We start from the raw sequence: 61,671 nt of genomic DNA, 5'->3' as shown, positions 1-61,671 counted from the left end.
GGTGTGAGTTCTGGAATAAAGAATTGCTATTTGAATCTACAAAGCTGTGTAGTGGCTCATGATTCAGTGCCAGCCGAGACACTGGCAGTACACAATGGAGTTCTACTCAGCCATCAAGAAGAATGAAATTATATCATTTGCTGATAAATGGATAGAACTAGAGAACAACATGCTAAGTGAATAAGCCAGACTCAGGGAGACGAGGGTCAAATCTTTTCTCTCCTGTGTGGAAGTGAAGAGAAATAAGGAATAATAAAAGGGAATCTGATGAAAACAGAAGGGAGAATAGTATAATAGAAGAAAGTCATTGAGGGGCAGGGTGGAGTGGAGGAAGACTAAATGGACTAAATTATGCTATGTGCTGTATGCATATATCACAATGAGTCACAGTTTTATGTATAATTATAATGCACCTATTAAAAATTAAATAAATAAAGGTAATAAAATAAATAGAAGAAAGATCAGTAGAGAAAGGGGATTCAGGAAAGGAGGAAGGGAGGGAAAGGGGAAGTCTAGAGAATGAAATGGAGTAAATTACAATATATGCATGTATGTACATGTCACAAAGAATACCACTATTATGTATAACTATAATGCACTAATAAAAATATAAAGAAGAATAAAATACTTTAGAAATAAATTTAACAGAAGATGAGGCTGGGGTTGTGGCTCAGTGGTAGAGTGCTTGCCCAGCATGTGTGAGAAACTGGTTCTATTCTCAGCACCACATATAAACAAATAAATAAAGGCCCATCAATAACTAATAAAAATATTTTTTAAAAGGAAATTAATTTAACAGAAAAAGTGCAACCTTTCACACTGAAAATCTGAAAACATTATTCAGAGAAATGCAAGAGGACCAGATATCCCATGTTCATTATTGGAAGATGTTCTATCATTAAGATGATAATATTCCCCAAATTGATCTACAGATTCAACATAATTTCTGTTAAAATTCCATCTGAATATTTTTTTGGCATAAATTAATATTTTGGTCCTAATATATGTTAAAAAAAATACAAGGGTCCCATACTAGACAAAACAATCTTGAAAAAAAGTCAAAGGGCTCATAGGCCCCAATTTCAAAAATTACTACTAAGCAGTAGTAAATTTGATTATGGATTTGACATCAGGATAGACATATAAATCATGGAATAGGATTGATTGTCCAGAAATAAATCTCCACAAAAAATTTAAAAAATAGTGCTCAAAGATCAATGGAGAAAGAATAGTTCTTTCAACCAATAGTACTAGTACCATTAGATAGCTGTAATGCAATGGAATGAATTTCATGTTTGAGGAACTAAAAATGGATCAAAAATCTAAATGTAAGAGCTAAATTTTAGAAGAAAACTTGTGTAAGTTTTTGTACCTTGGAGTGGGTTAACGGTGTCTTAGATACAACACCTAAGGTACAAGCAACAGAAAATAACATAGGTAAATTAGACTTGATCAAAATTAAGAATATACAGAAAACTCTTAGAACTCAATAATAATAAAAAGACAACCCAATTAAAAAAAATGGACAATTCATTTGAATATATTTCCCCCAAAAAGATATTCAGATGGTCAATAAGTACATAAAAAGATGTTTAGCATCATTAGGGAAATGGAAATCATAGCCACAATGAGATACCATTTTGTACTCACTAAGATTAAAAAGATGGACAATAAAAGTATTGAGGAAGATGTGAGAATCACAGAATTGGTGAAATTGAAGCCCTAATATATTGCTAATCAGAATATAAAATGGTACCACCATTTTGGCAGTTCCTACAAGCAGAGTTACTGTAATAATTTACCATACTACTTCTGGATGTATACCTAAGAGAAATGAAAACATGTTGATACAAAAATTTGTGCACAGATGTTTTCAGTAGCATTATCCATAATAGCCAAAAAATGGGAAACAAGCCAAATGTCCCATCAAATGCTGAACAGATTTAAAAAATGTGATATATCTCTATTATGGGATATTACCATAAAAAGGAAGAACATATCAAAAAATGTTAGAATATGGGTGAATCTTGAGGATATTGTGCTGAGTGAAAGAAGGCTTACATAAAAAGCCATCTGTTTCATGATCCTATGTATATGAAATGTCTGGAATAGGCAAATATTTAGAGACAGAAATAGATCAGTGCTTTCCTACTATGGGTGGAGGGAAAATGATGACTAATGTGTGCAGGGTTTCATTTTGGGGCTGTGAAAATATTGTTGATTTAGTGGTGATAGTCTCCCACTTTAGAAATATAGTAAAAACCACTGACTTGTATACTTCAAAATGGTGAATTTTACAGTATGTTTATTGTATCTCAAAGAAGGGAAAGTCATTTTTAAAATATTAAAACCAAGTATTGGGGGCTGGGGATGTGGCTCAAGCGGTAGTGCGCTCACCTAGCGTGCGTGCGACCCGGGTTCGATCCTCAGCAGCACCACATACCAACAAAGATGTTGTGTCCGCAGAGAACTAAGAAAAAATAAATAAATGTTAAAATTCTCTCTCTCTCTCTCTGTTCCTCCCCCCTCTCATTCTCTCTTAAAAAAAATAAATAAAAACAAGTATCATCAATTGATTACTTTTGGAGGTTTGCTCTGCCCTGAATGGAAAATTGGTTAATACATGCAAATAATTCTGTACTGAGTGAACAGGGTAACCAAATAGATGATTAGGGAAAGTTTTTAAAATTTTTTCTGGGAATGTTAAGTAATTAATGCAGAAGTTCTGATAGAGTATCACCGTTTTGCTATATGTATCAGAATAGGTATTGATCATAATTGGCTACTAAATGGAGGAATTTTATAATGGATTTCTTGGTCTGTTTGAGCTGCTATAACAAAATGCCACAGAATGGGTGACTTATAAGCAGCAAAAATTTATTTCTCATAGTTCTGGAGGCTGGGAAATCCAAGATCGATGTGCCAGCAGATTCAGTGTCTCATGAGGGCCTGCTTTTTGGTTCATAGAAGGTGCCTTATCTTGTAAAAGGTTAAAAGGGGCAATGGATCTCTCTCTCTCTCTCTCTCTCTCTCTCTCTCTCTCTCTCTCTCTCTGGTCTCTTTAATATGAGCATTTAATATCCCATTTATAAGGGTAAAGATTTCATAACCTAATCATATCCTAAGTACCCCACCTCCCAAAGCCATCACTTTGAAGGTTAGGATTTCTACATATGTATTTATGTATTTGGGGAAGGAGGCACAAACAATCAGCCTATGCAGGATGGATCAAGCTGATAGTATTGATACCCATTGGTTCATCTTTTTTTTTTTAATTTAGAGACAGGGTCTTACTAAGCTGTTCAGGCCTCAGTAAGTTGCTGAGGCTGGCTTTGAACTTGTGGTCCCCCTGCCTCAGCCTTTGAACTTGTGGTCCCCCTGCCTTTCTGGGATTACAGGCGTGTGTCACTGCACCCGGCTCCATTTGTCCATATTAATATTACTAAAATGCATTATCTGTCTCCTGCCCTCAGTCTATTGATTAAAAAAAAAAGAATTTTATTTCTGGGTTGTGCCTGTTTCACAAAGTGAAAAAAAACCCTATGGTTTTGTTTAAAGTGTGTATTCTCAACATCTCCAGATGTTTAACTTTAGTGCATCTGGCAGCCTTTGTCAGAGAGTTTGGTTTAGGGCAAAATGGAATTTGTGTTTCTGTTGTGTTTTGTTTATTTTTTTGTTACTACTTGTGGTGCTGGGCAAGCACTCTATCACTGAGCCCTACTTTTAACCTTTCTTTTTGTGTTTTATCATTGTTATGATTTGAGGGAAGTAATGGTGTCCTAAATGTCCTTACCAAGCCTTCTGAGACTGGGTAAGGTAATCAAGACCTGTGCTAGGCAGAGGTGATACTGATATTGACAGGATGGATCTATTTGTTACAGTTTGGGCATATTAGGCAGGGCATGTAGTAGGGACTCCATTAATGTTTGCTGACTATTGAATGGACCTAAGTAGATCTGTCCAAGATTAGGGTTTCATTGCAATTTTGATATGAATTTTATTTGGACTCTATGGTCATTTTTCCACCACCCCTTTTCTTTAATTTGTTGCCAACATTTCAAAATAGTGAGATTTCACATAAAAATCATGTTTCTAGCTTCTGTTAAAAAAGCAGAAGATCTGGCAACATTAGGCTTGCATTCCTTCATGGCAGCTAGTCAGCTGAAGCTGAGCAGGGACTACATTAGACACAGTCCACTGCTGCCTCTGTTGCTCCCTGCTTCTACTGGGCGTTTGAGTTTGTGACCCTTATGCAATGGTTTCAGGAAGTGGTTTTCTAAATCTCAAGTTATTACTTTTTTAAAAAAATCTTTGTTTATTAATTTATTTTTGTGTGGTGCTGAGGATCAAACCCAGTGCCTCACATGTGCGAGGCAAGGGCTCTACCACTGAGCTATGGCTCCAGCCTGCATTATTACTTTTAATGACTTTTCTGATTATATTGCTACTTAACATACCATATGATCACTTACCTAATTAGAAAATAAGCTCTATGATGGCAGCAATTTTGTGTCTTCTATTTCTAGATATTCTCTCTGGTGCTGGTATATTGCCTTGCACACCATAAGGAAGGCACTACATACTTAAACCTCTCTACTCTGATTTGGCAAGGTGATTGAGGAAGACCAATAATGCTAGAATATTCAAGACATTGTCGTGAAATTCCAAAGTATCTTGATGCATTGGCTTGGAAAACATACTCTGTAGTGTCTTGGAGAAATGATCCAAGTTTATTAACATTATTCTTGCCTCTTGTTTTTATTAATCAGTTCTATCATATAATTTTAGGGTTAATATCCCTTGGCTATATTATTGGCATTGTGAAGTTAATGGCATTTGGAATATTAAGTATTTTCTTGACTATTTATTACATGGATTCTTTGAAATTAAGTCTTACAAGTATTTTCTCACAGGTAGGTAAGTACAGAAAAATAAGTGAAAAGAGTTGAGGTCTAGAATAATCATTGTCAGGAAGGATATGAAAAATAGTTTTTTTTTCTTAAAGTACTGTCTGATGATTCAATTCAAGGACAAAATGAAATCAATTGATAATATTAGAATAGGAAAAAACTATATTGTGTTTGGAGTTAGGGCTTAATTTAAGAGTTCATTGAGTCAATTACTATTAAGTTTTTTTTTAAAGTTGTCTCATTTTGTGAAAACAAACCATGTTTTCTTTAGTCCTACACTAGCCAATGGTATAATGATTGGAATACCTAGTTGACCATTATACATGTTGATTTCATGCCATAAATATTCCTTGACCCATATTGTGTGTTTATTTTTATAATAGGTGAGAAATTCATCCACTCTTCTCTTTAGTTCCTTGATCACAAGAATTTTTGGAGTTAAAAGGGGAAAGGATGAACTTTCCAAAACAAATAGGTAAGTAAGCTTCATCTAATGCTAACTTTTCTTTTTACACAAAATTGTCCTGGCCAAAAATAATTGTCGAAATTTTGCTTACTTTTACAGATTCATCTGTAGCATAAAACTATAAAAATGGTATAATGAATTAACCTGTGCTGCCAAATTCTAAATCCTTGGGCAAAAATATCAACTGATTACAAAGTTGACCTTTCAAATCAACAAATATAAAGCAAGGAAGCCAGGGCTGAAATATAGACTTGTTTCTCACTGCAGTAACTATTCTTTTTTCTTTGTGTCTTCTTCAAGTATTCCTGAAATGTCCTACATTCTTTTTTCCTGATGTGTTATCGAGTATTTACTATCTGTGCAGTATCTTTGATCATATAGGCAAAAGTTTAAAAGATTGTGAAACTCTTATCAGAACACCTTCCAGACTACCTGTGCATTCATTACTCTCCTAAACGAAGGGAGAAAGTTGGAGATGTTGACTGTGTGAAATAAATAATGCATTTACTTTTTGGTCTTTAATTTACTCTGTTTTTTTCAGTAAGGCTTTTTAATGTCTGGAAGGAAATCTATGGAACCATTTTGGTTATTGTTATTATTATTATTATTATTTAATATAATGCACAAGTTCTGTTTGTTCTTAAAGAGAAGCTTTGGATAGTTCTTCAGCATTTGAGGATTTAATAGTAGTGTAGTTGGCTTGCAGCTGTTAACACTAGATGTCACTGTCGCTGCATGTTTAATTACTCCCTTAAACTTTTAGAATCCAATTTGACATACAAGTCATTGTCTTAAGGACCTAAACATGAATTCAAGCCCAGCTTCTCTCTTCCCTAAACAAGTTACTATGCTTTTGCTTCAAATTTAGATTTTAAACTGGTATTTATTAAAATATGTCTTCTTGTGATGAAATTAAGTTTTAAGAACTAAAAGATATGATGAAATAATTTTTTGATATGCTTGTGGTAATTCTAGTGAAACCTGCTGTGGTGGTTCTGAAAATTGCTGCTTATCAGCCTGTAAAATTCACCAAATATTTCAAAGAAAGGTAACTGGCTCTAAGTTTGAATCCCCTGAGTAAATGCAGGAATACTAAGAGATTTTTTTTTTCTCCCCTGAGTTGTATTTTTAAAATAAATATTACTACTTTAGTAGCATGATTATAATTTTTACTTTATAGCCTGTTATTTTTTTTAAATATTTTTAGTTGTAGATGGACACAATACCTTTATTTATTTATTTTTAGGTGGTGCTGAGGATTGAACTCAGTGTCTTACGCATGGTAGGCAACTGCTCTACCACCAAGCCATGACACCAGCCCCTTTAGCTCATTCTTAAAGTAATTTTTCCTGTCATTAACTGAAAATTACTAGTATTTGTTTCTTTTTAACTTTGTCTAATTTGTTAATAATTCTACAGTGTGCTTAAGTTTAAAATAGTTGTATCTTTTTATGAGACCATGATGATGTTTAGTAGTATGAATAAAATATGATATTAAGTAACAATTAAAGTTAATGTTAAAATTGCTCTTCTTGAATGTGTATATAAATTTTACTGTGCACCAGAGAAAAATGATCATTAATTTCATTTAGGTTGCAACTGAAAGAGGATAGAAGAATAAAAGGGCGATGAGATCACACAGTTTTACCCTTTTAGCTAAAGTCACACTGATGGAAATTCATTTCTTTTGAATAGAGAAGATTACAAAATTAATAACTTTCCTAGAAGAAGGGAAATGGAATATTTGTATAATTATTTTGACTAATGGTGGAAAGTGAAATGAAGGAATTAGGAAGTTGATATTTTACTTAAGTGTGGTGAACATTTTTTAGTAAGAGCCTGTATTTCAATAATCAGAAGACTGGCATGTGTCATCTCCTATACAGGCTTCTCTTTTCTATTTAACTCTTGAATTATCAGTTTCTTGGCAGGTCTTCTTAGAAGTTCTGCAAAACATTTAGTTTATTAAATTTGCAATTGTTTGTGATTATTCTACTTTTGTAGTTTATTTAATTTTGTCACTTTTTGTTGAAATATTTATATACCCATTTTCTACATATTAATTCCCCGAAGGATAGGACCGTTTCCATCTATTCTTTGTATATATAAAGGGCACTTTAAGAATGGTACTTACAATGTCTTGTTGGGTGATTACTCAGTCATCAAATAACTAACCTCAGCTGATGACACCTCACAGCCAGTTAAATTTGCTTTCACAACCACAGGTTGTTCTGCATGCAGTCTTGCAAATGTGTGCTCTTGGTCAGAAAGGAACTGAACATAAAAAGAACATCTGCTTTTTTTCCATCTAGTGTGAAAAGAATGTCTACCTTGGAGTAAATAAACTTGGTTTCTAGGCATTTTGCTGCCACTGGAGATGACCTTAGTAGAGTCCCTTATTCACTCCATACTTCAGTTTCTCAATCTATATGACAGGAGTAGTAAGATCTAGATTTTATCTTCATGGGGTTATTAAGAGTCTACAACAAACTATTACAATTTTATTATTTTTTTTAAAATTGAAGTCCTAAACAATTAGAGATATGGTTTGCTGTTTCTGTCTGTTGCCTTGCTGTTAGACTGTGCCTTTTGAGGACAGCACCAGGGTCAGAATCCTGTGTATCTGGTACCTTGTATACTGTCTGGTGTGTAGGAAGCATATAGAAATACTTGCTTAGTAGAAAAAGTAAATTTTATTACTGGGGAGGGGGGGATAAAAAGTTTGTTTTCTACTCCTGCCTTTGTTCTAATAAAGCCACAATAACAAATGAGGTTATCCTCTCTGTGCCTTGAGTTTCTTCTTGCTCAAATAAGAGGTTGGGCCAAGCCTGAGGTGTCTTCCCTCTAAAATATGAAGCTGAGACTTTATATAATGTTACTAGAATTGCATGTTTGATAAAGTGCCAATGCCTTAGACAGTACCTGACACATAGTAGGGACCAGAAGTTTTCATTTAATATGTGGAGAAAGGACCAGGGGTCTGCCTCTCTGTATGAGTGTGTGGAATGCACTTAAGATTGAGCTTTTGAGCCCATTGGTCTGATCTAGATGTGTTCTTTGGATTATGAACAGTGAGAAAATACAAGTTTTACAGTCATGTTATTACACTGTAATTTTCTAACACTCCTTTCCTTTCTGTTTGTTGTCATTTAACTGACTTAGTCTGACAGAATGAATAATGGATTCCATGTAAAATCGGAACATGCATAGCCCTGTTTTCTGGGGAAGGTGCTGTGCTTTCTGCTTTTCTATAGTAGCTGCCATCTGTATGTGAATGGACCGTCCTTGATAGCTGCTCATTCTTTATAGGGTAGCAGCTAAACCAATTGCATCTTTAACTCTGGGGCCCTTGTGTGTCTTAACCTTCAACTATGTTAGTTGCAGCTAAGTGGCAAGTGCCAATATATAGTAGTCTGAGAAGCTTTATTTTTGACTTTGTGGAGTGTCTGCTTTGCCAAAACTTCATACAGGTGCTCAGTGTGCAGAGTTAAATAGTATTGCTTTTACATTTTCCTTTTGCTTAAACTCAACCTGTGAGCCAATAAGAACTTAATGATGAATAAGTACTTACCTTGAATTCAGTTTAAACATGAGGGCTCCAAAACTTGGGCTTTTGAGCTTACAGTTCAGCTGGGGAGAAATAAACTGTTACTTGTGAATCAGATGAAAATAGAAGATATCATATACTAATCACCTGTGCAATGTGATTTGGGTAATGAATGCCTTGGACATCTGTAAATGGAAAAAATAGAGTGCTGTATTTTTGGGGAAATAGTATTTCTTATAAGGCTTTGGGGATGAGTAGATTTAAGGTCATGAAATAGACTGAAAAAGAGAAATGAATAAATAATTTTGTTTACTGTGTTAAGTGCAATTTCTATTCTGTATTATTAAGAAGAGCTCATATTCAAATTAAGAGCTTAGTACAGTTTACTATAATTTAAGAAGAAAATGGGTTTGTAAAAGCATCACTAGATCCAAATAAAATAATTTCCAATGACTGTATTGGGAGATGTTAGATTTATTTTATTTTCTTGGACATAAATGACAGAATTATTAGAATTATTTTTCTTAGTGGCGGAACCCTTCAAGGAGCATCTCTAACTCAGCCCAACTTCTTGCTTATCGGCAGATTTTGAAGCCATTTCCAGACTGACTGGCTTCTTTCCTGTTCTTCGTGTTTTCTAGGAAAAGAGATTCCACAAGTTTCTGTGGTTATCCACTCCATTGTTTAGGAAAGAATTGGTTTTTCAAAACTAAAATTGAGAGCTTTAGGGCAATTGAGTTTTTTATATTTTAGAGAATGTAATTATTAGAATTCAGAATAGCTTATTTGCTTTGAACCACATAGAAGCTTGTAGTAAACACTTACCTATTTGGCCAAACTGAAAATTGGAATTTTCTTTCACTGGGTCTGGGATAATATTAACATCCTCAGACCCAAAGAATTCTCATTTTCCCCACTGAATAACGTTCATTATGTTTTCAATCTGCTGGGTACTAGCATGCAGAGATGAATCAGAAATATTCTGTGCCTAAGGGGAACTGACAGCCCAGTGAAAAATATGGCAGCTATCTGTTGCATTGGATTCTGTTCAACTTACCTTGAGGGAAGGGAGAAGTTTTGTAAGGCAGATGGCATGTCTTTTAGTGTCTTTTGCCTATTCCATGGTTGGCTTGTGCCAGGCCATTTTTATGTGTCTAATTTAACTTTCACGAGATCCCTGCAAGGTGAACAATATCATCATCACCTTACAGTGGCGTAAAACCACAGGGAGTGAATTTTAGTTATTTGCCTGCTGTCGTATAGCCAGAAAGTGGCAGGACTGGAACACAAATTATTTTCATGTACAGGGCACTTATTTATCAATACATAGAGCCTGTCATGAGTAGTATATTACTTTTTTGGTGTATGTCTTTAGATTTTACATTGCCCTAACTGTGGGAGACAAGCCACTTCATTCGTTCATTCAAAGTCTGAATGTGGACCAATAATCACACATTTTTAATATGGTATGTTGATTTCAGTGGGGGTGGGGCGCAGGGGAGAAGTTTGCTTGAGTTGACTCTAAGACCCTTTCTGTGGGTGTTGGAAGACAATATGAATTATGTAGTTTTTTTCATTCGTGGATTTTATGTTTTTGGTGGGGAAGTTATTAGAGCAGTTTATTGCAAGTAAGACAAAGGCAAGAGAAAATACAGTATACCCGATAGAGGGGCAGGCAGGTAGGCTATGGATGAGAATGCCCATAAGTATTCTTTTTTTGAGAGAGCCTCACTGTTTTCATGTATATAAGAGATGAGGCAAGAGTAGGCCTTAAAGTTTCTAACATTATGCTGTTAAACCAGAAAGGTAAAAATCATACTTTTCTGGTTGGCAAGTAGGGAATGAATTAAATTAGCCCAGGAGGTTATCAGTTTTACTAATAAGAAATTTACCTTTTTCATAGTTAACTCTGTAAAACTCAATTGTTTGGTGCTATCGAGAGGGGATTTGGGGTTTACAAAAATTCTTGGCTGTGGTTCAATTTCTTTTAGACTTAATGTTTTACAGAATCTTTGGTTACATTTTTCACATCTTTAATTAAAATGACATAAATGATAACAATTATTATTTGTCTTTATTTTCTAAAGGACCTAAAAAGTCACCCAATCCCATTTTCATTTAACAGATAAGAAAATTAAGGTGCAGAAAATTAAGTGATTTGCTCAAGATCACAAAGCTAGCATTAATATAATTTAATGGTTATTTTTAGCTTATAGCATGACTAGAACATTTGAAAAAATATTTAGTAATGAAGTTTCTATTAGCAACAATAATATTCATTTGAATTTAAATGATTCTAATGTGGAATATGAGGTTCATTCTCCCAAAGAGGCACTTTACTTGTCAGAGGATTTTAAATAATAATGATTTAAAGTTAAGAGCCCCATGATTTGATATAGTCTGGAGGTGTCATTCATGCATTTACCACAAATCTTTGTAGAACATTCAATCTGTTGCTTTAGCCAGGGTAGATAAATGAGTATTTTGGAGACTGAGAAGTACAGTACAAGTCTTGTGTAACCTTGTTGAGATGGTCTAGTCAGAATTAAGTCTGTACTGACATTTTTGTTTACTGGAGAGTTTCATGTTTCAACGTTTTGTTCATTCATAGGTTCATGGATTATAGGTAGGAAGACCACAAATGAAATTTGTAACCAAAAAGAAGTTCTTGAAAAGAAATATGTTCATGAACTTAAAGTGGGAATTACTCATTGTATACTTAAATATTGACTTTTGCATGGACCAAGTAATCTTTGTTCCTTAGGACTGCTTCAGGCCATTGCCCTCTCTAATAACTGAGGCATTGTTGCTCTCGTTTGAGCTTGTTCTATGGAATCTTGGCAATGCATGCATCCTCTTTCTGCATGTAAAAGCATGAGTAAATATTTTTTCTTAGCTTTGATATTTTTGTAGCTTACATTTTATATGAGCCAGACTAATATAATGTAATACCAGGATTACATAATTTAAGACGTCAGGGTTGCTTCCAGGGCTATGCGATAAAGTATTCATTTATCAGGAAGTTTACAAGCTGTATTTGTTGCTCATTCACTACCTGTAGAGAAACACCACAGAGCTGTTTTCCAAATGAGAAAATGGAGTCAAAGAACTTAAGGCCAGAGGGAATGGTTTCCTTAGAACTTAAGATAACATTTATAATTTGTTCAGAATTCAGTCCTAGTAACTATTGATTTTAGTAACATATAGTTTTGAAATTCCAAAAATTTCCAACTATTGTTGTTACACAAAAAACTATTTTTGATAAAAATATGATCAATAAAATTTTTTATGTGTGTCTAATTTAACCTTCACGAGATCCTTGCAAGGTGAGTAATATCATCATCACCTCACAATGGAGTAAAACGACAGGGAGTGAATTTTAGTTATTTGCCTGCTGTCATATAGCTGGAAAGTGGCAGGACTGGAACACAAATTATTTTCATGTACAAAGCATTTATTCACCAGTACACAGAGCCTGTCATGAGCAGTATATTACTTTTTTGGTGTTTGTCTTTACCGTTATTAGAAGAAGATACTTTCCATTTTCCTAAAGTCATGACATGGGGAAAGTAGCACCGCCAGTCTGGATGATGAACTGGTCAGCAGGCTGAGGACCTAATCTGTCAGACTGTGGTATGTGTACTTATGTGTTTGCTTGTAAGTGGGGAAGGAGGGGAGGCAAGTAGTGAAGGGGGAATAGAGTAGTAAACACCTTTGAAATATAATAGACTTTAGGATTCACTAGAAGTACTGAGTTCTGTACCTTGGGCTAGATGTCCTAGTAAAAAATTAAGTAGCTATAGGTGGACACAATATCTTTATTTTATATTTGTGTGGTTAAAAAAATTAAGTAGCATACTCTTGTCATTGTCATTTTTCATCCCTCAAATAATAGCTCCATTTTTTAATATATAAATGTAAGTTTGAAATAGTTCAGACTTAATAGTAGTTAGAATGCTTTTGGATACAACTAATAAAAAACCCAAATCAGAATTTAAACAGGGAAAAGTTATTACATATGTAACCAGGATGTTTTAAGGGGGATTTATTTCTTTCAGGTTGAAGCATGTGTTTTCTCTGTGTTTCTACTGTGCCATCCTAGACGTGGAGGCATGGACCCAGGGGGCTTTCTGGATGGTTACAAGATGGCTGCTATTATGTAGATGTTGGAGCCATCCTCCAGATGTTAGAGTTGAAACACAATATTTAGAAGCCTTGTGTTTCTTATTTCTTTTTGAAAACAATGACACTTCCTCCTGTGTGTGTTTTTATGTCCCCACCTCCACATCCTACAGGTTTTTATTCACATATTATTGACCAATGTTAATTTTTAACATGTCCCAACTTAACCCGGGTGGGGGAAATAGATCTGCCATAATTAGCTTAGACAAATCAGGGTTCTTCAGTTGGGCCTGGAATATATGTTAGCTCTTCCTGAAGCACATGACTAGTCTGAGAATGGTAAATTCTAAAAGTCAAGTTCCATTAAAAGGAAGGACAAGGTTGGGGAAAGAGTGTGAATTAAGCAATGTGTGTTACTACATTGATGTCTGATGTTCAAGGTCATCTCAAAAGCATTGAAAATGTTTTCATTAGGAACAGTGATTTAAATATAGGAAGATAATAAATATATTTTAGCCTAATATGAAAATTTATTTTCTTTACATATTTCCTACATGTAGTTGTAAAGAAATATGAAATAGTACAAGGGTCTAGATATACGGTTCTGTATAATTCATTCTTTTTAATTTTTTTAATTCTTTTTATATGACAGTAGAGTGTATTTTAACACTATACATACTTGGTGTATAGCTTATTCTAATTAGGATCCCATTCTTGTGGTTGTACATGATGTGGAATTATACTGGTCATGTATTCGCATATGAACATAGGAAAGTTATGTTCAGTTCATTGTACTGTCTTTCTTATTCTCCTCTCCACTCCCTTCTCTTCATTGTCCTTTATCTAATCCAATTGAACTTCTATTCTTCTCCTCTCCACTTTCCTTCACTGTGTGTTAGCATCCACGTATTAGAGATAACATTCAACCATTGGTTTTTTGGGGGACTGGCTTATTTCCCTTAGCACGACATTCTTCAGTTCCAACCATTTACCAGCCAATGCCATAATTTCACTCTTCTTTATGGCTTACTAACATTCCATTTTGTATATATACCACATTTTCTGTATCCATTCATCTGTGGAAAGGTACCTAGGTTGGTTCCATAGCTTAGCTGTTTTGAATTGAGCGGATATAAACACTGATGTGGCTATAATTCATTCTTGTAAATAGCTTGCATTTAAAAAATTTTCATGTAATTCCTTAGTCCATTTCATGTTGCTATAACAGAACACGTGATGCTAGGTAGTGCATAAAGAAAAGAGATTTATTTGGCTCATGATTCTGGTGGTGGAAGGTGGTCCAAACAGCATGGTGCTAGTATTCTGGAAAAGTTCCCTCCCCCACACCCATGGCTATCACAACATGGTCAGGAAGTAGAAAGGAAACCAATGGACTGCGTAGAAGGGCCAATTGCATGGTGTGGCTTTGCTTTCCAATAGCCCAGTTTATCAAGAACTAATTCAGTCCCATGAGGTTTGACCTATTCCAAGACATCATGAATCCATTCATGAGGGTATAAGTAACACTGTAACCTAGTTACCTTTCATGAGGCCCTACCCCTTAAAAGTTTGACTACTCCAACATCATTTTATTGGATACCAATCTTCCAGCATATGTCCTTTTGAGGGATAAACCATATCCAAAACCATAGCACCCAGGAACAAAGTATATGTATGTCTTCACACATGAACCAAGTTTTGTAAAACATTAAAATAGAGATTCTGAATCCAAGCTTGAAAATGCTCTTTGACATTATGAATTATCTTCCTGGTTCACAGCTAATCTCTAATAAGCTAACAGTGTTAACATGTTTGTTATCACAAACTCTGGTTTACTTTTGGAATTTGACCCATATATTGGTTTTCTTATCATAAGGCCAAATAGTGTGAAGTCAAATGATCTTTCTAAATTTATGGGAATTGGCATTTAATTATTTTTGTTTCTGTGTCAAAAATCCCTTTTCTATTTCAATTGAATGTGGTATTTTGATGTGACTTTTTTGGCCTCTGAACTCAAATTAGGCCAATTGTTCTGAATAATCTCTCTTTCTTTTTCTGCCAAGTTTCTTTCTTTTCTGTCCTCTGAACTCTAACTGCTTTGTTCTCTACAAACTGCCTCTATAGAATTGGAACATGAGGCTGTCTGGGTCAGGGCAAACCAGCTGGGCTTGACAGAAGTTAGGGTTAGATTAGCTTCATTTGACAAGGATCAGTACGTCTGATCCAGTTGCTAAATCTTGGAAGACTAGAATTTTCCATTCTATAAGCACAATTCCATGACATCTTGCCTTTCTTTTGCTCTTAAGACATCTTCATCTTAGTTGTATCTATTTCTACAACCTCTCATATCTGAATAATTGTCTTAGATCCATCTAATGGTCAACTACATACCCCTGTCCCGTAGTTCACTTGATCCCCTCTGTCACCCCTTTAATCAAAGCTTTCCTATGCCTGTGGTTCCATTTCTGTGTAACTGGTGTCCAGGTTAGGCATTCTGACATTTTTTTTCTTCATCATTCATTCAGCAAGTATATGAGGTAGGTTCAAGCACTGAGGGGATGAGGGGATGACACACATTTATAAAATAGGATGCAAATCTCTGAAGAACAATGGAAGAGGAGAGGCAAGACTTGGACTCAACTGTAAAGTTACCTATAAAGCAAGGTGGGAAGCTGAAGGTAACTGTGGACTTTGCTCTCCCTCATGGGAAGAGCCTCACTCCCGCTGCACTGTGCAGACGTGGCTGTAGCAGAGCTCTTGCTAATGTCTTCTATTTGTGATTGTAACACTGGAAACTCTCCTTCAAGATTGCACATCACATTTCTATCGGCCATATTCCCAGCATCCTTGTAGATAAATAAAGGACAAGGGTTTTTTTTTTTTTTTTTTTTTTTAACAGAGAAATAAAGAAGCAGAGTGGCTACAGCACTGCTGAGCTGGAAGTCAGAAAAGTCCTCATTTTCTGTCCATCTCAGCTCCGGATCACCTCCCCTCCTCTATAGCCTTTGTCATTAAACCTCTTTTCTTGCCATTCATCACAACTGTAATGTGCTATCATGCTCATTCTCCCCAAGTAAATCTTAATCTCTTTGCACACAGAAATAGTTGTGGGGTTTCTGTGTTTTTTTGTGGGTTGTGGTACTTTTCTATAATTTGTTTGGATGCAGAGCTAGACAGAGTCACGTAAAAATGAATCAAATTTTGAAATTGTGACTTTTTGTCTGAGCAGTTGTGTATCTCTGAAGTACACAAGGGATTCCTAGTCCTACTATATTAGAGCCACGTTTTGTATCCCACTGGTTACTAGTTATGTAGAAAAGAGGCCCTGATAAGTTTCATATTTTACCTAGCTTTTGAGGAGTATTATGTTCTAATATAAGCTCTGACATTTTGTTTATATTGTGACTTCCCCTCTTTGACCCTGTTTCCTTTTCTGTCAAATTAAGATATTGGCCTTGTTGTTACCTAGGTCTGCTCTGGCCTCATGAGCCTGTGACCTGAGACCTTTCTGAACTGTAAACTTCTCTCCCCTGATTGCTTTTTAGGGACTCCTGTGGAAGCCCATCTTTCTGTCCCCTGCTGCATGTTTTAGAGCCATATGAGAGAAGCCTGGATTGATAAGAGTAGGAGAGGGGGTATTTTTTCTGTTTAAAATCATAGAATTATAAGTAAGCCAAAACAGGTGGGAAAATCCTCTCAGATTAATGCAGCTTGAATGGAAGACTCATGCGGGAGAGCCCTGTGTGCTTCAGTGTGATGGGAATAAATAATTCTGCTTATGAAATAGTGCTCCTAAGTTTGCTTATTAAGAAAAATTTTAGAGAGGGGAAGGAGTTGGTAGTATAATGGAGAGAGAGGGCACTTCCTTAAATATATTTCTTCAATATTCAGTTGATAAATGTGTATATGTAATTTACGTAGGGCAACAATGTATCCTTTCAATACATGTATACATGTATACAGAGTTAATAATCAGATCAGGGTAAGTGGTGTATCCACTACCTTATGTTTCTTTGTGTTGGTAACATTCAAAATCTGAGAACAGACTTTTTCATCCTGCTTTGGCATGTCTCTGCTAATAAACTAGAAACTCCTGAGGCTAGAAAAGAGACATCGTGGCCTATGAGTGAGACCACATACCTGTACCCAGATAAATGATGTGCAAGTGAGCCCAGAATCATGTCAGTAATTTGAGGAAAGTGTAGGATGGGAATGTTATGCCTGGGGCCTACAGAAGGATTTTTCGCTAGAAAGGAAAATATTTTATTAATGACCAAACCAGTTGTGTTGATATCAGACTGGATCATTAAATGTATCACTTGCTGAGAACTAGTAAGGATTCCCAAAGAGTAAGTCATGCCTGAGTCACCTCATTGTTAATGGGATTACTAGGATGGTGGATATAGACAGTGCAGCTTTATTTAATATTTGATTTACTTAAATGAAATCAGACTAGATTGCATGTTTATCAAATTTGTGTGTGAAGTAAACATTACAGGCAAGGGAATAGAAAAATCAAAATAGTTTTCAAGCATAGGCATGACAAACACAATTTCAGCCTTGTGGCCGTTACCTCTGTGTGGCTATTACTTCTGTGTGGCTGGAGGGGAAGGGTTCAGTTGAAAGCCATATACTCTAGTTTCCATTTAATTTGTGATGTGTTGTTTTTGTTTGATTGTTTGTCTGATATAGTCCATAATTGAAAAGTAATATTCAAAATAGCTTTAGATTGATGGGCTGAGACTATCAAGATAACATTTAATAGAGATATGTATCATATTCTGATTTTTTCAATTAAAAATCATACACATGCAAAATGAGGGATATCTGGCTTCATGGAAGTTTTTATGAAAAGTAAACAACAAAAAAGTCTTGTGGAATGGGATTTCCTTGTGACCTGTGACGATTGTAGTGTGACAATTGCCACTTTTTGATAGCAGAGGCAATAATCCCCCTGAACTCTGTTGCTTAAACTAAACCCCACATTATTCTGTTTATTATTCTGCTCTGGGATCCCCATTTTAGAAGGGTCATTGATAAACTAATATTTATGCAGGGGAGGTGACCAACATAAGGAGGAAGCTAAACATCTGGAAATCATTAGAATGGAGAAGACTTAGAGGCAACGTGGTGATTGTCTTTACATACTTGATTGTCTTTACATACTTGAGGGCAGAAGGCACACAATTTCTTTCTTTCTTTCTCTTTTTCCTTCTCGATAAAATAGTTGGAGATTTCAGCTTTTAATATAAAAAAGAGTTCTGTGAAAGTCAGCCTTCTCCATCAAGAACATAAAAATTTTTCTAATGCTGAGCTGTCCATAGTGTTTGAGGAAAACTGATCATACGTTGAGAATATTTTGTGAAGGGTTTCTGCAGTGTGTCTGTATTTGGGTTAGATGACTATCCAAGGCATCTATTTGGGATGTCTTATTTCAAAACAGTGGAACCACTCGGAATTTAGTAGATTCTAAATGGGCAGTGAATTACATGATAGAATCTTCCTTTAATGGAAGTATATTTGATGCATATTTGCAGATTTTTAAATGGATCTTCAGTTTCCCAAAGAAAGGGGTGCAGTTTTTAACGTGGCCTGCAAGGTTATGGTGATCTGCTCCTAAATGGTGCCCTCCAGGAATTAATTCACCTAAATTTAGCTTCTAAATAACTTCTATAACTTTGTTCTGAAAACATTTTTTGGCCTATGTGATGTTATGTCTGAAAAGCATTCCTTATTAATTTAATTATCTTTTTTTGTGTGTGGTTGCTATATTTTTCTCTATTCCAGATGTTGGCTTAAGCCACATTTGTTTTCTGAGAAGCATCAGAAACATCTGAGTCTTTGAGAAGTTAGAGATGCTTTTCTGAATTGATTGAAATAGATAACTCTTTGTGGTCCAAACTTACCAGAGGAACTTTTTGAACGGAGATCCCTGCAGAGAGAGTAGCAGAGTCCTCAAGCCTTGCCCATTACAAAAGTAGAAACACCCAAGAATAGGGCTTTCCCAGTACTGTTAATGTAGAATATCCTCTTCCCCCAGCATAGAATTCCCAGACTCCACCCTTCCTGTGGTTACCACTGATTTCCAGGAGGCTTAGGGAAACAGGGTACAGGAAATGAGTCTCCCTACACCATCCTCATTTGCTAAGAGTTGTTGGTGAAAGAAGGAACCTGCTACCTCATCAGTCTGGAAACCCTGACCTCTTGGTTTAAGTAGTGTGACTGTGTGACACCAGGCCAGGCTTTGGGCCAGATGTCAAGGTGAGATGTTCATTTCTGCTCAAGGGGTTTTCAGTTGCTCACTTTTCCTCTTTGCCTATAGACTAAATTGTGCCCACTCTTTTTTTTTTTTTTTTCACAGACATGTCAATGACCCCAGTGTTAGTTTCTTTGAGGCTGATTGTATCACAGGGACATATATTTGAAATAAAGCCATGAGACTTTGGTGATGGCATTTTAGGATTTAAATAAAGAAGACATAGAAGCAGCGTTTGGAAGGTTCTTTCCCAGTGCTGGTGGAATCACACTGGGCAACTGCCTACTCTGCCTCCTTACTGTGGCTCTGCCTAGTTTTTATTTGGAGAGCTGTGCTTGTGGCCTTCCGAATTCTATGTAGCAGTAGCTGAGGTTCAGCATGTGAAATGAAATCATGTTTTTTGTATTCTATGGCTGTTTGCATAAAAATATACTCTGTTGTCTGACACCAATTTTTTTTCCCCTCTCGGTTCCTAAAGAGGGCCCAGCCAATTTCATCTCTGATGACAGATCTCTTTAAGACCTTTTTTCTAAGTATGTCTTTGAGCAAGAGGAATGAGGAGTTCACCTCTTATGGAATGCATTGACAAAGCAAGCTAGAAAAACAAAACTTGTAGGGAAGAGCTTTTCTTAAATGTTATCTGTTACTTTAACAGGCCAATTCAGGTCATGTTAGAACAACTTATTTGATCTGCAAACAATCTCATTCTTAGGTGAAATTTCTGACAATGATGATAATCTGTGGCCTATTGCTGCCATTCACTCTAAAACTTAGAATCCAATCAGTTGATTGTTGGCTAAACATTCCTTGTGTACTTAGTGGTGTTAGGTCTTGGGCAAAATGCTAAGTAAAGAAAAAGGTCTTCATCCTCAAAAAGAATATCCAGTCTAGCTGGTGAGATAGAACAACAGCCTATAAGCCTGACCATGTATATTAACCACTTCCTTATAGGATATCTATCCTAAGGATAAGGCTTAGTGGGTTCCAGAAATTCCAGAAAGCTTCCTCAAGTAGCAGAGCAGGGGAAAAAAGGAAATTCAGCTTGCCATCTCGAGGACTTTTAGAAGTCACTCATGGTGATTTCATGTGAGAACAAAGTCAGGCCATGCACTCTGCAGACAGTGGGGCCCAACAAGGGGGAGATTGTGATAGAGCTTTATGATTCATAACTTGGAAGTCATCATAAAGAGCTTTGCTTCCACTTGAACCATGGGTGACCCAAGAAATTCACAAAAATAAATGACTTATTGTTTAACAGGAGAAACCATTGATATGGAATAAGAACAGTATTTGCCCCAAAGACGGCATTTTACTCTTGTGGGAATACTGAATAGTAATGGGGGAAAGTTTAAATTTAGTAATATTAAAATTTTTAAATGCTTTAGCAATATTTTTCCAAAAGGAACTGTCATTTTCTTGGCCATAAATATTTTCTCAAAAATAGTAGACAAGGTGCTCAGCAGGCATTTTAAATTCTAACTTAAGGATTTCACAGTACCAAGTTCCAAATGCTGACAATATGCAGTTTTTTTATCCTATGTAGTAGGGATCATTTTAAGTCCAGAAGTATATATGTATATTTTTCTTTTCAAACAGATATGAATTAGGGAATAAGTAGGCAGGCAAAGATTAATTATAGTAGGCTTCAAATGAAGACATGGAAAAATAACATTATAGTATGTTTTGGTTATCTTTCCCTGACTGGCATAGCTTTTTTCTACTCTGCTTCTGAGTCTTGACCCTTGCTAGACTATAGTACACCCTCCTGCCCAACCTCATTCTCAGGGGACAAGTTCAAAACCTCCACTGGTGCCTGAAACTATAAAGTACCAGATCCTACGTGTACTATGTTTGTTACTATAATACCACACACTATAGCTGTAACTTGAATTGTGGCAGAAAAACTAGCATGAATTTCTTTTTTCTCTCTTTACAGTTTCACAGGGACTACTTCATTTGTTCTTATCATAAATCTTACCACCAACCTGATTATTCTCTTTCCTTATTAAGTTGAGAACTTCTACTTTTTAGGAATCATCCTATATTGGGCATATCTGAATTTCAAGCATCACTGTTATGACTTGAACACAAGCACTCATTACTGCCATGGTCAGTCTGATAAGTGAGGTGGCTGGCTGTTCACAGGTGGGTAGCATCTATATTGTGGATATGCTGCACAAAGGGCTGACTCACGTCTCTGGTGGAACAGAGCAGGGTCGCATGAGATTTGTTCATGCTATTCAAAATGGTACACAAACTAAAACGTATCAATTGTTTATTCCTGGAATTTTCCATGTGGTATTTTTGGGCCATGGGTAACTGAAATTGCAGAAAGCAAAACCTCAGCTAAGCAGGGACTCCTTCATTTATAATCTAGTTAAAAAAAGTTTCATTAGTCACATTGGCTGGACTAGATGCATTGTGACCTGCATGTTTTGCTTGTTCCTCCTTAGCTTATTTTTCTCACTCACCTGGAACATTGAGACATTCCGCTGCTTGTCTCCCTCCAAGCCAGTTACAGACATCCTCTTTTTTATAATATATGTTCTCTTTTTTATGTTTATGATCAAGTAGTTTATTTGTTGGCATTGGAGAATGTTTGCACTATTGCATGACTACATGAATTGAAAATATGTAAAATATATATGAAATTGGATGGGCCCCTCTCATGAAAGAGAGAAAAGAGTAAATGGTCATAGGTCAGCATTAATAAGCATTTGTTCTACCATGTGTTCTCATATCACTTGAATTTGTGACCATTCTTCATCACCATTAAATATATTTACTGAGGGCCTGTTCTGTGCCCTTGTCTAACATCCTGGGTCTCATCTCTTGTTTGAAAGAGAAGAGAGGTCTGCAGTCCATCTTCTGTGGTCAGATGTTAGAAAAAGTTCTGTGTTCATAGGCTCCTACTTCCTCCCCTCCTAATCATTCCTCAGACTACTGCAGCCAACTCCTTCTACCACTGCGCTGAAACTGTATCTAGAAAGGTGAAATTGTAGTGACCTCCTAGTTAAAAAATCCATTGGATGCTTTGCAGTCATCTTTTTTGGTTTGTATCTGGAGTTGACACTATTGCAAACTTCCTTTCATATGATACTCTTTCCTCAGTGACCTTCTCTGGCCACTTCTTTCTGCTTCCTCCTGTTGCCTTTCAGACATTGATGCACCTCTTTGTCCTGCCCTCAGCCCACTTCTTTTTCGATCTTATGCACTCTGGAGTTGCCACACACCTACACTGATAAGTCAATTCTAGATCTGGAACTCATAGAATCAAATGAAGCTTGCCCACCCCCCCTGGGTACTCTACCACTGAACCACATCCCCAGCCCTTTTATTTTATTTATTTATTTTTTTGAGACAGGATCTCACTGAGTTGCTTAGGATCTTACAAAGTTGCTGAGGCTGGCCTCAAACTTGAAATCCTATTACCTCAGTCTCCCAAATCACTGGGGTTATAGTGATGTACCACCTATTGGACAGCTTCTTCTGCCTGTGCCACAGGCACCCATAAGTTAGCAGTTTCAGTTACCTTGGCACACTGAGGGCTGAACATCCAGTCCTCTCCTCGTCACATGTAATGCCTGACATCACACTCCATCCACCTGGCAGAAGTTCCCTTCTCCAAAGAAAATGATGGAATCTGGACTCACAGAGGCTTCTCCACCGTAACTGACTGCTCATGCTTGCTTGGTTTTCTTTTTTTTTTATTCTCTTCCTTCTCTTTCTCCTCCTTCTTCTTTCTCTTCTTCATTTTTTGTCCCTCTAGTGCTGGGAATGGAACCCAGACCTGATGCCTGCTAGGCACTGTACCTCTCAGGGGAACTCCACCACTGAGCTACACGCCCAGCCCTCCTGCCTACTCAATAACAAAGGAACATTTGTCTTTAAAAATATATATATCACTTTCTTCCCAAAGCCCTTTAGGGAGTGTGAAATGATTTTTTGTTTCTTATATTGATTATCATCAGTTTGAGGTAGCAAGTGGCAGGCATTGGTAACTTTCTTTGGAGATAAAAAAAAAAAAGATGACACTCCAGAGTCCAGAAGGAATAAATCTAATGTGTCCACAGTGAAAAAATGACTGTGGAAGGAGTCAGGGACTATGAGTCACTCACTCAGCAGATATTTATTGGGAACATCAAAGTGTCAGGCACTAGAAAAATGCAGTGTTGAGTCAGACCCAGGGTTCTGTCATGATGTGCTGTGACACTTCTTGTCCCTATCTTTTGTACTCTGATTTTTTTCATCCTAATTAGTGATTAATGATAACAATTAGCAAATGTTTACCATGGGCCAGGCACTGTTTTAGAACCTTACACATACTAACTCATTTAATCATCACAAAAGTCACTGTGAGCTTATTATCATTGTTATTATTACTGAGGGAGGGCAAAGGCTGGGCAGAAGAAAATTTAGAAATATGCCCTACCTCAGTCTGCTGGTAAGTGATAAGGCATGGATTTGAATCCAGGTGATCTGACTCCAGAACCCATCTGCCATTGTCTTGGCTATCCTAACTCCTCACCCCATAGCAAGTCCTTCCACTAGCTATCCATGATGCTCTGTGATGTAAGACAAGCTAGTTCTCCACGTGCCAGAGTTAACCTGTGGTTTTGAATAACAAATATTTAGACTTTTCTTTCTTGAAACGCTTGCCCCCTTGGGCATTGCATTGGCAGTGGTCTCTTTTTCTAATCTGAATTCCACAGAAAAAAAAGAAAAAGTTGCAGTTAGGTCCAAGTGGTTTTGACAGGTTGCTAAATAAAACTGGCTTAACTGAAGTTCTGAGAATTTCTTACAAAAGAAAATTTCCTTAGTATAGGAAATCATGGGTCATTGCAGTTATAAGTGTCTTAGTAAATAGAAAATGTGGCTTGAGGCTAAGAAGCATAAAATCTTAATGAGATTATTTGTGGGTTGCTATTTATGCATACCTTTTAAACCATTAAAAAATGTTTCCTATCTGTCTTCAGTGTGTCATGTTAAGTTTCCACTGTTGAAATCTTACATAATTTTTGAGAATCTCCAGAGTTGCTAAAAGGAAAGAAAAAAGCAATAGTAACAAAAATTTATGTAGAATTTGAAATTTACAAAGTACTTTCACATACAGTAACCTTTCTGATCATCCCTGTTTTTATTCTCTTAGAAAATAGAATCACAAGGCTTTCAATGAAAATTTATAAAATTACCTATGTTTTCTTATATGGTAATTCTGAACTGATTTGGAAAAACTCAAATCTGAATCAGTGATGTGTTTAAATTACTAATGTTACTCCAAATTGCAGGTAGTAACTTTGGGGAACTTCTCTGACAGATACATAACAGGAGCATTTGGCTGACCGTAAGGTCTATGAAGTGGTTAAAACCTCCTTTGGTTCCTTAGTTTTGAGTTTTCCTTGTGCTTAGTCCCACTTCCCTCCTTCACCAACTTGAGGTGAGGGCACACTGAGGGCGAGGTAGGCTCCTCTGAGGCTTTTGGCAGCAGGGAGAACACTTGGCTAGGCCATTTGTGCCCCGACTACCAGCTACAAGAAATCAAAGATTTCTCTCAGCTGTAGATGAAAACTCTTAGACACATAGGAAAACTTTATATTTCTATATAAATATCATGTGTGTGTGTGTGTGTGTGTGTGTGTGTGTGTATAGTTGTAGATGGAAACAATGCTTTTGTTTTTATGTGGTGCTGAGGATCAAACCCAGGGCCTCACACTAGGCAAGCACTCTACTACTGAGCCACTACCCCAGCCCCCATAGGGAAACTTTAGTTCAGTCTTAGAATGAAAATTAGGCATGACCCCAGTAGTGAGATTTTCCTGCTCAGTATATAAAGTGAGAGCATTAATAAAGTATATATTTGTATGAAAGGTGCTGCTCTACAAATAAATCTGCTCTTTTTTGATTATTAGAACTGTACAGGAAGAAGTCATCTGTTTTGGTATAAACTATGGAAATATATCTAGGTAGCCAAGGAAAAACTGAATTGTTACTGAAGGATGTGTCACACAGAAAAGAAATAATTTTCAAAGCAGTGGCTGGAAACTATTTTCAAACATGAATCTAGGGAGTCCCTTGAGCTGTCTGTGTGGGTGATGGGTGAGTAGTATTGGTTTGGTTCTTGCCGGGCTACTTGTTTATTTATTTTCCCACAAAGATTCCTTCTTTCCTGTGAAATGAGAGTTGAAGGTGCAGCTCCATTTCAGTGTAGATTAAACAAAAAGTAGAATTCTTTTATACTTACTATAACTTGTATAAATCTAGTGAAGAGAAACAGGTTTTCTTGCTAAGCTTCAGTATTATATAATTAATATAATACAATTATTTTCTTTAACCTTTTTTTAAAAACTACATGATTTAAGATATTTAAGAATTTAATTCATAAGAGATTGAAACTGGACATAGGAGAAAGACTAGAGAAGGATCAGCATTCTGCTACCTGGTTGAACACATCTCTAAAGTGGCTGCCTTAGAATACCATGTCCTGATAGAACTCCCTATTGAAAGCCAGCCAGCAGAGCCACTTCTTTATGCCCTACTCCTTACCTGAAGCACTGTGAATTGTCACCAGGGCCCTGAGTATGAACATAGGTGACTCCACAGGATTGCTACTCAGCCTGACAGAAGGGAACTAGTGTCACTGGGCAATCCACACTCTGATTTAGAAACCCCAGGCTGTGGGTTTGGAATTGGCCAGATACCCTGGCTCAACCTTGAATAAATATTCCTGAGGCCTAAATAGGATAGGGAATTCAAAGCCCTATTTTTCCCAAGTTCTTCCATAACCAATCCATGGCTGCTTGTTGTGAGATTTAAGTGGAGAGACCATGTTTTGGAGGGGAAACAAGGCGTCATTCTTTACTATAAATTAATTCTCCCATAGCAGTTCCCTTTTCTCTTAGAAGTGAAACCATTAGAGGGGCCAGATCAAACCCACTCTAGTCATTGACCAGGGCCAGCTTTATCATACACCCTGCCCAATGTAGTAACAACCTGTGTGAAATGACTTGAGAAATCTTAGGCAGTGCCCTCTCCCCACCCAGATATCTCAAATGCAGCCTTCATCTTAAGCCAGGTCTTAAAGACTCAGGTAGACTTTTATTCTTTTAGTATTTGGATTTCATCCCTTCTAAGAAAATGGACATCACAGTGGGAGGTAAATGACTTTTATGTTATTATAGTCACTTATGCCATGATATAAATTAGTTTAAGTTTCTTTGGTTTTGAAAGAAAGATAATTAGATGACAATGGGGAGAAGGTGCAGAATTGGAACAAAGGTGGGAAGCACAGTCATCACTCTTGTGGCCTGGCTGAGGACTCTGTGACTTCTTTCCCATTAGAACTTGCTTCTATACTTTCAGGGAAACAGGGCATCCTATTTTCCATTTACTTCTCCCTTCTGTCAAACAAAGACTTAGAGGTCTTTTTACGGCTTTGACTCTTCCTTACCCCTTCTAGATGTAGTTCCATTTCCTTTCCAAGATGAAAGCATGTCTTTGTCCCCTCCCAGAATAGTTCCAGGCAGCAGAACATAGTGAATCCTTCCAGATAAAGAGGATGCTGATAAAATGCCAGATTGTTATCAGAGAAGCAAAGTGAGGGGAGTCAAGTCCCTACCATTAATTACCTCATTACAGCTTTGTTTATATCCTGTTCATTTGGGGCATGTTTTTCTTGGACAGTTTCTTATCTGTGTTCTGAACTGCAGTCTGAAGTTTGCAAAACTCCCAAAGGTCAGGAAATAGTGGGTTCCTTCTTTGCTTAATGGCAAGGAAGAGAAGATCAAAGTTTCTATCTTCATCTGGAAGGAAATAGACAAATGCTTGGTTTGGGCAGCCTATTCCTCACCTCAGTAGACAACTATACTGTGCTGATTGAGCTCTGGCTCTGAATATTGAGGAAGTTACCTGGAAATAGAATGGCATTTATCTCTGTGAAGCCATGAGCATCAAGCAGTGATTGTATATCCAGACATTGAGGCTGGAGTTCAGTTGAATCTAAAGTAATACTACTTGGTAGTTTTAGTAAATATACTTGATGCCACTGAACTGTATTCCTAAAAATGGCTAAAATGGTTGACAAAGTTATGTTTCTTTACTAAACAAGTCCATATCTGACCTCATGTTGTTTTATTCGGTTTGGTCTGCAGCCCAACCCATCTTTGCTAACAAGACTATGGACATAATTCAACCCACCCTCTCAGCTCACTGGTGATATGGGCTTCTGAAGACCAGAACATTGTGTTTTTCATAAGACAAAATCCTACAAGCATGTTATCTGGTAATATACCTGCAGTACGAATTTGAAGAATAAAAGAAAGAAAAAGCGAATAAGAGAATATACCTCATTCTAAATCATGAAACTTAGTTCTTATTAACTCCAAAAGCCCTCGCTCAGAGCTCCAATGTAAAGTGTCTTGTTTTTACCTTGTGTGCATGTCTCCTGGTTCATCGCTGTCATCACTTGAAGTTAGCTGATAAAGTCAATTTGATTTTTGCAGGCGCTTGCTCATATTTAAATTTAGTATTTCCTTAGAAGAGGCTAGAAAAATGAGGGACTTAGGGAAAAGTTAAGGTAAATCTTGAAATATATAAAAGCTCACTTTGAGTGAAAACTAATTAAAAACAAGCCCTGGCCTTTTCATAGGCAAGAAAAAATTGGAATGGCGACAGGGGATATATTCTTTAGGAAATAAAAACTTTGCCAGAAATAGCATGGGTGGTTAAAGGAGTCTGGTGTGAAAGTTGCATCGTTTAAAAAATAATATATCTTTACTTTCTTCTTGACTAATGGTTTTGTCAGAATAACTGTTTAGATAATAAATGAAGTACTTTGAAGTGCATAGGGGAACAAACATTTCTGTGCCTTGTACTAACTGGTGATACAGATTATAAACTAAATGATGCCAAACTTCATCAGTTCATCCCAGATCTGCACACTAGCAAGCTTAGTCAAAGCCGTAGAAATCTACTGAGGAAATCATGAAAATGAATGGAATTGATCCAGAATGTGTTAATTTTCTTCCGAAATGTTATATTTATTAGACCTCAACACACAAAAGTTAAAACAGTATTGAATTTCACACATAGCACTTTATTTGTAATCTTAGGTTAAAGGTTATGGCTTTGGCATGACTGAAGAATAATGACTCATACATTTTACACTGACTTTATTTTATTTCTGATAGGCATAAAGGAGAGCTAGGGAGTAAGATGATAGTGCATTAAGGCTGAATTTATTAGTTGATTGGACACAAATGGAAATACAGAATGTCACTTAATGATTTTTTTGTTTCTGTTGATATTTGTATTTATACTTTGGGTGAAGACTGTGAAATGCTAACTTATACTTAAAATGCAATATAAAATATCTCTTGACTATTAAAATTAGGAGTGAGAATTAACAGTGATTTTTTTCTAATAAATGTCTCAAACTATACATAGCTAAAATCTTATCATGTGGACATTTTGGAGAATGTGACCAGTACTCTGCATTTAAATGTGCCCCATCTTAAAATGTAGTCATCATGAAATTAATACATTAAGGCATGGTCACAATCCAGGAAAAGACTTGAAGGTAATATGAGTCTCCCCATAATTAGTAACCTAATTAAATGCTAGATAGCTTCAGCTTTACAATAATGTACCATGCTTCTGAACAAAGATAACACCACCACTGAAACTGTATACTTGTAACACTAGTACATTTTTAATTAGTGGCAGGGTACGTGTGTGTGCTCATTTTTGTTTCATCTTTGGACTTTGCACAGCTGTTTCCATTGTGCATTCATTTGGACTATATCCAGTGAGGACAGTCACTGATTTGGCTTGGTTTTTTCAGAATTTGGGATGATTCAAACTGGTTTGAATCAAAGTTACCTTTTTGCTATGGAAAAGGCAACTTTGGGGGGTATTTAATATATAAAACTGGTTTAATCTACTCAAGAAGAAGAGAAAATCTGTTTTACCTTAATAGCTCACATGGAAAATTATACCACCAAATGCAGATGAGTTTATTGAAGACGGTCCATCAGATTTGGCATCTCTTGGTTGAATAATTTGAGTTGTATGTACACTTAAAAGTAATACAGCTGAATTTCTTTTAATATATATTATTGCTCAATTCTTTGATGGTAAAAATGCCTTAGAATTGGAGTGCATCAGTTTCAATATTAGTGTAGGCTTTTTTTCTTTCTTTCTTTCTTTAGTTGTACATAATACCTTTATTTTATTTATTTATTTTTGTGTGGTGCTAAGGATCGAAACCAGGGCCTCACATGTACTAGGCGGGCGCTCTACCGCTAAGCCACAACCCCAGCTCCTAGTGTAGGCTTTTGAGTTAGAGGCACCTGACTTTGAATCCAGCTTGTTCACTCACTTCCTTTATGAGCTTGGGCAAGTTACTTAATCTCTCTGAGATTGTCTAGAAGAGAGCATGTGGAAGCTTCAGAACATTGTCCTAAAAACATTTTTGGTTTTTAGTTCTTATGTGATTATTAGGACTTAAGTATTTATTGATTTGATTTTTTAAGAGAGCACAAGGAAAAGTTAATTCTGGTTGGAAAAGTTTAAAAGAAATAACTGGACTTGTTTAATCTGAGGGAGAGAAGACAGGATGTTCCAGAGATAGGGCTAGAGGAAGAGAAGAGAAAAGAAGACAGGATTATACCTCAACTTTTCTAGTGGATATGATAGGATTTTCTTTAAGAACAGTTTCAGTGAGGTCTGACATAAACTGCACATGTTTAAAATGTATAGTTTGATAAGTTTATATACAATCTAAAACCATCACCATCGTCAAGATAGTGAACATATCCTTCACCCTTTGTAGTCCTTACACAGCCACTCCATTGCTGGCATTGGCTGTTCCGGGTTCTGTCACTCTAAGTTAATTTGCACTTCTTTGTATTTCATGTAAATTAAATCATACAGTACGTGTTCTATTTTGTCTGACTTTTTCACTCAGCCTAATTATTTTGAGATTCAGCCATTTGTTACACGTACCCATGAATTTTTTTTCCTTTTTATCATCAAATAGAATTCCATCATATTGATCTACCATATATTTATTTATGTACGCAACTGTTTATTTATGTACTCAACCATTTTAGACATTTATCTTGTATCCAATTTGGGACCATTATAAATGAGTTGCTATGAAGATTTCATGTACAAGTCATATTCTAGACGTGCTTTCATTTCTCTAGAGTAAACATACAGAAGTGGAATGGGTGAACTATATGGTTGGTGTATGTTTAACTTTAAGAAATTGAACAATGTGTTTTCCAAGGTGATTGTATTATTTTACATTCCCACCAACAGAGTATGAGAGTTCCAGTTGTTCCATGTCCTAGCCAACACTTCGTGTGCTCGATGTTTTTCATTTTAGCCTTTCTAGTGAGTATGTAGTTATGTCTACTTGGGGTATTAATTTGAACTTCCCAAACAACTGGGGATCTTGAGCATCTTTTACATGTGTTTATGTGCCATCCATATATATTCTTTGTTGAAGTGTCTGTTCAGAGCTTTGACCCATTTTTTTTAAAGAGAGAGTGAGAGAGGAGAGAGAGAGAGAGAGAATTTTTACTATTTATTTTTCAGTTCTCGGTGGACACAACATCTTTGTTGGTATGTGGTGCTGAGGATTGAACCCGGGCCGCACGCATGCCAGGTGAGCATGCTACTGCTTGAACCACATCCCCAGCCCCTGACCCATTTTTTTTAACTGGGTTGTTTGTTTTGTTATTTCGAGTGTATTCTGGGACCAAGTCTTTTAGGCATAGATTCATTTATTTCTCTGGCATGTAGAACCAGAAAAACAAAATTAAATTATAGCAAGAAGGAGTCTACTTACACAGAAGGAAGTACTTTTTGACTGTGGCAGTCTAAACATGGGCATGGGTCAACCAAAGGAGGATGTAAAACTTTCCCTGGACTTATTTTAAAAAGGGCTGGCTGTAGTCTATTTGGGATACTGTAGGCATGCAGAAGTATGACTCAGTTTACCTAACTGAAGTTTTCATTTGAGAGAAGATATCTTCCCTGGGATGGGTCTCTTGCTAACATCTTAGTATCCCTTGCTCTTTTGTGCTATTTTTTCCAGGCAAAAAAAAAGTGCAATTTCTTGGGATTTTTCAAGGCTTTTCCTGTACTTTATAATTTTTAAAAAGTCATTCTTTCTGATTTTAGCTTGAAGTGTTGCTACGAAATATGAGGAAGGTCATTCGGGGCATTAATTAACTTCAGCAAAAACAATTGCAATCTCTACAGAGCAATCATATTAAAAGAAATGCTCAAATTTCTCTCATCCAGCAGTAGCACCAATCATTGTTTTTGCTGATGGTATTGGACAGATTAATTCAACTCTCTGTAGAGGTAAAATAATTAACTAAATTCTAGAGAGGAGGTTTTCTGTGATTAAAGGACTTGGGTTGTTGTGGCCCTTGGATGGGAAGAGTCAGGGGTGCTTTAATGACAGGATTTCAGTAGAGCTAATGAAAGATTTTCCTGTATGTAGAAAACACTGGTCATTTGTTCTCCAACTCCACAGATTGCCCAAACTGGAGGATGTTGGCTCCAACTATAAGGAGATTGAGTATGGTTAGTGTTAGGCATAAAATTTTTATTATCAGCATCAATATTATTATGAGATTAAGCAATGGAACAAGTCAAGAGAGACCATGAAGATATGTGAGAATAATAATAAAAAAAAAGATAGCCATCTGCCTGGACTGTTTAAATGCCCATTGATTTATAGGATCTTGTTATTGAAGGAAACTGTAGAGATCACTTCTCCTAAAATAACCTTTTACAGAAGGGAATATGAGAGGACATTATGTAACTTGCCTCTGGCTACATTGTTAGATACTAATATTTTAATTTTAAGATGTTGCAAAAGTAATCTCACTTAAAAGAGACACAAAGGAAACCATGTGTTTCTGCTTCATGAGAAGGTTTCACATGACCAAAATAGTCCCTTAAAGCTGATGACTTATTATTTTTTCCTAAGCCCATGAAGATTCTGACCTATGTTTATCTTTGCTTGTCATTAAAAATATTAAAGATTTTTATTCAGGCATTTTGAACTTCTCTCTAAATAAATATGATACTTCAAGTGATTGAAGGGTAATTTGACCTGAAGTGATCAATGATGATAGAGGACAGCAGGGGACATTGCCAAATCCTTTGTGGAACCTAGCCCAGTATGATATGGGTTCTATATTTTGAAGAAAGATTACAATTTGATGGATGCCTTTGGCTCAAAGTCCTGTGACTGATTTGCCTTTTAAAAGGTAGTACTTTATAAAGCTGTAAGACTTTGTTTTGTTAAAGACTAATTGGATTGGTAGAAAACATATTTAGGCTGTCAATTCATTGTGAATGGGGTCTGCAAATACGAATTCTAACCATTGGAATTAGTGGGCTAAATTGCTTGTAAAGGATTCCACATCCACAGTCATGACAGAAAGAAATCAGTATAAGGCCTTTTATTTGGTTGTGGTTATGTTCTATTTGGACTCATCATTTTGTACATGTTCCCACTAAAGTGAAAAACCAACATATATTTATATAATGTTGTGTACTTGTTGTATTGGGTTTATCTGAGTATAAAAGTGGGATAAAATACTTAAAAGTATCACCCCATGATAACCAATGGATTTATTTTCAAAATTGCATTTGTTGTTGTCTAGGCAAAAAATGATGAAAAATTTAAATGAAACATAATTTTCATACTTCATCTCTGTTTTGATAAGAATAAGTAATAAGGGATTAATATACAGAAATTATGCATCCTTTCATTTATTTAAGAAATATTTGACACAGTGGGCATCATGCTAGGCACATGCCTATAATCTCAGGATCTCTGGAGGTTGAGGTGGGAAGTTCACAAGTACAAGGCCAACCTGGGCTATTTGGTGAGATCTTGTCTCAAAATATAAAGTAAAAAGGAGCAGGGGAGTAGCTCAGAGGTAAGACATACCTGGGTTCAATCTCCCTTACTGCAAAACAACAATAACAACACAACAAAAAGTGTTGGGGATGCAGCTCAGTGGTAGAGTGCCCCTGGGTTCAATTCCCAATTCTGCACAAAGAAAAAGGAAGAAGAAGGAGGAGAAGGAATGTTAGTAATTCCGATTTTCTGTGTGTGGGGTGGGTACTGGGGGTTGAAACCAGAGCCTTGGCATACTAGGCAAGTGCTCTTCCACTGAGCTTGAGACAGGTTTCTCTATGTTCCCTCAGCTGCTCTTGAATTTGCTAACCTCCTGCATAATTCTCCTGAATAGATAGGATTACAGGTATGTTTCACTATACCTGGTTGTAATTCTGTTTTGTGGCTTTTTATCCAGCCCCCATACTGGGGATTAAACCCATGGCCTTGCACATACTAGGCAAGTGCTCTACCTCCTGAGCTACACCCCCAGTCCCTGGCTGTAATTCTAAATAATTAAAACACATTCTTCCAAAAGCTTTTAAAAATAACTACCACACTGTAAACCTTTCCCTTTCTTTGGTGGAAAAATTCCCTTACTTTATTTTCTTGCACTAAAAGGAATGGCATGAATGCTAGCAGCCATTATCTCTGTGACCTTGTGTCCTTGCCACATTATGTGGCTGAGTGCTGTGCCCAGTTCTTGCTACATTATGTATAACCATAGAAATGTGAAGTTGTGTTGCAATTGTGTACAATGAATCCAAATGCATTCTTCTGTCATATATATCCAATTAAAATAAATTAATTAATTTTTAAAAAAGAGAGAGATATATCAAGGTGATGGAAACCACTCCCCAGCTCCTGGCAGCTCCCATTTTCATAGCCTAGAATTTATATTCTGTGGCAGATCAGCCTGGACAAAAGCCTTGGTAACTGAGAGCCAGAGTCAAGGTGGCCTCAAAATCATGCATCTGCTAAGGCCCAGGCTGCTGTTTAGCTTGTCCCGATTGGTCATGCACTGAAGTTTTAAAATATTCTATCATGGCTTATTATTGTCAGCATAAAATGTCACTGCCATAAAAGTATACTTTAGAAAGGTTTTAACATGATGAAGAGTCTTAATTTTTAAAGAGCAGTATTACTTTTGAGCTACTTGGTAGGTCCAGAGATTTACACTAAACATTCTACCTCAAAAGCATAATAGTTTTTTTTTGTTTTGTTTTGTTTTTTAATATTTATTTTTTTAGGTGTAGATGGACACAACACAATGCCTTTATTTTTATGTGGTGCTGGGGATCGAACCCAGGTCCCGCCTGTGCTAGGCAAACGCTCTACCACTGAGACACAATCCCAGCCCCAAAAGCATAATAATTTTTGCTTTATTTTGTTTGTTAGATCTAGAAGGCTTTCCACCCAGGCTTCTGGAGATGTACAGTTTTTAGCTCAGTACTCTCTACTGTTCTTACTTTCCCCTTAATACCCAAATGAAGGACTTTAGAAAATCAAACTTGAAAAGTTCTGAACCCACTGCTTTTCTAAGAAATATATTTAAATAAAGAAATTCATGAGCTGTGCAGAGTGCACAATTACAGTAAATGCAACTTTTTTGAGTTACAGGAAAGGAGCAATTAGTTCAGGTGGTGGTAGATCTTTTGATGACTTGAAAATGGGTCTAGGAAGGACAAGTAGAGAATCTGGCAACCTTGACCATTGCTGTATTCTCCAAGAATGCAGAGAATGGTTTTAGGGATGCCTGGAATTGCAACATGGTTAATAGTACCAAAACACAGAGAATGACTGCCTTTTCACATTCACTAGATACAAACTTATTTTTTTTAGTATTTCTCTTTTTTATACATGTATATGTATATACACATGCTTTTAAAAGCACAGAGTTCTCTGAACCCAGAGAATAGTCAGTAGGTGCCAAAGAAACCCCAGCTTCCTGCCCCTTGTTGCAGCTCATTTGGTGAGGAGGGAGAAGGGTAGGTGTAGTAAGCATGAAGAGCCTCTTTGGTACAGGCAGGGCTGTTTCCTGGACAGTTGTTGAGACAGAACATTGGAGAAAAATAGAGAGAGTGTATATATGTTAATGGAGGTTTTAAGTTTTCACATTATTCCACTTACTAGATTTGATAATAGCTACCACTTTTTGATCACTGTCTGATAGGCATTGTGTTTTACATGCTTTATCTCATTTAATTTTTACAAGGCCCTATGTGGTATATGAAGAATTTAGAAAGTTTACTCGCTTGTACAGGGTCACACAGTAGTAAGTGGTAGGACTTGGATTTAAACTTAGGTATGCTGGATTCCAGAACATGTTCTTGACTCCTGTCCTGTGTGCTCTATGAAGATCCTGTTTCTGCTCTCAAGATCATTTCATTCTAGTAGACATGATGGCCCGAGGGATACTGTGGGAAAGGTAGATGAGTCCTCCCCTGCTCTGAAAGCCAACTGTTCAAGTGCAGTACCTGCACAGTGATTGACTCTGAGGTCATTCCTTAGCAGAGTTCAGATGAGATGTTTCCCAAGGATGCAAGGGTGAAAGGACATTCATTGCAAGTGTTCAGGGAATTACAGATTAAATGGTAGTTGGCTTGACAAAATAAATATAGGAAGAAAGTTTTTTTTAAAAAACAAACAAAAACCAAAATGAGCAGTATGACCAGGAGGCTGCTTAGTCTTACCCTACCTTCAGCAAAAGGGTAATCCCAATTGTGGGTTGCCAGTGGGTGACCATTTTCCAAAACCAGGCAGCCATACCATATGAGAAATATTAATGGTCAGGCATTTGAATTCCCTCAGTAGGTATCGTGAGGATAGTCAGACACAGCTTATTTGAACTCAGCTCAGCTCCCAAAGTGCTAACTTTGATTAAGTCGGGGCTCCTGTCCATCATCATCTGAACTTTGGGGACCTCTACTATATAGAGAGTATAGCCTAAAAATCAAAGCTCAGCACTGGAGGTAGGGTCTTGGATTAAGGAGGAACCAGGGGAGCATTAATAATTATGTTAGTGAGGAAGAGTCGAAGAGGATATTGGCTAGAGCCTGAAACCAACTAAGACTTTCAAAGACTGAGGTTGCTGTGGGTACTTAGCGGATCTCCCTATAGGTTGGGTGGGCAGAAACACTTTTGGTGCTCTGCAGCCACTTAACCTTTGAATTCTTTAGGAAAGGAACAATTCAAAGGGTGAATGTACAAGGGGAAACACCTTATAAGTACTCCGCTGCGCCCTGTGAAAGGGGAAATTAGAATGGTATCGGCAGAATAGTTCTCCTGTGCTCAGAATACTGCATTCTAAACTTGCCTGGTATCTGAAGTGTTAGGTACAAAGGTTGGAAGGATGATATATACCTTGGTACTCTCTCCTCCAGAAAGCCATTCCAACTCTCTCTCCCACTTCCCTTTGTTATCCTTCTCCATAGCATGTGTGTCTCTGTGGGTACCACAGATTTGTGACCAGCATGTATTCCCTGAGCTAGTGGTTCCCCATGAGCAGTGTCCTAATTCCATTTTTATATCACATGAAATAGAGCACACACCTGACTGCCACACTGTGTGGCCATCCAGTGTGTGCCAAAGAATCTGGGGATTCTTGACCTGGATAAACTATATGGGAAAGTGTGTGTGTGTGTGTGTGTGTGTGTGTGTGTGTGTGTGTGTGTGTGTGTACATATACATGTTCATAAGTCTCTCTTTTGAGGAAGTCCATAGTTTATATTAGGCTCCAGTGTGTTTTCATAATCCTGAAAATGTTTATAAAAAAATGAACTTATTTGGAGATTTTCCATATTCTTGTAAATGAATGTGTGTGTATGTGTTTGGGAAGGTGGATTGAACTCAGGGGCACTCGACCACTGAGTCACATCCCCAGCCCTATTTTGTATTTTATTTAGAGACAGGGTCTCACTGAGTTGCTTAGTCCCTTGCTGTTGATGAGGCTGGCTTTGAACTTGGATCCTCCTGCCTCAGCCTCCCAAGCTGCTGGGATTATAGATGAGTGCCACTGCCCCTGGCATGAGCGTGTGTTTTTATATCTGGTAGATACTTTTATGCTTCCTTAACTTCCTGTTGTGAACAACAGCTTAGGGTAGACAAGGAACTCTCCCTTGGAGCCATGGATCACAATTCTGTCCTGGGCACTGCTGCTTACACATCCTGGCAGGGGGTCTACCTAACCTTCCTGAGTTTTATTTTATTTTTCACCTGTTAATTCCCTCTTGTCCTACAGGAATGTTGCATAGTAAAGAGATTACAGGTATACAGGCATCTCATAAACTGCCAAGAACTATACAATTGCAGAATACAAGTATTGTAATTAAAAATACATCATTTTTCTTGTCACACAATGCCAGGATAACAAATATGTGATTAAAATGAACATTGGGCCAGGTGTGGTTGCACAGGCCTGTGTTCCCGGCTAGAGGCAAGAGGATCACTTGAGCCCAGAAGGTCAAGGCCAAACTGGGCAACATAGCAAAACCACATCTTAAATAAATACATAAAGTGAACATGGAATGAATTTATTGGAGTGAGAGACTAGAAGTTGAAAGGCATTAGTATCTGCATGTCTTGTAGGCTTTGTAGATGCCCAGAACGGTCTTAGAGTACACACAGGGCTATTGAGGAAATGATTTTCAGACAATGATAAAAGTTTATAAGACCTTCAAGACCTCAATTTGTTTGCTTTACTTTACAGAAGAAGTGGAGTCTGGGAGATGGAGGGTATTCTTTTTTTCAGAAAGGCTGTAGATGGGCAGGGGATATAGCTCAGTGGCACTTGCCTGGCAGGTGTGAGGTCCTGAGTTCAACCCCCAGCAGTGCACAAACAGAGGCTGGAAACTCTTCTTCATCATTGTTAATAGAGGACAAAGAAAGAACCTGTTTGTCTTCATGTCATCAGTTTATTATCATATCTTTTTAAAACAGTGTAGAATTACGCCATGATTTTAAATCTCTCTTTAGGGCTACCTAGAGGCCAGCAGTTCAGCAGTGTGAGCACTTGGCAAGCCATGGGCACAGTGCATCGAAACAATTTTGTGTTTCCAAAGCACCTTCTTGGAGCGCTTCCTGGAGAGCACATCAAAGGGCTGGATGTAGATTACTGCACGCCTCTCAACTGGACTGAGACTCAGAGGTTACTGGGACTTGCCAACTCAAAAAACTCAGTGTCCAAAGCAAGAGTGAAAACCCAGATGTTCCAATTTTTTATCCTGGTAGTCACTAGGTTCTAAATTTTCTCACTACTCCAGCTCCCTCCTCTCAATAGCTTGCAAAATGGTAACCTGGAAATGTGTTTTTGCTTAGTGTATATATATATGTAAATCCAACTATCATCTAACCTTCCATTTAAACAATTTGTACTAGAAGGAAATTTTAAATTACATTTAATCATTGCTTTATAATTAATGTCATTTAATTAAATATTACTTTAAAAATGGCTTCTTTCTTCTTTGGCAATTACATTACCTTTTGAGCAGTTCTGTTTTGCTTTTTAACCTGGTTATGGGGTTTAGAGAGTACCCTAGTATAGGGTATCTGAAAGCAGAAAGTTCTGGCACTTTTCCCACTTTCCATTCTTTCTCCTGTATGGATGCCAGATTCCTTTGGGAAATCATTTGCAAAAGGTCAGGAGCAAAAGGAGGGGCATTCTTGAGTGTAGGGTTACTGCTAATTGGAAACTAAACATCTGTAACCATGTCAGAGTTATTTGTATTTGAAAGGAAACATTTATATATAAGAGCCCTTTCGGTAACATAAAACACACTATAACACAGAGTGTGTGCATTGGAGGGGTGGCGATGGGGTGAGGAAGGACAGCCAGGGAAGCTTCTGACAAATGACTGTGCTGTGCTGAGTGAGGTCACTTGCTAATTAAATCTCAAAGCATTTTCAAAGTATTTTCTTTTCTTTGTCAAATGAAGTTTTCTTCCCTCATATGCCAAAGCAAACATTTTACTGTGTTTGCCATTTACAAATGAAACATTTCACCATTTTAATGGAAAAATAAGGAGAAAATGGGTGTGTGTTCAGAACCTAGTCAAAGACCAGTGGGAACTCTCTAGTTTCCTTCTAGAACCTTAGCTCTCAGCGTCTTCCCATGGTATGATGTGAGACTGGTTCTTCCCTTCCCTGAAACTGTGTGCCCATAGGCTTCCTGATACACCTACCCTTTCAGGAAAAAAAATCAAACTGTTTTCCACCTGTGCCTTTTTCTCCTTTCTTCCTAGTTTCTTCTTAGAATAAAATTTCTTGAGAATTCCTTTGAAGAAAGTCGAGAATCTACCCCTTTCCCCCGTAGAGTCTAACACCTTCTGTTTTTTCCCACCCTTGCCCTTGGCATCTAAGACATTTCTGTAATTTTTTTAAAATTGGATGAAAGATCACAAAGTCGAGAGAACTTACTTAAGCTAGGACCTATCATATTGTATGAGCTACAACTGCAGCCCCCAGACCTCTTATTTTTGGAGCTGTTTTCTGAAAGAACTTGTGTCCTTATTCACAGACTGTTTGAAGCAAAATCCAATCAAGGTTTTCAAACAAATATTAAATGTCTTCGTGCAATTAACTTAAGCATCCTTTTCTTCTGCTTACCTCTCATTCTGTTATATTTGATAATTAAATTTTCCCAGTTCATGCAATGAAAGGTGAGGTAGCACTTTTGACCACTGTAGGGTGGTCAAAACCTGAAGTTTGGGGCAGAAATTTCAGTTTGAAGCATGAAACCAGTCAGTTGGACTGATTTCAGATTTTCAGTAGGACCCAGTCCTGCCTTGTGTGTTTTCTAGTTCCTTATTTGTGTGTTGCTGATCATGCTCCTTTTTTGTATGGTTTTCAGGTGGAGTTGGCATGAACTTAAAAGCAGCAGATACTGTTATTTTTTCTGACAGTGATTTTAATCCTCAAAATGACTTGCGGGCAGCTGCCAGAGCTCACTGAATTGGCCAGAACAAGTGAGTGAGTTAGTCATTGGCACCTTTCTGCTCTGTTGGCTTGCAGCTGTGGATTGGGGAGGAAGGTGGACCGTGTATTGCTGACAACAGTGCCACGTTGGAGTTAGAGTCCACTGGGTTTGAACCCCGTTGTGCTGCTGGCTTGTAGAGCAATGTTGGGGGATCAGTGGTCCCATGATCAGTTCAGACTCACTTTGTTGAAAAGAACAGTTAAATTCTAAAATGATTAGAAGAAACTTAGAATTTATTTAGTTCATGTTTCTCACGTTAGATCCTAATTCAGTTTAAAAATGAAGTTAAAGCCAGTGGGTGCACATGCCTGTAATCATTATCAGCATGGGAGACTCAAGCAGGAAGATCAAGTTTAAAGCCAACCTTGCAACTTACCTAAACCCTGTCTCAAAACTTTTTTTTTAAGGCTAGGATTATAACTTCATGGTAAAGCTCTCCTGGGTTGGGTTCCCAGTATCACAAAGAGGAAACAAAGTTGTGTTCAGCTACCCTTTGACTTGAGGTAACATGCCTGCCAGGGGTTATCCTGGCTACAGATGAAGGCCCAATAGTGGTCACTTCATCTTCCTTCCTCTTTCTATTTTGGAGAAAAGTACAGGAAGAAGTTGAGGCCAGATTTCTCTAACAAATGCTCAGGTCCCAATGAGCAGTGTCCTTTTCATTGTTCCCTGAATGTGGCATTTGGTTTTGCTTCCTTTTGGGTGTATTTTCCTGGCATGCTTTTTTCCCCAGCTTTGCAGACTTCTAACACTGCTCTCATTTGACTCCCGTACAGGGCTGTGAAAGTGATCCGGCTGATTGGCCGAGACACTGTGGAAGAAATAGTTTATAGGAAAGCAGCCTCCAAACTGCAGCTCACCAACACGATCATAGAAAGAGACCATTTTACTCTGGGAGCCCAGAAACCTTTGGCTGATCCTGACCTCCAGGTAAAATGTGTTCCTTTTAGAGTCTCATGATTTATAACCAGTACTATCTTTGGATGAGAATGCAAATAAAAAGGACCAGCATTAACCACCCATTGTTGCAAATTACACATTATTTTCATTGGCCTAATTCTTACCCTCTCAGTACCTAACTACATGCAAGGTGCCATACAAGCTAAAAATGAGGGTGGCATTTAAAGGCAGAGAAAATAGAATAAAAAGAATGAGCTTTGAACCATCTAACTTGGATTGAAATTCACATCTTATCCCTTACTGGATGTATGACTTTGAGCATGTAACTGAACATCAAGGATCTAATCTCTTTATGGCTTCTAAAGATGAGTGTGCCACGAGTTACCTCAGAGAGAATTTGTTTAAGTTCTTTTTTTTTCTTCCTTTTTTTTAAATCAGTGATGATTAGTTCCATAGCTCCTCCTTAATCCCAGATGCTTTGAGTAGTGACTTACAGTACTCATTCCATACTCAGAGATGAGTGAACAAGATTAGGAATTCAAAATTATGCCATAGGATATAGGGATGAAAGCACTAGAGTTAATTTGTTGAAGAAGGAAAAATTAGATGGGAGTCAATTGCTGGCTTAGAATATCCTAGAGAGCTCTCTTTTGGTAGGAGGTTTAGAGTTATTCCTTAGCAGCAGCCTTTGAGATAAAATTGAACCTATATTATAATATACCCCAAGTCCTTCTGAGGGATTAGATGCAGAGAGATCAACCCCTAGTATCTAGTATGATTCAAGCATGAAGAGAGTAATAAATGTCTGAGAAAAGGTAGTAGCTGTGGGAAAGTCTGCTGTAGGAAACTGCAGAGAAATGACAGGAGTTGGCTATTGTTTTGAGGCAGGCAGTGAGAGAGAGCAAGTTCCAAGATGGCTTTAAGCCTTTAAGCCTGAAAGATGAGAGTAGAAAGTAGGAAGACAGGGATAGAAATTAGAAAGATGAAGATAATGTAGGCTTTAGTCAACAGAATTTGTAGTAAAAATCAATATACATTATTGTTAGAGGGAGACTCAGAAAAGAAAGGAATTAGAAAAATTTGCAAGAAAAACCAGGCTTTAAAAGGATCAGCTTATCAAACAAAAAATTCAAGAGGTATATGAAAGGGAAAAATTACACAGTATTACAAGCAGAATCATCAAATTTACAACTAGCCCAAGCATGAGTTTAAAAATGGCAGTTTTCTCACATCTGTATCTTTACACATCAGCATTGCAGACAGGGAACGTGCTGTTTTTGTTAGGGAGTCACTCACCTGCAGGAAAGGGTCACAGATTTGGGGGTACTAGAACCCGAAAGAAGAACCCTAGGTTTTGTTTGTTTGCTTGACTTTAGTTTATCTTAGAGAGTAACTGGAGTCTTTGGCCTTTTGTGTTTTGAGTCTTCTGCATGCTCATCTGTCATGGTGGCCGGGCAGGCTGTGCATTTTATTTTCACACTATTGAAGAGGCAATTTCAAATGGAAGGTGAAAGCTTGAGAGAGAGGTGCGTGTACACTGTAGGTTTCTAAATATACTTCTTCACAGGACCTTGGGAGAGGAGCTCATCATGGGCTGTTGTGAAGGCACAGGCATCAGGAGTTATAGGAGATGCTTCCCCAGTGGAGGGAGCTCCAGGCATTCAGTCAGGGGTTTCCCTGTGGCATTGGCTGCTAGCACATCATTGTGAAATGCACAGGCAAAAGCTCTGCCATGGGACCAGATCCTGGGGCCAGTACAAACTATGGGCTGGTGGAGAGGACCTCGGTGGGACTTCCTGCCCAAGCCATGGCAAGAAATCACACTCTGGTTCTGTCTTGATTCTTTCCTCCCCACCAGACTGTGAGTTATTTATGGTTGCCAGGAACAAGGGTGATAACTCACTGCCTTGTCTCAAAATACAGCAGGACATTTTTTTAAGTTATTAAAAGAATCTAATAGTAAAAGACGTGGTTCTGGTTTGATAAATCTAAGCAGTATAGAGCAGTGAAGTCCTGAAAAAGGAAAGCAGGTTCCTTGTTTTAGAAGGAGAACACAACAGAAACAGAGAACAGATAAAGATGCGGTGAACACTTATTGAATGCGTACTGTGTGCTAAGCATTGTGTGACGTGCACTTTTTCCAGTTGTTTTAGAAGAAGAATAACAAAAAAATGAGATAGATGTTGTCTTTACCTCCATCTTAAGAAATTTTCCAAACATCAGATTCATGACTCTAATCCGAGCACTCTTTAACTTCCAACTACATGCTCTTAGTTACTATAATAAAGTGGTTTTCATTTAAAAAATGGGTAGTTCCTTAAAGACATGTTGTGAGTGAGCAGTAGCGAGGGAAGCCAGGAGACATAGTCCAAGGAGTGGAAGAGGGAAGGGTCCCAGTATGGACTGAGCCTCATCATAAATACTTGGCTTTCTTCTGTTTTGGGTACTAAATGCCAAAGCCATTTGGCTTGGTTATATATATATATAATGTACACCAAAGTTAAATATAAATATAACAGGTATGGTTTTGCTTAGTTTTTGTCATAGTTTTCATCTCGGGTATTTTCAAGCTAAAGTTTCCAAGTTACAGAATAGGCAATCTAGAGATAATTAACCAAATCTAAAAGGGCAAAATGAAAATGAAGTCCCATGATGTGGATCCCAATTGGTTCAGAATTCCTAAGAGATAGTACTTAGGGAGGTGGAGAGTTGCAAGTAGCAAATGAAAGCCAGGTAACACTATCTAAGAGTCTGGTTCCTGTAGCCATAGAAAGTAGGCTGAGTATATCCCCTAGGAGTATATCCTGCAAGAGGGCAGGATGGGGAGTGCTGCAGGACTATCCAGGGAGATTGAAATTGAGAAAGGGCTTTTGGGTCTGGTGATCAGGGTGGTTATGGTTTTGCCAAAGTGGATCCCATAAACCACTGTAGTAGCAAAGCGGCTTGGCAAGGACAGGTGGCAGCTCATGGTGAGATGAGGTATTCAGTGGCACCTTCTCTTTATAAGAGTTTGGCAGTGGGAGAGGTAAGAAGGTAGCCAACAGGTTCTCTGAGTTCTCTCAGGACTGCTGGAAGTGCCTGTAAAAAATGCTGGTGAGAAGTGCTATAGAAGATGCTGGAATCATTTTATCTGCCCCCACTCCTCAAAAAAATTGGAGGCCCAAATTTTTTTTGGTATTGTAAATAATTGTCAAAGTCAACATCTCTGATCATCATTTATCACCTCTCTGCTTATTCCTCATCCAACTTCAAAACAGCCTGGCAGGTGTCATTTGTGATGGAAGAGAAGAAAGTCCATCAGGGAAAGAATTACCTGGTATCATTTAGACACTTAGCAAGTCACACATCCTCATCTGTGTTTTCATGAGAACTAACTGGATCTCTCGTTTTCTTCATTCAAGTTGAGTGACATACTGAAATTTGGCTTGGATAAACTGCTGTCCTCTGAGGGGAGCACCCTGGAGGAGGTAGACCTGGAGTCCATCCTGGGAGAGACAGAGAATAGCCAGTGGGCCTCTGATGCCCTGCCTGCAGCTGGAGGAGGGATCAGAGAACAGGAGGAAGGAAGTGAGTTGGGGTTAGGTGAGCCAGTGACTTCATCACCTCAAGGTAGGGTGTGAGTGAGATGTGTCCCCACAGGAAGTCCTGTGTCCTGCTCTGGGACCTTTCTTTCCTACCCAGCCCTGTAGTCATCTGATGACATTCTTAAGGCTTCCTGGTCCAAGAACTACCAGAGTAATCCTTGTTCCCTTGAAGCTGGACTTTGAATCCAAGTGATGATATTAATGTTTATGGTCCTGTCAGTCTCAAGGATTAAATTTGAACCTTTTCTCCCTTGACGCAGACATCTTCTCTGGAGTTTATTTGGTAAACCTCCTATCTTTATGGTGGTGCTTTGCACAGTGATTTCTCTTCTCAATAGTAGAATGTTTTTTAAATTGCAACTGATATTTATGGACATTTATTGTGTTCATCAACAGTACTGACTATGTCATGTGCTTTAGGTCGTTTAAGACCCATGAGGTGGGGGGCTGGGGTGGTGGCTCAGCGGTAGAGCACTCATCTCGCACGTGCAAGGGCCTGGGTTCAATCCTCAGCACCACATAAAAACAAAAGTAAAAATAAAGGCATTGTGTCCAACTTCAACTAAAAAAATACATATTAAAAAAAAAGACCCATGAGGTGTAGGAGATCATTTTTTCTTCCTTTTTCTTTTTTCTCAAATTTGGTGGCCCCCCCTTCTCTCTCTCTCTCTCTCTCTCTCTCTCTCTATATATATATATATATATATATATATATATATATATATATATATATATATATATATATATAATTTAGTTGTAGATAGACAGCATGCCCATATTTTATTTTTTTAATGTGGTGGCTAAGGATCGAGCCCAGTGCCTCACACATGCTGAGTAAGCACTCTGCCACTGAACTACAACCCTAGCCCCAATATTTATCTTTTTGTCCATTTTCTGTTCTGAAATATTTGAATTTCAGACTTGAAAGGGTTTTTTGTTTTTCCTCATGATTATTTTTAAAATGACTGTTCTCCTGTATCAGCAAGAGGGAGTCAATCTGGGCTGGTGTGAGAGGGTTTTACTGACCTTTTTTAAAAATTTTTATTCATATATGACAGCAGAAAGCATTATAATTCTTATACATATAGAGCACAATTTTTCATATCTCTGATTGTATACACAGTATATTCACACCCAGTTCCTGTATTCAAACCTGTACTTTGGATAATAATTATCACATTCCACCATCATTAATAACCTCATGCCTCCTCCCTTCCCCTCCAACCCCTCTGCCCTATCTAGAGCTTGTTGTTCCTCCCATCTCCCACTCTCTATCCCACTATGAATCAGCCTCCTTATATCAAATAAAACATTCAGCATTTGGTTTTTTGGGATTGGCTAACTTAGCATTATCTTTTCTAACTCCATCCATTTACCTGCAAATGCCATGATTTTATTTTCTTCTATTGCTGAGTAATATTCCATTGTATGTGTGTGTGTGTGTGTGTATGTGTGTATACATACACACACACATACACACACACACCCCACAGTTTTTAATCCATTCATCTATTGAAGGGCATCTAGGTTGGTCCCACAGTTTAGCTATTGTGAATTGTGCTGCTGTAAACATTGATGCATCTGTGTCCTGTAGTATACTGTTTTTAAGTCCTTTGGATATAGATTGAGGAGATGGACAGCTGGGTCAGATGGTGGTTCCATTCTCAATTTTCCAAGTTATCTCCATACTGCTTTCCATATTGGCTGCACCAATTTGCAGTCCTATTAGCAGTGTATGAGTGCCTTTTTCTCCCACATCCTCGCCAACACTTATTGTGGTTTGTATCCATAATAGCTGCCATTCTGACGAGTGAGATGAAATCTTAGAGTGGTTTTGATTTGCATTTCTCTAATAGCTAGTAATGATGAACATTTTTTCATCTATTTGTTGACTGATTGTATATTATCTTCTGAGAAGTGTCTGTTCAGGTCCTTGGCCCATTTATTGATTGGGTTATTTTTTTTTTTGGTGTTTAGCTTTTGAGGTTTTTTATATACCCTAGAGATTAGTGCTATATCTGATGTGTGAGGGGTAAAGATTTGCTCCCAAGATGTAGGCTTTCTATTCACCTCACAGATTGTTTCTTTTGCTGAGAAGAAAGAAACTTTTTAGTTTGAGTCCATCCCATTTATTGATTCTTGATTTTAATTCTGGCACCAAAAGAGTCTTATTAAGGAAGTTGGAGCCTAATCTCACATGATGGAGATTAGGGTCTACTTTTTCTTCTATTAAACGCAGAGTCTCTGGTTTTATTCCCAGGTCCTTGATCCATTTTGAGTTGAGTTTTGTGCATGGTGAGAGATAGGGGTTTAATTTCATTTTGTTGCATATGGATTTCCAGTTCTCCCAGCACCATTTGTTGAAGATGCTATCTTTTCTCTAGTGCATGTTTTTGGTACCTTTGTCTAATATAAGATAATTGTAGTTTTGTGGGTTAGTCTCTGTATCCTCTGTTGTGTACCATTGGTCTACCAGTCTGTTTTGGTGTCAATTCCATGCTGTTTTTGTTACTGTTGCTCTGTAGTATAGTTTAAGGTCTGATATAGTGATGCCCCCTGCTTCACTTTTCTTGCTAAGGATTGCTTTAGCTATTCTGGGTCTCTTATTTTTCCAGATGAATTTCATGATTGCTTTTTCTATTTCTATGAGGAATGCCATTGAGATTTTGATTGGAATTGCATTAAATCTATAAAGCGCTTTTGGTAGTATGGTCATTTTGATAATATTAATTCTGCCTATCCAAGAACAAGGTCAATCTTTCCAGAAATAGTAAATGAATTCAGCAAAGGAGCAGGATATAAATCAATACCCATAAATCAAAGGTATTTCTGTATATCAGTGACAAAGCCTCTGAGAAGGAAATGAGGAAAACTACTCCATTCACAATAACCTCAAAAAAAAAAAAATGATACTTGAGAATCAATGAAAGAAGTCAAAGATCTATACAATGAAAACTACAGAACCCTAAAGAGAGAAATCAAAGAAGATCTTAGAAGATGGAAAGATCTACACATTCCCTTCTTAAAAGGAATTTATATTCTTCAAGAACTTTTTCTTGTTCTCAGCTTGTTGTTTTAATCGTATCCTATTCCCATTTCAAGGATATAATATCCTCCCCGAGGACATTTATTATAGCTTTTTAAAATATATCTCAGGGAGGATATTTATTATATCTTTCAGAAAGTGTTACCCTGCCCACTGTATTATCTCTTTTTCCTCTATTTGCTTTTCCTTCTTCCTCCTCTTTTTAAAAGTTTTGTTTTTGGAGTCTCTCGTTCTTGTTAGCAGTTTATCTGAAACATCTGGTGTCCTCTGATCATCGTGCTGGTGAAATTCCCCAAAGCTGACAGGCAGCTCTGTTGTGAACAGGTGGGTGGCCTTTGGGCCTCATGCCAACAGCACTGGTTGGCAAGCCAGCTTTTGCACTGGGGGAGTCAGATTTGAAGATTTCACTGGACAACTCATTGTATCCTAAGACGAGTCCTATACCATTACAGTGAAATTGGTGGTTTAAATTGGAAAGACAGGGAGCTGAGGGCACATGATGCTCTTGGTGTTTGGTGTGTGGATCCTCTCAGTTCCTCCATACTGTGGTGCCTGTGCTTGTGCATCTGAGTTTTTGGAGAACTGAAAGGGTTTCAGTTCCTGCAGTCAGCCCCAGCTAGATACCAGTGTTTTGGTTCCACAGCTCTTTTGAATCTGTTGTCCTCTTTTTATCCACTTTTTATCTTCCAAAGAATTCGTGCACTGTTTCATCTACCATTGCCTCATATATCTTTTTAGAAATCTGTGTATTGTCCTTTAGCTGTTTTGGGTGAGAGAAAAAATAGATGTGTGTGGTCATATTTTTAAGTTGTATTTGATTACCTTAGTACCAAGTTTCCACCCTTTTCTGTACTCATCTAGATTGACTTTATTTACTAGAACAAAATAAAATTGCAGTGTTTTCAGAAAGATAATTATATATCTCAGTCTACCTACAAAAAAAATTACATTTTTGCAGACAGTTTAACTGTTGGATTCTCTACTTGGATAAAAATTTGGAATGTTGTCTTCGATGACTGTCTTGATTCTCTTTGTGGTAGATGGTTCCTCTGGCAGGACCCAGATGAGGGTCTAGACCTGTGGGCTCCAGCTGCCTCTTCGAAACAGAGTGAAGACATAAAGCATGGTTAAAAATAACAAATGAATATGAAAGAGGAGTAGTTAGAGCAGCCCATTCACAATTAAGTATAAAGTAAGGTTGCTTTATCTTTAATGCCAAGTTTTTTAAAAAGCACAGTTATATGGTAAGGTGAGCATGCCCAGAAACCTGCCTTGGGAGCATGCGCAAAACCTAGCCCCGCCCAACTCCTCCTTTGAAGGTGGAAATGGAGTTGCCCGCCCCTTGAGCCGGTACTGGTTAATGGAAGTGAACCAGGAACTAACAATAGGCTGCTGCCTTTTCATTTGTTTGGCCAGCGATTTACATCATTCTGTCTCATCCAGAAGGTGTAAGATTTCCATTGCAAATAGAGATTGTGGAGAGGGGTCAGCAGCTGGACTAGGGGAGTAAGATGTTACTTTTCCTGGTGGTCCTTTGGATTTTGCTTCGCTTTCCAATGTCCTGTGCAAACAGAAGCATGGCTGATGGTTATTAGGAGAAAAATACATGAATAGTCTTTTAATTGGTTCCTTGATCATTCTTTTCTCTTTTATTACAATTTTAGCTTTTAAGTGACTCGGCTGCCTTCTCTACTATTTGGTCATGAATTTCTTTTTTTCCTTCTCAACAAGGATTGTTCTGGGGACCCAAGTGCTGTTAGCTTTTATAAGGAATGTTGATTACTTTATATGAAATAGGATGGAAGGAGGTTGATTAAACCCTGTGAAATGAGAGACAGTTGGGGAATTCTGGGAAAGATGGCCATGGACAAAGATTCATGGGATCACAATGTACTTCTACAATATTTGTGAGAGGGATGTGTGAGATAAGGATAAGATTTTTTTTAAATAGCATCAGGTATCAACCAGCACTAATGAGTGAAAGCTAAAGGGAGGCAGCTTGAAAGTCTTTGCAAGAAAGGATTTTGTTCATAACTATGACTTCACAAATAATGACTCTCCCAGGATTCTCTGAATTTCCCCTCTGAGAGTGGACCATTTGAGTAGAACCAGAGTATCAAAGAAGAAATTTTAAAGTCTAGTAAAAATTTATATGTGGATTTTTCAAAATGCTACAAATAGTTGATTCTTTGCTGTCTTTAAACAATATACAGTAATCACAAGAAAAGTTCCTTCTGTTCTTTGTGTCATTAGTTCTTGGCCTCACTCAAACCTAAGTGATGATGTGGAGGAAGAAAGCACACAAGATAACATGGCTATTAGCTTCCAGTTTAGAGGCTTGTCCTGGCAAACATTTCTTCTCTTTTCATGAGGTATAAAAATATAACCAAAACCCATCAGGACAGATTTTATATGGCTAAAAATTCATGATTTCATGAAAATAGGAAAGAGTATTTCTGATTTTTCTTAAAGTTCTCAAATACATCTAAATAGTAGATAGAAAAGACAGTGGAATGAGATTACCAACATTACCCTAAGTACACATATAAAGACACAACTAGGGGCTGGGGATGTGGCTCAAGCAGTAGCGCGCTTGCCTGGCATGCATGCAGCCTGGGTTCGATGCTCAACACCACATACAAAAAAAGATGTTGTGTCCACCGAGAACTAAAAAATAAATATTTAAAAATCTCTCTCTCCTCTCCCTCCCTCCCTCTCTCTCTCTCTCTCTCTCTCTCTCTCTCTCTCTCTCTCTCTCTCTCTCTTAAAAAAGACACAACTGATGTGACTATGTATACAACCAGAGATATGAAAAATTGTGTACCATATGTGTAATATGAATTATAATGCATTCTGCTGTCATATATAACAAATTAGAATTAAAAATAAATAATTTTTTAAAAAAGATTTTAAAAAGTGGGAAAATCAGAAACTAATATCGTTCCATGCTGTACATATCACTTCCCTTTCTCAAGTACAATCTGGCACAAAATGTGTTGAGAAGAGATTCCCCTCCAAAAAAAAAAATCCACTGGGGCTGGGGATATAGCTTAGTTGGAAGAGTACTTGCCTCACATGCACAAGGCTCTGGGTTCAATCCCCAGCACCACCAAAAAAACCCCAAAATCTGATATTACATCCAATGGCATGAACAAGATTTAAAAAGCCACATAACCATAATGAGAGCATAAAGCACACAAAAGGCTTTCTAGATTCCAATCTAGGAAAAAAAAAACATATCCCAAGGAAGGAGAACAATGTTCTTGCAATTACTTTTCTCTAAGGAGTGTCTTAGTATGGTGATGAATGACCTTTTTTAACCCCCAGCACTGAGGATTGAACTGAGGAGTGCTCTACCACTGAGCTACATCTGCAGTCATTAATGTTTGTTTTTTTTTTATTTTTCTTGAGACAGAGTCTCACCAAGTTGCCCAGGCTCTCCTCAAACTTACCATTCTCCTACTTGTCAACCTCCTGAGTAGCTAGGATTATAGGCATGCACTATTGTACTGGCTACAAATTATATGTTTTTAAATCAGGAAATTGTCATTTAGAGAATATTATTCCCATAAGTTCTTTCTATATAAATTATTATAGAGCAAGCTTCACATAACCAATTGAAGAGACATTATCGTTAATAGATTATCCTATATTGTAGTTAATTGTATGGAAAAGGAACAATGTAGCAAAAATGAAATCATAAAAACAAAGACATTTCACATAGTAATGTAGATTAAAATGTCATCCAACTATAAATTCCCCCAAAATGCATGGACCAAGATCCTACCCAAGATTGAGACTTGAGGAAAGACTGACTGTATCCTTTAAAGGCACAAACTCATTTTTTCTTCTCTGTGGTACCCTGTGCCACACTGTAAAGAAGCTCAGGCTATCTTACTGGAGGAAGAGTCCATTTGAAGAAAGCCCCTGACATATGAAAGACCACATGGAAAGGGAGACTATATAAAGCCAACAGTCAGCACCTTAGTTCCGGACATACAAAGCCATCTCAGACCTTGTAGTCTAAATCAGGCGTGTGCTGTATGGGTGAGCCTAGGTGACACTGGAGCAGAACCTTGGTTAAAGTCTTGACTTACAAAATTATGAGAAATAAAATGATTGTTTGTTTGGTAGTGGGGATTGAACTCAGAGGCTCTCGACCACTGAGCCACATCCCTAGCCCTATTTTGTATTTTATTTAGAGACAGGGTATCACTGAGTTGTTTAGTGCCTCGCCATTACTGAGGCTGGCTTTGAACTCTCAATCCTCCTACCTCAGCCTCCTGAGCCACTGGAATTACAGGTGTGCACCACCACTCCCGGCAAATGGTTATTTTTTAAAGCCACTAAATTTTGGAATTTTTAAAAATATAACAATAGATAACTAAAACACTGTTTATTGATGATTTGTAGGGCTTTTATTTAATGACCAGTTTTATTAAAGAATACCCCATTTATTTCTACTGTGATCAGCAAACAAACTGAAATTCAATATTTAAAATTTTTTGCCAAGAATATAACCTATCTTGCAAGTTTCCATGAGGACTAGAAAAGAATATATATTCTGGAGTTGTTGGGCATTGTCAGTCAATGTCAATAAGGTTAAGGTGGTTGATAGTTTTGTTCAGACTCTTGTGTATCATTAGTGATTTTTTTTATAGTGTTACTATCAGTTGTTAAAAGGGTGTTAAAAATTCAAAGTATAGATTTGTCTCTTCAGTTTTGTCAGCTTTCATATATTTGGGGCATATAAATGTTTGGTTGTATGGTGTCATGTTTCTGTGTTCTTAAAAACACATTATGGTATTATGAAATGTCTTTCTTATCTCTTATAAAACTCTTTATCTTGAATTAAATTCATCTGATGTTAGTATAGCCTCTGCATTCTTCTTGGCTTACTATTCATGATGTATTTTTATCTATTTCTTGTTTTCGTTCTATTCATATTTTTATTTAATGTAATTAAATAAAATTACATTAAATAAAAATTAAATTTTATTTAATTTATCCATTAGCGTTTAGCTTTATTGCTTTACATTATTGTTTTAGCAATGTTTCCAGGAATTATGAAATGCATTCTTTAATTTATCACAGTTTTCATAATTTAAATTGTGATACTTTCTCACATCTCCCCAAGTCCTTTGTGCTTTGTCGTCATACATATTACAGCTGTATACCCTATGTTTTTTACCTTAGTCATGTTTCCAAGAAATTAAAAGAATAAACATGTATACATATTGCCTTTTATATTTACCTACATTTTAGTATTTCTAGTACTTTTCATTTCTGTTTATGGTGCATTGTCTTTAAAAATATCTACCCCAAATTCTCCACATTCCTGTATCATGTTGCTTCTCTCATTATGAAGTAATATCTATTTTCCCACCCGCTGAGTCTGGGCTGGTCTTTTGTCTTGTTTTAATGAACAAAATATATTTTTGGTGAAAGTGATGCCATGCCAATCCTAGACCTAACACCTTGGGAAGGTGTATACCTTCTACTTTTATCCTCTAGAAATCTAATCAAAAAATAAAAAATTTTAGAATGACTGAATGACTAAAAGCATTTGAGGAGATAAGCCTGACCCAACCAGTTGAGCTAGCAGACATGTAAACAAAGCTATTTTGTCAGTTCTACCTTTGGTTAAACAATCCCTGCTAAAGGAAACCACATAAGCACTAATAAATACCTAGAGCAAAGGACCCATCAGGTTATGTAAAGCCAAATCATAGAATAAGGAGAAATAACAAAGAATTTTTATTTTAAACCATTAAATTTATTACACAGTGAACTAAAACACACAGTGCATCTGTTTCTACCTGATGGATCATCTCCTTTTATCCTGAAGAGGTTCTTTTAGCATTGTTAATAGTAGAGATCTATTGGTATTAAATTTTCTTACTTTTTATTTATTTGAAAATGTCTATTCTGCTTTCAGTTTTGAAGAGTACTTATCCTAGATTAGCAGTTTTTGTCTTCTAGCACCTTAAACCTTTCCATTAACTTTAATCTCTCATTTCTGATAAGAAGTCAGCTATCATTTTAGTCATTTTTACCTATGCGTAACACACCACTTTTTTCTAATTGCCTTCAAGACCTTTTTCCTCCTAATTGATTATTTACAGTTGACTCTGATGCATCTAGATGTGATTTGCTTTGTAACTAACTTTAGTATTCACTGAGTTTCCTAAATCTGTTAACATCTTTTTTGTTAATTTGAGATAATTTTAGCCATCATTGTCTTAAATATTTTTTCTGTACAATTTATGCCTCTATTCTTCTAGAAATCTAATTATATGTATATTAGGTCACTTTGTAATGATAGTAACCAAGTCTCTATTTTTTTCTTTCTGATTTTTAGACCAGATAATTTTTATTGGTCTATCTCCAAGTTAACTTTTTGATGTTTTTGCACTATATAATCTGATGATAGATTTGTTTCATGAATTTTTCATTTCAAATACTATACTTTTTATTTCTTTTAAAAGAAAATTTTCACTTATATGTTGACACCCATATCTACTTATTCATTATGATTAAGCTTTTCTTTAATTCCTTGAAATTAGTTATAAAAACTTTTTAAATTTTTTTTCTGCTAATCCTAACATCTGGGTCAGCTCACGGAACTTTTTTTATATGTGACATTTTCTCTTGTGGTTCTCATTTTTCTATCTTCTTTGCATTCTGGCAAAATTTAATGATATTCTATATGCCTATAATCCCATCGACTCAGGAGGCTAAGGCAGGAGGATCAAGAGTTCAAAGCTAATAAATTATGCATGGCACACATTGTTTAATTTTGCATGTAACTTCTTTTTAGTGCGTCAATGAGGTTTTAGTGACATTGTTACCCAACACTTGGCCTTTGTTGTTCAGGGAATGCCTTCATGATTTTAATACTGGTTTTCCTATTCAGACTGTGGATTGGGTTTGAATATACTGTTATCAACCACCTGGTCTTTTAATTACTCATCCCAGTAAACTTATAGTTTGTGAAGCATTTGTTTCTCAGATTCATGACACTGTTAGAACCTGAAGTAGTAGCTGTTGGATATCTGTTAATTCTTTTTTTTTTTTTTACTTGAAGTAGATTGTCTGAAATAGGCATATTCTCCTCTGTGTTTATCCAAACCTCCCTGTCATGTGTACTACAAGTTACAGTTTGGAAGTTACTGTATTAAAATTCTGTCTGTTCATGGTTCTAGAAGAGTGATGTTCTCTCCCAAACACTGGTTACTATAGCAGCATTTTTAATGTTGTAAAATAAGAATAAAGGCTCTGAAGGCCAAAAATTTTAAAAAGTCATTTTACAAATGTTACGTTAAATTAAAACTGAGCTTTGCTGTAATACTGTTTTCTCTTCAAAATGTGATGGTACAGGAAAGGTGTTATATGCAGGGGTGGTATTGCAGGGGAGCATTTTAAATTGCAGAAGTAAAAAAGTTATAATATTTATAATTTTGATGAATTTATTTTTATAGGGAAGATTTTTCTCCCCTGAAATTTTTTCTGGAATAGCAAAATGTTTCCATTATTAAAAATTGAAATTGTTAAAAAAAAAAAGTTCAACGCTAGCCTCAGCAATTAAGGGATGCACTTAGCAACTCAATGAGACCCTGTATCTAAATAAAATGCAAAAAAAGGGCTGAGGTTGTGGCTCAATGGTTAAGCACCCCTGGGTTCAATCCCTGGTACCAAAAAAATTTTTTTTAATTATATTCTGGTCATTTATAGATGATACATCATAGGAAGTCTGGATTATATTGTCTTCCTATAAAGGATATTCTGTTTTATGTGTCATGCAGGCTAATTACTGGTGAATTGTTTTGATCATATTAGATTCGGTATTATTATTATTATTATTATTATTATTATTATTATTTGGTACCAGAGATTGAACTCAGGGTACTCAATTACTGAGCCACATCCCCAGACCTGTTTTGTATTTTATTGAGAGACAGGGTCTTGCTGAGCTGCTTTAGCAACTCGATTTACTAAGGCTGGCTTTGAGCTCGTGATCCTCTTGCTTCATCTACCTGAGTCACTGGGATTATAAGCATATTCCACCTCACCTCACTAGGTTTGGTATTTTTCTTTATTTCCATATTTCATGGTGCATTATACTTGTACATAATGGTGGGATTTGTTGTTATGTTTTCATACATATGTACAATATAGTGATAAAACTTAGCCAATATCATTCTCGAGTATTTCTCTTTTGCCTGCTTTCCTCTCTCCCCTGATCCCTTTCCTCTATTCTACTGATCTCTCTTTGATTGTCGTCAGATTCCTTTCACACACACACACACCTTTCTTTTCCTTTTTTCTTTCTGGCTGCCACATACATTTTCAGCATGAATCAATTTTGATTTCAAATTTAGGTCTACCATTTTTCCTTTACTCTTTTGTGTGTTGTTCTTTTTGGTAAGGTTTATTCCTGAACTCTTAATTAAGTACCTGATATATTAATGAAGCTGCTGCAACCTGACTCTGCTGGAAACCATTTCTTCCAACATTGCCATTTAGCATCATCTTCAGTCTCCTTTATAGTAGTCAAACTCTGCTAAGCCTTAAAGAGTCTCATCTGGTACATTCATATCAAAAATGAATTTCCTCCAGGCTTTTAGTATTCTCTCTCTAACACACACATAATTACATTGCACCCACCATAAATAGCTCAGACATTCTTGTCCACAAAATTCCAACCACTATGATAATCTTGCACTTTGATAATTTTCTCCTTAACTCAGTATGACCACCATCTTACTTGAGCTTCATCTCCCTAATTGTGTTTTGTGCAGAAGGCCTACAGTCATGTCTGAAATTAATACCTGAAAATGTTTAGTTTTTCTAGTTTTATACTCTTTTGTGTCAGGAAAACAAATCAAGTACATTAGATCTATAACAGTTTCAAGTAAAAATACTAACTTACTTATATCTTTGCCAATCAATAGTGGTAGACACTTAGGTCAACTTACATAGAAACTGCAACATCTTATATACTCAACAACAATTTCATTGTCCATGGAACGAAAAATTAATTGAAAGAGTAAACCCCAAAATGGATATCTGAAAAATAAACTGGTCAAAATTAGTAAGGCAATCAGACTTAAATAATCATATATTTTACCAATATCACTAGCTTAAAAGTATGAGTCTACAATAACTAGAAAAATACATGTTAATGGCTAGAGTCATAAAAGTTTCTATTATGATAGGCAGTCTCTTATGATGCTTTAATATTATATGATAGTTGTGAAATGATTACAAACTAATAATGAACATAATCTATTTGCAGATTAAAATGTTCTTCCCTGTATTATCTACAAAGTTTAGATAAACCTCAAAATGCCCTGGAATAGAAATTTCTTAAGTCTCATCAAAATGAACTGCCAGGTTTTTTCCTACATTTGACATGACACAGTGCCAAGATTTCTAGTCCTGAATACACACTTTCTATAGGGAAGAGACTTTTATCTTGGCATTTAATAGATCATTTATCTCATTTCATACAGCCAATTTTAGTCATAAGAAAAGAAATGTTTATGTATTTATTCTGCTGACTTTAATCTATAATCTAATCAGGGATCAACAAACTTTTCCTGAAAAGAGACTGATAATAAATATATTAGACTTTGTAGGCAAGTCTTCATTGCCACTCAAGTGCCAGTGTAGCACAAAACAGTCTAGACTGTGGGTAAATAAGTTTCTGTGTTCTAATAAAACTTTGTTTACAAAAGCAAGTGTTATTGTTGCACATCGTGGTGTGCTCCAACAGTCACAACTACTCAGAAAGCTGAGGCAGGAAGATTACTTGAGCCTAGGAGTTTAGGCCAGCCTGGGAAATAAGAGAGAGAGGGGGGGGAGGGAGGGGAGAGAAGAGAGAGGAGAGAGAGGGAGGGAGAGAGAGAGAGAGGGGAAAGAATGAAAGAAGGAAGGAAGGAAGGGAGGGAGGGAGGAAAAAAATGAATAAAGAGAACAATTAAAAAAAAAACAGTGTCAGGATCATCACTGTTCCAGAGTATTAATGTTTATGCTCACAATAGATGTTTGGCTAGGCTGTATACATACATACATACATGCATACATGAAAGCAATTCTGTTCTTTTGTTTGCTTTCTTTTATTTTCTCCATTTTTTGTTGATACATTATAGTTGTAAATCATGGCAGTATTTGTTGTTACATATTTCCACATGCACAATATAACACTCCAGTTTGGCCTATATCATTCCCTAGTATTTTCCCTTCACTCCTCCATCTCCTGGTCCCTTTCCTACGCTCTACTGATCTCCTTTTGATTTTCACTTTCTTTTCCTTTTTCCTCTCTTGCTTCCACATCCGAGAGAAAACATATGCTCCCTTGATCTTATGAGCTTAGCTTATTTTGTGTAACAGAATGTTCTCAAGTTTCATCCGTTTTCCAGCAAATGACATAATTCATCTTTATGGCTGAATAAAGCTCCATTGTGTGTATATGCCACATTTTCTTTATTTATTCATCCTTGATAAGCACCTAGTTTGGTTCCATAGTTTGGCAACTGTGAATTGTGCTGCTATAAACATGGGTATGCATGTACTACTCTAGTATTATGACTTTAATTCTTTAGAATAAACATTGATTAGTTGTATAGCTGGGTTATATGGTGGTTTCCTGCCTAGTCTTTTGAGGAACCTCCATACTGATTTCAATAGTGGTTATATTCATTTACAATCCTATCAACAGAGAAAAAAGTGTCCCTTCTTCTCCACATTTTCTCTAGCATTTATTATTGTTCATATTCTTTTTTTTTTAAGTAGTTGTACACAATACCTTTATTTTTATGTATTTATTTTTAATGTGGTGCTGAGGATCAAACCCAGGGCCTCGAACGTGCTAGACAAGCAATCTGCTGGTTTTTTTTTTTTTTAAAGGGCGGGGGGGGAGAGAGAGAGAGAGAGAGAGAGAGAGAGAGAGAGAGAGAGAGAGAGAATTTTAACATTTTTTTTTTATTTCTTAGTTTTTGGCAGACACAACATCTTTGTTTGTATGTGGTGCTGAGGATCGAACCTGCGCCGCGCGCATGCCAGACGGGCGCACTACCACCTGAGCCACATCCCCAGCCCCAGCAATCTGCTGTTGAGCCACAACCCCAGCCCCATATTATTCATATTCTTGGTGGCTGCTATTCTGAGTAGAGTGAGATGAAAGCTCACTGTAGTTTTGATTTGCATTTCCCTAATTGCTAATGATGTTGAACATTTTCATAGATTTGTTGTCCACTCTTATTTCTTCTTTTGAGAAGAATCTGTTTAATTCATTTGCCCAATTAAGCTAGGTTATTTGAGGTTTTGGTATTAAGTTTTTAAAGTTTCTTATATAGTCTGGATATTAATCCTGTGTCAAAGAGTAGTTAGCAGGGCTGGGCATGTGGCTCAAGTGGTAGCACGCTCGCCTGGCATGAATGCAGTGCAGGTTCAACCCTCAGCACCACATACAAACAAAGATGTTGTGTCCGCCGAAAACTAAAAAATAAATATTAAAAAATTGTCTCTCTCTCTTTTTTTAAAAAAAAGAGTAGTTAGCAAATATATTTTCTCCCATTCCGTAGGTTCTTTCTTCATGTTACTAATTGTTTCCTTTGCTGTGCAGAAGCTTTTTAATTTGATGCCATTCTGTTTATTAACTTTTGTCATTATTTTCTGAGCTTTAGGAGTTCTAATAAGAAAGTCATTGCCTGTACTTATATGCTGGAGTCTCAAACCTATATATTCTTCCAAGGATTTGCATAGTTTCTGGTCTAATTCCTGGGCTTTTGATCTCTTTCAAGTTTATACAGGGTCTAGTCTTATTTGTCTACATATAGATAACCAATTTTCCTGGCACCATTTGTTTAAAGCCTGTCTTTTCTCCCAATATATTTTTGGCATCTTTGTCAAGAATCAGATGACTGTTAACTGTGTTGGATCTTTTTCTGTGTCTTCTCTTCTTTCCCATTGGTCTATGTATCTGGTTTTATGACAGAGCCATGCAGTGGTTATTTCAATAGCTTTGTAGTATAATTTGAAGTCAGGTATTGTGATGATGCCTCCAGCTTGCTTATTGAATTAGAATTGTTTTGGCTATTCTGAATATTTTATTCTTCCAAATGGATTTCAGGACTGTTTTTTCTAGGTCTGGAAAAATGACATTTATTATTATTATTATTATTTTAAATTTATATATGACAACAGAATGCATTACAATATATATTACATATATAGAGCACAATTTTTCATATTTCTCTTTGTATACAAAGTATATTCACACCAATTCGTGGGTATTTTGATGGGAGTTGCATCAAATCTGTATGTTGCTCATAAAACCAATTTCAAACATATACAATCATATTAGTAGTGATTTTAGTGTCCAAAAAGAGATCTACTAAACAATAATTACTGGGCTGGTATGGTGACTTGTAGTCCTAACTACTCAGAAGGCCAAGCCAGGAGGATTGCTTGAGTCCAGGAGTTGGAGATCAGGTTAGGCAAAATATCAAGACCCCCATCTTAAAAATAATAATAATTACTGATGTCAAAACACATCTCAATTATTATGATAGTCACTAACTCTTCATTGTTTTCCTTGAAACTCTAATATACAATTAGTGAATGTCAATTTAGGACTAATTGTGCTGTTTTATAGAGGAGAAAGCTGATTATAATAGTAAATGAAATCAGCTATCATGAACTGATTTGTGTTTATTTAATTACAATTATCATGCTGATGACTCTACATATTAAGTCTCCACCTATAGTCCCCTAGGTGCTAATTTTAAAGATATGAGTTTTCATTAAAAATAAGAAAAGAAACCCCTCCATATGCATTTCAATAATTCAAATTGTATCATAATTTGACTATTAACACAAGGGAAAATCAATGCAACTAATTCAGATTTAAATTCAAGATTACACAGTGCAAAAGAGGGAATAGTCTTGGAAAGGGAAGTAGAAAAATGTAAGATCCCTCTTAGAGGTCAGAAAAAATAAATTAAAAAATGTGATTTTTTTTTAAAGGTAGTGTTAACTTGAAGTGGAAAACAAAAAGCAAAAATCCTTTGAAGCAAAGTCAGTTGTGTTTACAAGGACCTTGAGTTTCTTTGATGTTTTAGTGATTCTGGTTTTTAAAATGTTGATTTGTGGAGGATGGGCACAGGGGATTGAATCTAGGTGCTTAACCACTGATCCACATCACCAGCCCTTTTTTTATATTTTTTTTATTTTGACGTAGGAAATCCATAAATTACTTAAGGCCTTGCTAAATTGCTGAGGGTGACTTTGAACTCAATATCCTCCTGCCTCACTCTCCAGAGCCACTGGGATTACAGTGTGCATCATGAAGCCCGGCCTTAAATGTTGATTTTATAATCCTTTCTTTTTAGCTGATAAGAGAAATTACAAAATACAGAATACTTGCAAACTACAAAATATAGGATACTTACAACTAAAGGTGCTTTGTTAATTGATCAGAATTTAACTAACTCTGCAAGTGACTCTCAAACTGGGAGAGTAATACTAGTCTTATCAAGAGAAGTTTAGAAATGCCTGGGGGCATTTTGTTGTTGTTTCACTATCACTGAGGAAACTACTAACATTTTTTGGCCAGGCCCATAGATAGTATATAACCTTCAGCTAGTAGGAACAGTCCAAACCAAAGTACCAATAGAGTTCTATCAAGAAACCCTGGTGCAAAGAAGTAATCTACCAAGGAAAACACAGTTGCAGTTAAGTAAGAGAACAGAGCAGGTGCCGGGTGCAGTGCTGCATGCCTGTAATCCCAGTGGCTCTGGAGGCTGAGGCAGGAGGATCATGAGTTCAAAGCCAGCTTCAGCAAAAGTAAGGCCCTAAACAATTCAGTGAGACCTTATCTCTAAATAAAATACAAAAATAGGGCTGGAGATGTGACTCAGTGGTCTAGAGCCCTT

At 36.9% G+C, this 61,671-nt stretch overlaps 1 long non-coding RNA gene across 6 annotated transcripts; it reads left to right on the top strand.

Moving 5' to 3' along the window:
• Positions 1-5,274: 5,274 nt before the first annotated feature.
• Positions 5,275-44,699, top strand: LOC144373739 (uncharacterized). 6 transcript variants are annotated; one of them, XR_013433299.1, is made up of 6 exons: positions 5,275-5,385; positions 30,900-30,969; positions 38,203-38,374; positions 40,076-40,190; positions 40,978-41,131; positions 44,503-44,699. It is a non-coding gene; the product is annotated as an uncharacterized LOC144373739 (long non-coding RNA). The 6 variants fall into 6 exon arrangements; XR_013433300.1 differs by lacking the exon at positions 30,900-30,969 and having other exon boundaries at positions 44,503-44,698; XR_013433301.1 differs by lacking the exon at positions 38,203-38,374 and having other exon boundaries at positions 5,276-5,385; positions 44,503-44,697.
• Positions 44,700-61,671: the final 16,972 nt, after the last annotated feature.

This window comes from Ictidomys tridecemlineatus, unplaced genomic scaffold (genome assembly GCF_052094955.1).
Source record: "Ictidomys tridecemlineatus isolate mIctTri1 unplaced genomic scaffold, mIctTri1.hap1 Scaffold_4737, whole genome shotgun sequence".
NCBI lineage: Eukaryota > Metazoa > Chordata > Mammalia > Rodentia > Sciuridae > Ictidomys > Ictidomys tridecemlineatus.
The sequence above is the reverse complement of the archived record's forward strand: the minus strand, read 5'-3'. Positions and strand labels throughout refer to the sequence as shown.